Below are 70767 nucleotides of genomic sequence, written 5' to 3' on the forward strand. Positions count from 1 at the left end.
GTACCTTCCCTCTATGAGCCCTAGGACTAGTACATACAGAATGGGGGTGGGGAGGGATGTTATTTTGTTTGCCTGTCTGCATTACTGTTGTCTGCTATCACTACGTATCAACAAAATTTGTCTATTATTGAATGGAGAAGCTGTAGTCAGTTTGAAGGTTTGGGTCCTCCTGGAACAAGGTATCTGGGTCATAAGGCCAGTGCCAACACTAGGCATGTTCAGTTTGTCAAAAGGCATTTTGCATTTCAGAGAGGATGTGATAGCAGTCTGCAAATACCTAAGGGCTACCATAAAGAAAAGTAAAAGCATCTTTTCTATCATGCTGCAGAGAGGAGGATGTGGTCAATGACTGGAAGTTGCAGCAAAGCAGGTTTAGGCAGACCTCAGGTCTTTAAAAGGAGGCTGGATGAACACCTTGCTGGGGTTGTTTGACCCCGGTACTCTTTCCTGCCATGGCAGGGGGTTGGACTTGATGATCTGCTCATGTCCCTTCTGACCCTACCAACTATGAAACTATCAGGGGGAAAAAAAAAAAAAACTACTCCAAAACTTCACTGCTAAAGCAGGGAGGCAGTGAGATAGATGTCTGGGGATGTGGCTATATCCCATGTTTCTGGACTTTGCTGATTGCCCCCTGTCATCTCCCCCTTTTCTTCTATGTTTGTCATGGTGTTTTTAAGACTTTCTCAAGCAGGTGTTGGCTGCACCCAAGGCTGGGGACTGTCACAACAGTGTGCCAATGCTCCTGCTGGGATATACAGATGGTGGTTCCTGGTTAGAAGATCTTGTCCCTCCACTCAGGGTAAGACTGATACCCATATTTGGGATCAGGAAGGGATTTTATCCTCTTCTCAGACTGGCAGATAGGTACAGAATGAGGGAGGAGGTATCTTCCTATGTAGTGGGGTTATAGTCTCTACCTAGAATCATTGCCAATCCCTCACAGCCAAGGACAATTGTCTCCCATGAGTGTCTCATCTGTGAGTCTGAAAATATCTGATGAGGCCAATCCAGGATCGATATGTTCTTTTGAAATCTATCAGTTAATACCTGCTAAGTGTCCAGTGAATGCCTTCCTTAAGCACTCCTTAAGCATCTCCACCTCAGGTTTATGTCTAACTATCTGCTAATATGTCTTACAGCTGACATCACACAGAAGGGATTAGCGAGACACCTGCTCCTTCTGGTACAAGGCTCCAGTAGCAAGTACATTAGCAGGAGGTCAGTAGATGACAACACAAAAGCAGGAGATAAGTCTGGGGAAGACAGGAAAATACCTGGAATGGGAATGTTCATGTGGCGGTCGGACCACATCCTCAGCTGGCAAGGGCACCCAAGGGCAGGCATCTCAATGGTATGAGTGCCAGTGTAAGGCGTGATGGTAGCAGAGACTGTTCCTGACCTAAAACACATCAGGACCAGGGATACATAGATGATATGATCTCACCTGACTCACACACTCATCATCTGGACATGAGCTGACATAACAGCAGAACAGGGAATGGGAGAGTGAAGTGATCCTACCCTGACCCTTTTGGCTTTCCTCTCCTGGGATTTGTAGGGTGTCATAAATGTTGTCATGTATTGAGTTGTACTGCTACAGCATGCCTGGCTTCACTGGAAAGGTATGTTATGCTGCTTACACTTGTGTTGCCGTTCTAACTAGAGATGATGTGATGCTATCTGTCATGGTGCTCTAGACTTATCTTGGTGGTTTGGGATATGGTTTATCCATCAAACTTGGGGTCTGGGCAGAATTGCTAATTCATTCTTGCTGTTGTGCTGAAGGGCAAGGAAAGTCCCACTCCCAATGACAGGAAGAAGGGGTTGGGCCTCCAGGCACTGTCTGTCTAAAATGGGGAAATCAGCTCCTATGTGGCAAAGGCACCTGGGAGGAATGGCTCATCAGGCCAGACATGTGCCAGGTGGGGAGTGGGGACAGAAACTTGTGGAGGGTTCTGGTGACTCAGGAACATTATGGCAATGCTGAGGGGAACCCTGCCTTGCAGGTTTGTTAGAGCCTGGCTGTGATGGAGGAGGCATCCTTGAACTTTAGGCTTTGGTGGTTCAGCGGCCCCAGTGGCAAGGCCTGTTATAGTCAGCAGGGAAGCTGATCTTTACAACCCTGGCAGGACTCTCCAGAGGTTGTGGGAGTATCCAGATGTGAGGGCAAGGTACTTCATTCATTTTGATTTTCTGTCTCCAAACATATAGTCCATTTGGGTGATTTAATTCTTGTCTCCTGGAGAACAAACACTTTCGCTGTTTTGCCTGCATCCTGAATGGTTGTGGAAAGAGAGGTTTTGAGACAAGGCATGTTCCCGCTCTACAAAGAGGGAGGCATATCACTTATATTCTCTTTCTCACCAGAAAATGTCAGGCCAGTTGCAAGCTCTAGTACAATGGCACTGGAGCTAAGGCTTCCCAGGTGTAACAGGGAACCCTAGTCCTGTTACCAGAAAGCAGGCCAGTTCCTTTAAGATCAGAACTTTCTGGGCACAGCCTGCTAGCAGGGTAGGGGTTAAAAGCTGAGCCTTGCCAGCTAGTCAGGTGACCAGAAGGCGGCAGGCCAGAACTATAAAAAACCTTGGCTTGGCAGCAGTTCAGGGGGGATGGAGTTTGTTCATTAGAGCTCCATGGAGATGCTTGGCTGCCTGTCCAGCTGCTGTAGGGGGAACTCCTGATGACTCCCAGAGAAGCTGCAGCAGCCCCACAAGGTGGATCATAACAGATGGTGGGAAGCAGGAGCACAGAGCCATAAAAAACCATAAGCTGGCATACTGCCATCTCCATTTTTATTTTTTTTTGTGGTTATAGCCCATGGACTTACCTTTTTGTATTGTATAGACTGGTGGTTTGTGGTCAAGGCTGTAGGGGAGGAAGAGACCTCATTAGTACCTTGGGGTGCAGTCATAAAAGCCAATGGGCCTAGTGCACTAGTGAGTGCAGCTGGAGTGCAGCCAGTAGCCCAGAGCAGGCTGAAAGACTTTGAAGCTGGGTCCCAGTGAGGGGGATCCTGGCTAGTAACCCAAGCTACAAGAAAGGATCAAGTCTGAGGAGGCAGAAGACCCAACAACTTGACGTGCAGGGGGTGCAAGGTGAAAGGGTGCCATAAGGCCTGGATCCATACCGAAAGCAAAAGGAGGTCCACAGGCCCAGAGAGGATTAAGGAGCTAGGGCCTCAGAGTCAAAATCTACCCAGTGGGTTTAGACTGGTAGACCTAGCTGGAGAAGGACTGTGGGGGCGGGGCAAAGCCTGCTGTGGCTGAGAACCCCAACATAGAAGTACAATAAGTAGTCTCCCACTTGTAAGAACATCTAAACAGTATTTACATCAAGATGTGGCAGGGAAGTAAAGGCAGGATACAAGATGAAAGAGAGAAGTGAAACATAAAGGGACTTCAAGGGTACCCCTCATAGGCCACTAAAATGCCACTGGAGATGGAAACCTGTTACACCAGGGTAGGAGCTCTTCCAGGACAGGCTCAGCCAACTCCTTGGCACAAGTGGCAGCACAGAGTGGAGAAACCTGGGTCCCCTATGGACAGTCTGTGACACGGAGATCCTGGCACTGGTTTCATGAGATCTTTATTCTTGCCTTTTTCTTTCTGTCTCTTCAGCATGGGCTTCCCTGAGCTCCTCCATTCTTTCTTCGAGCTCCTTCTGAGCATAATCGTATACCTCATTTGTGTATTGTGAGCCTTCATTCTGTTGGACCATCCGATCAATTATTCCCATCAGCTCTGAGACCTGTTCCTCCTGCTCCTGTCCTGTTACTCTGTTGTTGAAAGCACAATATCAGTTTCCACACTTGGCCATCAGCTCCTCAAGTTCTTTGTCTTCTAATTTTTTAAAAATACTCCTGTAATGTCACATCCTCTAAACTGTCTTTTCTGGTGAACAAGAAGATAGTATAGTGAATAGCCACCTCCCCCAAAATATCCTGTATTTGAGTGACTGTCTCCCTTTCCTCTGCAGTGAAACGCCCCAGCCGCATGATCAGAAGGATGGTGTGGAGGCCTGGGGAGGAGAGAACCACCCAGCACCCGATCTCTTGCATGGTTTCAATTAAAGGCATTTTTGTGTCGAACCAACCAGGAGTATCAACAACCACGAGGCTGCAGCCCACCCAGTATCTCTGCTTCTTAGCACACTGCTTTGTTGTGGACCAGGCTGAGATGTTACATGAGATGTACTTCTCCCCTAGGATGCTGTTTCCTGTTGCACTTTTCCCACACCCAGTTTTATCATCAAGAGCAATCCTTAGCTCAGATTTCCCAGGGCAGTGGTTTTTGGTGTCTGGACCTGTGATGAGAAAGGGTCACTGGAAAGGCAGTGAAGTAACAGAGGCTGCTCCTGAGGGTCCTGTTTCCATATCCTGAGATGCTGCAAGGACTCCGCTCGTTGGCCTGGAGACACTGGGCTTTGTGGGGCTGAGCAGCACTGGGAGTGGTGAGCACTGGCAGCCAGAGGCCTTGGCTCCCCACTGAGTGCTCTCATATGTGTAGCTGGGGCAGGTGGGCTGGAGCAGGGCAGGGCAGTGCTCAGCTGGTATCAGAGCAGCGATATGGGAGTAATAGGAAGAGCCATGGCTGGCTGGGGATTGGGCTTCCTAGTTTTCATGAAACCAGTAGACTGGAAGGGACTTCAGGGGCTATCTAGTCCATCCCTCTAGATAAAGGCTGGATTGCAGGTCCTAAGTCATCCCAGGCACCTGCTTATCCAGCCCCTTCCTTAAAAGCAGAGATATTACTGGAGCCTGGATCAGGCCCTGGGGATTCCACAGCTTTCAATTTTATTACAGAAAAAGTTGAGTGGAAAACCAAAGTGGGAACAAGGGTAGCACATGAGACATTTCCTTATCTTTTGCTTTTTTGAGAGGTCTCTGTGGCTGAAAAGTTAGTTTAGTAAATGTGGTTAATACAAAGTTATAAATACAGAGATAGTGAGCATGTGAAACAGCAATGTATGCCCGTGAGCTCCCAGTCCATCCCACAGGCTGCCTTCAGAGGCCTCAGCAGCCCCTCAGCTCCCAAGGCAAAGAACAAATGGACCTGAACAGTAAACCACACCAACTCCCATCCTCACTACCCAGAAACAGCTCTCCAGCAACCCCTGCCTGAACCCTGCCACCCAGGCATCTCAATCCAATCAGAGAATCCAGTGTGTGACTGGGATCAAGGAAATTTGCACCACAGGCTCCTTTGATAAAAAAGGGCAGATTAAGTAACAATTAAGCAACCCCCGGCAAGAGGCCAGGCTTCTCTGTGCATGAGGCAGTGCATGGCGGGACTAAGACCCTTGGAGCCAACCACAGTGGCTCGGGTCTCTGACCCCTGGCTCAGGATCAGGGTGTGGTACAGACAACTCTGCATGGAAAGTCCAGGAGCGGACTGAGCCCCTGTGCTGCACCACGTGTCCTGGGCCTCCAACCCCCAGGACAAGGCAGAGCACCCGCTACATGCAACAGTGCATGTAGCCCTAACGGGAAACCCTTGGTGGGCAGCAGAGCTTGACCCAGAGGATGAGAGGCAGCCCTCCAGGGCGTGGAGTACTAAGTTACCCTGGGACCATGAAATCATCATATTCACTGTCTGTCTTAAGGCAGACAAATTAGATAGCAGGACTGAAGTGCTCAACTTCAGAAATGCAAATTTCAACAAACTCAGGTCACTTTTAGGGAAAGTGCTGTGGGACCAGGGGCCAAAGGTAAAAGCAGTGCATGAAGAGTGGTCATTCCTTAAGGACACGATCCTCAAAGCACAAAAGAAATCCATTCCTACGTGGAGGAAAGGTAACAAAAGGGCTGGGAATCCCTCTTGGCTAAACAAGGATATCACGATCATCTTAAGAAAGAAGAAAATGGTGTACAAATAATGGAAGCTTTGCACATGCCCCAAAGAGGAATACACAACAATGGCGCACAATTGTGGGGAACAGATTTGAAGGGCTAAGGCAGCAACTGAACTAAAATGAGCAATTTGTGTCTAGGAGAACAATGGGTCCTTCTTAGGTGTGTAGGGAACAGGAGGAAAGCAAATGGGAGTGTGGTGCCTCACAACTCTAGCACTACCAGCAAGCCTCAGGTCTGTCAAAGATGTGACAGGTCTGGGCTTTCCCCAGCCAGGATTGTGTGCATGCATGTGGTAGCTGGAGGTTATGGCACCTCCTGCCCTTCACTGGGGGGATCCTTGCTCCTGGCATTTATGGGGTGGCTGTGCCACCAGCAGTTTCACCAAGCCTTCCTGACCCTGGCAGAGTGCAGTTTTTAATGGTCATGTCCAGGACCTGGGGGCTCCTCGTTCCCAATATCTGCAGCCCATACCTCCAACTTCATCCTGGCATGGGAGCTCAGCAGGGACATGTTCTCCCTTACTGGCTGGTGATGCAATGAGTGCCCCGTCCAGCTCTGACAGCAGGGAAGCAACTGGTTTAAAAAAATCAAATGGAAATAGGTGCAGATGGAGTGAGGAGGGTGGCACTCAGTCTGTCTGCAGGTGGAGCTTGGGGAACACCAGCAGCGGGAGGTTCATCTTCAAGAACACCAGGATCCAAGCATATGCGGTGGGGAGTCAAAACATCCCCAGCAATGCTGAACACCCTCTCCCTCAGATACTGGCTGTTGGACAGAAAAGGTGTTCCTGGAAAACTGTGGTTGGATCCTGCCACATCTGGCTGTGGCCTGCCCAGTAGGTCAAGTGGTTGCAGACCAGTGCCTCCACATCCTCAGTGAGATAGGTAGCCACTGAAGCCTTGGCGCTACCTGCCTGAGTCTGAGGTCTGGTGAATCTGGACCCCAGCATTGAAGCCATGCTCTTGGCCCATATTGGCAGCAGCTGCTGTGGAGGAAACTGGCTGGTGCTGGTGGTGGTGCTGGGAGTGCTGGCACAGAAAAGTGGATCCTCCTCTTCTACATCCCCTTGCCTCTGCCCTTCTGCCTCCCTGACTCTGTTGACCAGCACCCGCATCCAGTGATTGAGAGTTTTGGTGCTGCCAGTACACAGGCTCCCCTTCAGCCTCAGGTCACACATGCCCGCCAGCATGTGGACCGTACTGGACTGCAAGGGATCCAGACATCTCCTGATGCCCTCCTTCAGCCACCTCACCAGTGCCTGCACATCTGGTGACAGTGGCCTGCCCCAGCCAGGAACACTTATCCCCTGGAACTTCTCCACTTGGCTCTCCAGTTCCCTCGCCATGGGGATCACCTAGCTAAGGAGGGCATTATCAGTGCTGATGGTCTTGGTGGCCTCGAGGAAGGGCTTGGGGACCACTAAAATTTGGGAGATGGTACCCCATTCAGCTCTGTTAAGGGGACTGGTGATCCTGATCCCCCAAGCAAGGCCATCTCATTGATGGCTTTCTGTTGCTCCACCAGCCTTTCCAGAATCAGATACATGGACTTCTGCTGGGTCTCCACATCCTGCGTGATTTTGTGCTGCAGGATGCTCAGCTCTACCTGTTTCTCACACAGCATCTTGCCCGCCTTGATGCTGCACTGGAAGAAGCCCACCACCTTCCTGTATTTTTTAAATGAACTGGGTGGTAGTGAGGGCACTGTCACCAGCAGCCCTGTCCCCCTCCAAGGCATCTCTGACTATGAAGTGCAGCCTGTGTGCCACACAGTGGATACCAACAAAGTTGGCATCTTGGACAGCCTTCACCATATTGGCCCCATTGTCAGTGACCATGAATCCGCGAGTGAGCTTGACCTGCCCAACCAGACACCCCTGTACCATGTAGTTCATGGCCCACCATGATCTCCCTTGCTGTGTGGGACTCATCCAGCACCTCAGCTTGCTGTAGAGCCCACCGATGGCCTGACTGATTGCACCAGTGCCCTGTGAGGGAGAGGTAGGTGTGATCACCACCCCAGCTGCTCTAGATGTCCAAGATGAAGTGCAAGGCTACCTATGGCCCTGCCTTGAGGAGCTCCTCCCTCAAGTACTCTCTGCATGCCTCATACAGCGAGGGCACCACCGTCCAGCTAAAGGTGGTGTGTGTGGGCACTTGGTAAGATAGAACCACTAGTGCCATGAGCCACCTGAAAACTGGCTGCTCAACTAGGGAAAAGGGCTGACTATCCAGAGCAAGCATCTCCCCAATGCTCTGGGTGATCTTGCTTGCTTTTGCAACTCACCCCCCTTTCTGTCCACCTCTCCCTCCACTGTTCCAGGGTGGCCTGCCTCTGCTTTGATGAGATGGGGACTTTGGAGTGAGTGTGGGTGTTCCAAGGTGCTGCTTTCTGGAGGAGACCTGGGTCTAGGGGAACTTTGAGAGGTGTGGAGCACAAACTCTTGTTCCCACTCGGTCCCTATAATTGCTTGAGCCAGGGTGCTCATGTCCCCTGGTTCCAGGTCCAGCTCCTCCTCTGGCAGTGGGAGGCTCACACTGGGAGATGACATTAGGGTGGAGGAGACAGTGATTCTGCTTATGGTGCCTATTTTTGGAGTTAGATGAGGTGGTGCAGGTTCAGGGACATCAGGTATAGGTACTGCTCCCACTTCCTTGCTTCCACTGGCAGCAGAAGACTATGGCTGCTCGGGAAAAGAATGCTTCTCTGTTTTGTGGGGCAGGAACTTGCAGCTCTAGCTCTCCCCCGGCCCCTCCCCCTCCCCTGCCAGTAGACCTGGTACCTGCTTTTCCAACATGCTTCATAGTAATCTTTCCTGTGCTGCAAAAAGTGTGTCTGTCTGACTTCGTCTACCTTGTCTGAATTGTTCTCTTTCCTTTGTGTTGACTTGGTGTAGACTTCACTGGACTTGGTCCTTGCCACAGGTGATGACCTGGTCAAGGATCTGCAGGTGATGACTACCTATGCGTTAGTGACCATTGTTTGCTGGAATATACTATCTGACAGAGTGGTGAAAGCAAGCAGTAAGGCAAACGTCCTTAACTTCAGGAGGGCTGACTGCAATGAGCTAGGGAGATTAATAAGAGACATTGGGGACTCTGAGCCTCACTGAGATGGGAGTCCAGGATGTATGGTTGTTCCTTAAGGAGATGATCCTCTGAGCTCAGAGGGAGCCAGTTAAAATGCAAATGAAATGGGGCAAGAGTGCTAAAAAGCCCCATTAGCTCAGTAAAGGCATCCAGGAGGGCCTGAGGGCAAAAAGGTGGCTTACAATCAGTAGAAACAAGGGGATATCACCAAGGAGGATTATACCTCCATTGCTCATGATTGCAGGGGGGTGGTTAGGAAGGCCAAGGCAGAGATAGAACTAGGGTGGGCGACCAGAATTAAGGATAACAAAAAGTCCTTTTTCAAATACATAGGGAGTAAGAAGGCACCAGGTAATGTGGTGCTGCTACAGGACAGGCTTGGCAATCGTGATTGCAGCAAAGGATAAAGGGACAGCTCCCCCACTATGATTACAGGCAGGCTCAGGGGTTACCATGCCATGCCTAGGGTCAGGGATGATCTAGTTAGGGAACTTTTGGAGGGTCTGGATGTGTTTAAATCAGCAGGTCCAGGTGGTCTTCATCTGAGGGTACTGAGGGAATTGGCAGAGGTCATAGCAGGGCCCCTGGCTCATGGTGTACTCGTGGTGCTCTCGCCAGGTCCCAGAGGACTGGAAAAGGGCCAATGTGGTCCCCATTTACAAGAAGGGGAGAAGGGAGGACATGGATAACTATAGGCCAGTTAGTCTCACCTCAGTCCTTGGGAAGACCTTTGAGAAAATTATCAAGGAGAACATCTGTAGGGACCTGGCATGAGAGGTAATACTCAGGGGCAACCAACATGGGTTTGTTGTGGGCAGATCCTGCCTGACTAACCTTGTATCCTTTTATGACCAGGTTACAAAGTCCTTGCAGGCGGGTGTTGAGGTGGATGTTGTCTACCTGGACTTCAAGAGGGCCTTTGACACTGTTTCTCACCCCATTCTCATAAAAAAAAACCTAGGTGACTGTGGTATTGATGCCTACAGAGTCCGATGGGTGGCAAATTGGCTTGATGGTCACACACAGAGTGGTGATGGATAGGTCATTTTTGAACTGGAGGGATGTGGGCACTGGAGTTCCCTAGGGCTTGGTCCTCGGGCCTGCACTATTCAACACCTTTATCAGTGACTTGGTGGTGGGCGTAGAAAGCACGCTGTCCAAATTCTCTGATAACACAAAGATGTGGGGAGAAGTGGGGACGTTCATAGATTCATAGATAGGGTCAGAAGGGACCTCAATAGATCATCGAGTCCAACCCCCTGCATAGGCAGGAAAGAGTGCTGGGTCTAGATGACCCCAGCTAGATGCCTATCTAACCTCCTCTTGAAGACCCCCAGGGTAGGGGAGAGCACCACCTCCCTTGGGAGCCCGTTCCAGACCTTGGCCACTCTAACCATGAAGAAGTTCTTCCTAATGTCCAATCTAAATCTGCTCTCTGCTAGCTTGTGGCCATTATTTCTTGTAACCCCCGGGGGCGCCTTGGTGAATAAAACCTCACCAATTCCCTTCTGTGCCCCCGTGATGAACTTATAGGCAGCTACAAGGTCGCCTCTCAACCTTCTCTTGCGGAGGCTGAAGAGGTCCAGTTTCTCTAGTCTCTCCTTGTAGGGCTTGGTCCGCAGGCCCTTAACCATACGAGTGGCCCTTCTCTGGACCCTCTCCAGGCTATCCACATCCTTCTTGAAGTGCGGCGCCCAGAATTGCATGCAGTAGTCCAAATGCGGTCTGACCAGCGCCCGATAGAGGGGAAGTATCACCTCCTTGGACCTATTCGTCATGCATCTGCTGATGCACGATAAAGTGCCATTGGCTTTTCTGATGGCTTCGTCACACTGCCGACTCATGTTCATCTTGGAGTCCACTAGGAGTCCACTAGGACTCCAAGATCCCTTTCCAATTCCGTGCCACCCAGCAGGTCATTTCCTAGGCTGTAGGTGTGCTGGACATTTTTCCTCCCTAGGTGCAGCACTTTGCATTTCTCCTTGTTGAATTGCATTCTGTTGTTTTCTGCCCACTTGTCTAACCTGTCCAACCTTGGAGGGGAGGGACAGAAACCAGCTAGATCTAGACAGGTTACAGAGGTGGGTGGATGAGAATAGGATGGAATTCAACACAGACAAGTGCAAGGTGCTGCATCTAGGGAGAAGAAACCAGCAACACACCTATAGGCTGAGGAACACACTTCTCAACAACATGGTGACTGAAGGGTGGACATGAGCAGTAAGTAGTAATTGTAGTCATGTAGTAACTACTACAAGTAGTCATGTAGTAACTACTACATGAGTAGTAATTGATGGAAGTCACTCATCGTGGTGTCCTGTGACCAGTGGGGTCCCCCAAGGCTCTGTCCTTGGACCCATGCTGTTCAACATCTTCATTAATGATGTGGACACTGGAGTCAGAAGCGGACTGGCCAAGTTTGCCGATGACACCAAACTTTGGGGCAAAGCATCCACACCAGAAGACAGGTGGGTGATCCAGGCTGACCTGGACAGGCTCAGCAAGTGGGCGGATGAGAATCTGATGGTGTTCAATGCCGATAAATGCAAGGTTCTCCACCTTGAGAAGAAAAACCTGCAGCATCCTTATAGGCTCGGCAGTGCTATGTTGGCTAGCACTATGGAAGAAAGAGACTTGGGGGTCATCATTGACCACAAGATGAACATGAGCCTGCAATGCGATGCTGCGGCTAGTAAAGCATCCAAAACACTGGCTTGCGGCCATAGATGCTTCTCAAGCAAATCCCGGGACGTCATTCTCCCCTTGTACTCGGCCTTAGTGAGGCCGCAGCTGGAGTACTGCGTCCAGTTTTGGGCTCCACAATTCAAAAAGGATGTGGAGAAGCTTGAGAGAGTCCAGAGAAGAGCCATGCGCATGATCAGAGGTCAGGGAAGCAGACCCTACGATGACAGGCTGAGAGCCCTGGGGCTCTTTAGCCTGGAAAAGCGCAGGCTCAGGGCTGATCTGATGGCCACCTACAAGTTTATCAGGGGTGACCACCAGTATCTGGGGGAACGTTTGTTCACCAGAGCGCCCCAAGGGATGACGACTAGGTCGAACGGTCATAAACTACTACAAGACCGTTTCAGGCTGGACATAAGGAAGAATTTCTTTACTGTCCGAGCCCCCAAGGTCTGGAACAGCCTGCCACCGGAGGTGGTTCAAGCGCCTTCATTGAACACCTTCAAGATGAAACTGGATGCTTATCTTGCTGGGATCCTATGACCCCAGCTGACTTCCTGCCCTTTGGGCAGGGGGCTGGACTCGATGATCTTCCGAGGTCCCTTCCAGCCCTAATGTCTATGAAATCTATGAAATGAGCCACGAATGCAAGAAAGCAGTTAGTAAGGCTAAGCGCACCTTGTTGTGCATGTACCAATGCATCACAAGCAGGTTCAGGGAGGTGACCCTTCCCCTCTATGCAGCACTGGTCAGACTGCAGTGGGAATACTACATCCAGTTCTGGGTACTGCACTTCAAGAGGGATGTGGCTAACCTTGAATGGGTACTGTCACGGCGGGGTCCTTCAGGAGGGCCGTGATCTCCTCAAGGCCCTCTCTCCGCACTAATTCGGCCCAAGGGCACCCTCCATTCTCGCCCACCATGTCTTTGCTCTTAAGGTAAATGTAGTAGGGAGGCTGCCTTTTGTCTCCTCGGGCACGTGGACTCCTGGACCCCTCGTAGGTCTCCCCATACAATGGGTGCTACTCAAGCACCCTAGCCTTGTGGGCTATGCGTGGCTCCTACCGCCCCTAATACCACGCCTCAAGCCTCGCTGATGTACCTGAGGTTGGTGTGTCCTTCTCTATATAGTCTTTCCCCTTTCTGGGGTCTTCTCTCACAAGGCACTCCCCTCTTCGGGGCTCGCTGTGCCCTCCTTGGGCTTCCTAAAATGCTGCCCCCCTTCTCTGGGGCCTTCTCAATTATGGTCTATCTGATTCCTCCTAAACTCTTCATCCCACAGGTTTTAACAACTCTCTTTCTTTTTTAAACTTTTTTTAATTCTCTAACACTGCCCCTCTTCTCTGGGGCCTCTTCTAAAAGTGTTGTCCTGCTCAGGGACCCTTGTCCACTTTGGGACTCTCACCTCGAGCCTCCTGTCTTTCAGGCCCACCGCGCTGCTTCCCCTCTTGCAGGACGCTGTGCTGCTATCCCCTTTCCTTGGGGACCACCGCAGCACCCTGTCCTTCTCTTGGGGTGCTGTGCTGCTAACCCTTTCTGTCTGGGTCCACCGCAGCACCCTGCCCCTGTCCTGGGTTTTTCCTTGCAGCGCTAGCCGATTACCAGGCTCGATACGCCCATCCTGGGCTTCTCAATCTGGCCAATTCCTAAAAGCAAATCTTTAAATATTATTTTGTAGCCATCAGGTACAAGATGAGGCAGGACTGGGATGTGGTCAAGAAATAAATAAAGGGGTAATTGTAATTTGTATGATATGGGAGGCAATAGCTCTACTTGGTATTGTTAGGCCTCTAGAGCACTGTGTGCAGTTCTGGGCTCCCCATTTTAAGAAGGATGTAGAGAAGCTGGAGAGTCCCCAACAGTTTATTTTTTAAACTCTCCCTGAGCATGTTTACACAGGAATTTATGTACGCCGAAACCTAACGCACCTTAGCCCCAGGAGTACTAAGGCGTTATAGGCGCGTGTCTACACTAAACTGCCTTAAGCTGTCTCGCTGGGCTGAGGGCATCCCGCCCCGGTCAGCACCCTGGACAGCCCCAGACGCCCCTCGCTCCCGGCTCCGGGGCGGGTCAGCACCCTGGACAGCGCCCCCGGCCGGCACTGGCCCCGGGGGTGGGAGCCTCCCAGCAGGCGGGCTGGCACTGCGCCTGTGCCTGCCGCAGCGCCCGGCACGGGTTTCCCCACTGCAGTGCCCTCCCTCCCGGGCAGGTGCCAGGGCTCCGAGCCAGACTCTGCCCGTGGGCAGGCGGCATGAGCCGTTGGGGGCTCTGTGCAGCTCAGCTCGGGGAGGCGGAGCGCAACAACGCCGGGTGCTCGGTCTTGGAGCAGGGCCAAGGAAAGAGCGGAGCCCCCGGCCGCGTTGCACGCAGCCTGCCCGGGCCGAGCCGCTCGCAGCCCCCAGGAGCTTACGCCGTCTGTTCCACGGGCAGTGTCCGGCACGGAGCCCCGGTGCTTGCCGGGGATAGAGATGGGTGGAGAAGAGTACGCCGTGCTGCGCGCTGGGGCCCGCCTGCTAGCCCAGCTCAGGCCTCTAAGGCAATCTGAATCCCGGGCGGGCAGAGAGTCCCTCCCCAGCAGCCTGCATTGCCCAGCCAAAAACCCTTCCCCAGGGAGAGGCGCAAGGGAGCTGCCAGCAAGCCCTGCTGGCCCCGCACTGACCCCTTCCACTGCAGGGAATCTGGGTGGGGATTTCCCCTGTGCTTTGACAGGAGCTCTTGCCTCCTGCTCCCTCTTCCGACCTGTGCCTGTAATGCATCTTAAAAATGGCTAAGGTGCCTTAAATCACCACATATAGATGTGCCCCCTCTGCCTGAAGAAGAGTGTTTGTGCTGGAAAGCTTGCAAAGAACATGTGTTCCAGCTATTTAGTTGGTCTAATACAAGGGTGGGCAAAATGTGACCCAGGGGCTGGATGCAGCCCATCAGGCCATTCTATCCAGCCCATGGGGCCCCTAAAATTTTAGAAAATTAATATTAATCTGCCCTGGGCTGCCTGTCATGTGGCCCTCAATGGTTTGCCGAAACTCAGTAAACGGCCCTCTGGCCAAAATAATTGCCTGCCCCTGGTCTAATACAAGATATCACATCGGCACAAATAACCTTGTCTCCCTGTGTCCTTAGACCAACATGGCTACAACCAGCAGCCCTAACTCACTCCAATAAAGTTAGTTTGTAAGTTTCTGCTTCACTTGCTAACTGAGTAATACTGTCCTGGGCCCCTAGTTGATTAGCAAAGCTTCTAGTTTATTTTTATCTGGAGAAAAATATGTGCTGTTTTATATGGGATGATGCACCTCTTCGTCTGCACCCCTCTTTTTCAAAATTCTCAATCCACCAACAGAGGAAATGTTGAGAGGACTAAGCCTATTATCTTGGAGAAAAGGAAATTAAGGGAGGGGTCTGGGAGACAGGTGAAGGACAAAAACACCTTTCAAATGCTCTTCTTCCTTGCTGCAGAGAGCAAGACACAAAGCAATGGCTTTAAAAACTGTCTGACATCATCATGTAATACTCGCTTAAGGGTGAAGTTACACATTTAGTTAGAACCAGTTGACACTGTTACATGATAAGGGTTAATACCAGATTTTGCCTGCACAGATCTGACTTGCCACAAGAGGCCTGGGGAGCTTTAAGGAACAGACTCTTGTCTCCAAGCTTTTGAGCTCTCTAAAGGAGCCATACTTACAAGGAATAAAGTAAAATGTTGATGCGCAATTGGCTTAATTAGATGTTTACAGAAGTGTGTATAGCGAGAGTCAGAAAACATAGGCTGTGATAGGTTTCCTTATAAAATTCTGGCTGGTTTCTTATGATTTTGGCATAATCTAAAGATGCCTTAGGGAGTCCTGTGTGCTGGGCACTGCACACACAGAAAAACGCACAAAGCGTGCCTGGAAGTGCTTACCAAGCACAGACCCCACAGACAAGGAGTTAGGGAAGAGGCACACTATGGCAGTAAGTGCCTCTGCGGAGGAGTTTGGATGCATTACGGTGCGCCTGGCTTCTCCAATCCAAAAACATGTTACAGTATCCAGTTGACACTTTTAGAAAAGCTAAATAAGCTTGTCAGTGTTTGGTCTGTTTGGCACCCTTCAGTTAGTCATTTATATATTTATAATCCACTTCCTGTTAAAACTCTCCCTTGAGTTGTTTTTCTGGTTGAAGCTGTCAGCTGAGTTGTGACGCACACCGCTTGTCAGCAGGAAGGAAAGAACCCTTGCTTCCTCTCTCTCTTTCTCTCTCTCTCTGTTTAGATCTTTCTTTGGGCTGAGAATACTCCTGAGGCAACTTATAAACAGAAGAAATCAGGGATGCCCAGCAAACTTGGCAGGACATCACCATCAAGGAAAATGATGTGGAAACTAGAGATTTTCTAGTGGAGGACCACGTAGAAACACAGATGTTGTGGGGAGAACTCATTTTTCTTCCATAAGACAAGCTGGAAGCACAGAGGTACTGTGAGGTTCTGTGTGTATATATAAGTAGCCTGATTGGATAGCAAAATCATGACTATAGAGCTGGGGAGAAGGGAGGGAACGAATCATGGATTGTTCTGACCATGAATTGAAAATATCAAGTCTTTCCAAGGTCAGAGTGAAAGAGACAGCACTTGTACAGGAAAAAAAAAAATTAGAGGAAAAGCCTAATTAGAAAAGAAAATGCTTAGAAATTAATGTGAAAAGTTGAAAATCGGATGAAAGTTGAAAAAGGAAAAGGTACCAAGAGATGAAATCCAGGTCTGGAGTCCCACTGAGCTGTGCTCAGCATGGGACAAGAGGGAGAGAAAACATGACTGGCTTTTTGGGTCCCATGCCCTGACCTGAGTGCCGGCCTGATGCAGCTCAGAGGAAAGTCAAAGCAGCCCCAGGCTCGCTGCGCTTTCAGTCAGTGGTGACAACTGCTGCAGACTCCCAGGAAAGTGAGGATGGTTTTTTCCATTGTCCTGTGGTGCTTCCAGGGTAGTAACTTTTTCTGAGAAATGATTAAAACCTGCCTTGCCGCTGTTCAGATCCACTGCCTCATGCTCTCCTTTGCCACAGGGGGAAGAATAGTCTTTTCTTCTCTAACTGCAATCTGAATGCTACTTCATCTTGCTGTTCCAGTAACTTACATTCAGGGATAGGGAGCTTAGTGTTCAAGGCTGCAGATGATCCAGAAGTGGGAAGCACTGCAAAAACTTGGGTGGGCTGGATTAAAATTAAAGGGATGTTGACAGTTTGGAGAACCGAGCTATATTCTACAAAATGAGTTGGACACTGACAAACACCAGGTGCTAGAGCAGGGGAAGAACAACCAAGTACAGACAGACAGAAAGGGGAGCAGTTGCCTGGGCAGTAACGCTGCTAGAAAGGATATATGAGGTTGATGGCACATAGACTCAACATGAAACAGCAACAGAATGATATCTAAGAAAAGCAAATGCAGTTTAAGACTGTATTAACAGAAAAAATGTGTGTAAAATGGGCTGATTTGATCATTTTAAACAGAGCTGATTAGACTTCAGCCAGGGGACAGTGTGCAATTTGGGTACTGCAGTTTAAGATGGAGGTAGTGAAAATGGAGAGACTGAAAAGATGGGAACAAAGATGATAAAGAGGAGGTCAGAAGACAGGCCCATGCTTAGTTTGGGACAAATGGATAGAAGGTATAGACCTCAGGCATCTTAAAATCCTTCCAAGGGTGTTATGGGAAGTCATGCAATTTTAGCGGTGATATGGGTGCAAAAATAATTCACAAGATAAACTCATAAGCCACATCCGGATGAGTAGGGCCATGCATTTGCAGTAGCACAAATAGTAGTGGCCCAAATTTGTGCTGCTACTGTTTGTTTCAGTACACATCCCTGCACGTGCACTTTTGAGGGGCAAATTGTCCCTTTTTTCAGGCAGAATGCCTTTGCCCAGCTCCTCCCAGGTCCCAGCATGCTGGAGTAATAGGGTCACAAATGAAATAGTAGAGATGCTCTGGCCGGCACCTAGAGGGTCTTCCTGGAGGATCAAGACTCTATTTGTTTGGGTGCATGCTCTTGTCACGCGCTCTGTGCTATGTTTGTTTCCAGAAGTGGGGTTTTTTGCTACTGGGAAGTCCCAGAAGCAAAATTTTCCCCAGTGCTGCAAATTGCAGTACAGGGCACATTTTAATTTTAATTTTGTGTGGTTTGTGGCACCATAAAGAAGTTTGTGGTGCCATAAATTGCATGGCCCTGTTTGTCTGGACATGGCCAGAGGTTTCAAATTGGATTGCAGAGTGTTTAAAAACATTCTTCCCAGCTATGGGCTGTCTGAGTTCTTTGCAATAAAAGTGTGCTAGTATTTTTCTGTAGTCAGAAAATGAGTCAAAAGTAAGAGCTGGAATATTTTGAGAGGTGCCTTGAGTCAACTGAGGCATACCTTGACTAAAAAGATTGAGAATCACTGGTATAGATAATTGCATTGATATTAAAGGATACTGATATCACCTGTTGCAACAAAACAGTTACATCTGCAATTTCCTATAGTGATGCAAATGGAAACAAGTAAAAACATTGCAATTCTAGCCCTTTTTGGTCCAATATTAAATTTAAATTAATTTAGCTAATTTGTATTTTAACCATAATAGATCAGTGCAACAGTGCCATAGCCGCACAGCATATGTTTTGGTTGCTTCACAAGAGTTGGCTGGTACCTCCTTATACCCGAAGAATTTACAGTCTGGTCATGACAGCCCTCTTCTGGGCAGTGGGGAACATGCATTTGTATTAAGTGAAACAGAAAAGGATTATTACGGTGTCTGCTCTAAGGCCAGATGCTGAGAGTTTAATTTTGTAGTCCAATTATTATTCCCCATGTCATTCTCCTGAGCTGTGTCCAAGCAAGACCTTGAAGGAGTTGATGGAGGTGTCTCAGTTCCCTGATTTGTAACTGACAACTTTCCTTTGGAAACATTTCAGCCAAGCATGGAACGGGAGCAGAAAGAGGATGAATCGACTATCAAGGGTAAGTAAGTATTCTGCCCGCACTGCAGTCTCAGACAGTGTTTTCCTGTAACAGCAGTTTCTTTCACAGAAACGAGAATTTCAAGGGCGGATCTAGTCCAGCGGTTCTCAGCATTTTTTGAACCAGGAACCATTAGTAAATGTCAATGGCCAGTCCCAGCCCAGTGCCGTTCAATCCTGACCCACTGCCCCTACCTCCAGGCCCTAGCCCCCCCAGTGTGTGGGGCAAGGGGTAGGTGTGTGGGGAATGGGGGGCCTCAAGCAGCCCCTCGTAGACTAGAACTCTTCCAACCTGCAAGGGAAAAGCCAGAGTTTCCCATGTTTTTCTTCTTTAAAGTAAAATCCATTTTTAAAGCTTGCTGACCCCTTCTTAAAGTTTATTTGTGACCCTTTCATAGATTCTTGTGACTGAGTTTGGGTCACGACTCACGAGTTGAGCAACACTGATCTAGATGACAAATATGCATTTCTCTACTTCCCAAAAAGACTCTGAAATCTTCTTCTTAGCTGTGAGATAAGCACTCCTGAACTTTTTGTTTAATTAAGGAAAAGACCTTGTCAGCCACCAGCTGGACACCCTAGGTCCTTTAATATCTAAATGCCACCATCATCCAGGTCTTTGTAAATTTGAAGGTAGGTTACTGCAGTGTGCTCTATGTAGGGCTGACCTTGAAGACGATCTGGAAGCTGCAGCTAGTGCAAAATGTAGCAGCCTGTCTTCTAACAGGGATGGGTTACCAGGAGCATGTAACTCCAGCTCTCCAGAATCTGCATTGGCTTCCATTAGCTTTCCCCATACAGTTCAAGGTGCTGAGTTTGGCCTATAAGGCCCTAAATGATGCAAGTTCTACATACCTAAGAGACTGCCTCCTGCCTTCTGTTGTACTGAGGCCCCTAAGATCCTGGTAGGAAAGGTGGATCTGGGAAAAGTGCAAGAGCACCTTTTTTCTTGGCAAGATAGTGTTTGTCCAAAGAAGGGAGCTGAGACTCATCTTAAAAAAACCCATTGTCATCTCCCCCCCCAGAGCCCCATGCTCCAGATTCTGAGACCCAGCTGGGCTGCAACTCTGAAGAAGACAGAGCAGCAGTGAAGCCAGTCACGGGGACATCTGGAGTCCTGACATCCATCCAGCAAGAAGATTTAATGGATGCATTGAAGGATGATGCTCCAGAGGTCCCAGACAAGAGCAACCTCCCAGGGCTGACTCAAGAGACTGGAGCTTCACAATCTTCCCTCAACAGAGAACTTACCATAGTGAGTGATCTGGCTAATTGGTTGGTGGCCCCAGTGAAGGGACTGATGCAGCAGATCAGTCACCCATGTCAGCTTCATGTCTTTTGTACATGTGTGAGAAGGAAGAGTCAACGAGAATATCTACAAAAAGCCACATGTGAAGCTTCAGAAAATCCAGCAGAAGCTCAAGAAGCCAAAACAGGAGAGCAGGGAGGAGACCTGGGAGAAAGCTTTGAGGAACTGCAGCCTGTAGCCCAGGAAGATGCCGAGGATGATTACGTAATAATAAACAGAGTTAAGTGTGCATGTAATAACACTTGGTACCATGGGACTGAGACCTGAGTGACACAAGGGGGTCAGGATCTGGTTGTAAAGAAAAAAGACCTGGTTCAAAGGGAAATTGTAGGCCTTTAAGAAGGACTTGGGCAGGAATGGGGTATTTAACTCATTAGAGGCCTAGGTCCATTAGGTGCCTCCATCTTGTCCTGAGATGGATGTGCAGCACATAGCCATAAGCTTCATGGCATGCCTAGGTCAGTCTTTTTGCTGCTGAACTTCTGTTTCAATCCAAATTCCTTGGGGCTAATTCCCATTTTACCCCCTGCATATAGCTGAAGGTGAGGTCCTGACATAACCTGAATCAGGGTGGCATCCAGCTTCTTCTTTAGAGATGGCCCCAGTTAGCACAAAGTGATGAGCCTGGAGCAAATCATAGATTTGGAGAAGGCCTGGGGATACAGGTGGATAGGACAGAGGTGGGGCATGTGGACAAGTACAGGTCTCTGCACAACAGGTGTCAAACTCTTTGAAACCCTTTTGCAGCTCCCTTGCTGTCATGACTCTCAGGTTGAGGGCTCCTGGTCTCAGCAATCATGTGATGCTTCCCTCTTATGTGTTCTCTACAGACTTGAACTGGGCTGAACTATTTGACAAAGAGAAGGTGCTGAGAATCATCCTTGTTGGCAAAACCGGTGCTGGAAAAAGTGCCACAGGGAACACTCTCCTGGGCCAGCGAGTGTTTGAGTCCAAGCTGGGGGCAAAGCCAGTGACAGAAACTTGTGCAGTGGGAAGCAGGAGCTGGGAAGGGTGGCGGGTTGTGGTCATGGATACTCCTGCCATTTTTGACACCACAGCCCCTGATGAACAAGCTTCCTGTGAGATCCATCATTGCTTCCTGCTCTCTGCCCCAGGCCCCCATGCTCTGGTGCTGGTCACCCAGCTGGGACGTTTCACAGAGGAGGATGAGGATGCAGTGAGGAGGGTAAAGAAGATATTTGGAGCTGGGGCCATGAAGTTCACGATTGTCTTGTTCACCCGTAAAGAAGATTTAGGGGATGGTTCCCTGACGGACTATGTGAGCTATTCAGAGAACAAAGCCCTGCGCCACCTGATTCAGGAGTGTGGGGGCCGGTACTGTGCTTTCTACAATAAAGCAACAGGAGAAGACGGGGAGGCACAGGTCAATGAGCTGATGGGAAAGATTGTCACGATGTGGTGGGAGAACGGGGGCTGCTGTCACCCCAGTGATGTGTATAAAAATGCCCAGTTGGAGATGAAATGGCCTCAAGAGGCAACTGGAGAGGAAGGGAGGAGAAAAAATCTGCATGACCCTGTGGAGTGTGGAGAGACAGTGGAAGAATTGAGCACTGGCCCAGAGGCACTACAGGAAAACATCGCATATTTGGATGAGGTGAGAAGGCAAGGTCAGTGAACTTAAGCTGTGAAACTGGAAGAAAAGCTGACAGATAGACAGAACTGTGACCTGGGACGGGCAGGTAGGGCTGAAAGAGTTTGTGCCCTGGATCATGGGAATCATGGCAGGGGGCTCCAGGATCTGGCTGTGCCATTGATGCAGATATTTATTCAAAGTGATGATGTAAAGTCCTTAATCCAGTGGCAGCTGCAGGGCCAGGGAAGTAACCAGGCTGTTGCCACTGACAGTTTCATAGTTTCATAGTTGTTAGGGTTCGAAGGGACCTCAATAGATCATTGTGTCTGACCTCCTGCCCTGGGCAGTAAGGAGTGCTGGGGTTAAGTCACCCCGGGCAGGTGCTTGTCCAGTCTCCTCTTAAACACCCCCAAGGTAGGGGAGAGCACCACCTCCCTTGAAAGCACATTCCAGATTCTGGCAGCCCTTACCATAAAGACATTCTTTCTGATGTCCAACCTAAATCTACTTTCTATCAGCTTGTGGCTGTTGTTCCTGGTTACTTGAAGGGGTGCCCTAATAAACAGAGCATCTCCTATTTCTTGCTGCCCACCGCCCCCTGACCCCCTGATGAGTTTGTAAATGGCTATAAGATCTCCTCTCAGCCTTCTCTTGTGGAGGCTGAAGAGATCTAGGTTCCTCAGTCTCTCCTTACAGGGCCTTACCTGTAAGCCCCTGGCCATATGAGTGGCCCTCCTCTGGAACCTCTCAAGGTTGTCCACATCCCTCTTGAAGTTTCATAGTTTCATAGTAGCTAGGGTCGGGAGGGACTTGAACAGATCATCTCGCCTGACCCCCTGCCACAGGCAGGAATGAATGCTGGGGTCACAAGACCCCAGACAAGTGATCTTGCAATCTCCTCTTGAATTTGCCCAAGGTAGGGGTGAGGACCACTTCCCTGGGAAGTTGGTTCCAGATTTTGGCCACCCTAACTGTAAAATATTGCCTTCTGATCTCTAACCTAAACCTATTCTCCATCAGCTTATGACCATTGTTCCTTGTCACTCCAGATGGTTCTGGGGAGAAAAGGGCTCTGCCTATTTGTTGTTGATCCCCCTGATGAGCTTGTAGGCAGCCCCCAGGTCCCCCTCAGCCTCCTCTTGCTGAGGCTGAACAGGTTCAGGTCCCTCAGCCTCTCCTCACAGGGTCTGTCCTGCTGCCCTCTCACCAAGCGGGTGACCCTCCTCTGGACCCTCTCCAGGCTGGCCACATCCCTCCTGAAGTGCGGCACCCAGAACTGGACGCAGTACTTCAACTGTGGCCTGACCGGTGTCGCATAGAGGGGGAGGATCACCTCTCTGGACCGGCTTGAGATGCACCTTTGGATGCACGACAGGGTCTGGCTGGCCTTGCTGGCTGCGGTCTGGCATTGGCGGCTCATGTTCATCTTGGAGTCAATAATGACTCCAAGATCCCTTTCCACTTCTGTGCTTTCAAGAAGGGAACTCCCCAGCCTGTATGTGTGCTGTGGATTCCTTGTCCCAAGGCACAGCACCCTGCATTTGTCTACATTGAACCCCATCCTATTCTTGTCTGCCCACTTTTGTAGTCTGTCTAAATCTAGTTGCAGCCTCTCTCTCCCTTCAAGTGTGCCCACCTCGCCCCACATCTTAGTGTCATCATTCCTACTGATGAATGACTGGCTCTTCTGGGATGGGGACAAGACTGGGATGTGTGTGCAGTCCAGTGCACCCCTATGGTTAGGGAACCCCATGATCTTGAAGCCTTCAACAATTTCCCTGGGGTTATTGAGGCAGATGAAGTTCTTCACTGCGATGCCCTGCAGTAGCTGCCATACCTCACATCCCACCACCATGGCCATGCAGGGTGTCATGCCAAATTGGCTCCTGATGAAACAGTCTGGTTGGGGGGGGGGGGGGCAGTTTCATGATGGCCCTGGCCACCTTTTTTTCTGGTGCGATGGGCAATACATGAAAGTTTCCTGTCACTCAATATATGGCAAGAGCAGAGAGATTATGTGGAAGAATGTCTCCCTGCTCATTCCAAACATCTTGAGCCACTGCTGATCATCCCAAGATGAGAATACAATGCATCCCCACCAGTCAGAGGTGCTTGTGTATGCCCAGAGCTTGCCATCATTGCTCTGTAGGTTCATCCACAAAACCCTGTCACTCTCAAGATCCATGGCTTCCTCTTAGTCCAAACAATTTCCCAGTATAACAAGCCTTTTGAAACTGCTAACCTGCGTTGGTGCCTCAGGACAAGGGTCAGCATAGCATGCATTATTTTCAGTACCTGGATGACTTCATCATTGATTTCTTCATTTCTTCTAGTTGAATGTCTCCAGGGCATCCAAGATCAGCTGCATCTCCTCACTGATTCCATCAGGAGTCAACAAAACCATCTTGTTATGCAGAGAACAGAGCAACACTTGCTTGTGCTAAGGGACTTGTTTAGATAGGGCTGTTGAATAGGGTCATTAGGGTCCATTGAGGGTCATTAGGGTCCACCCTCCCCAGTCCATCTCTTAAACAAAGAGAACATGAAGTGAAACATCCAAGAAAAGGAGAAAACTTTATGTACAGACAAAACAAGGAAACAAAACAAAGAACCACTTTTTAAAAACACTGAAGCAAAACTACTATAACTATGGATCATTATACTATAACTGTACTATAACTATACTATGCTATAACTAAACTATAACTATACTATAACAATAACTAAAGAATCATTATAACAATTCTGTAGTACAACAATTCATACATTATTCTGAGCTGGACAGAGAACTGTTCAGTTGTATTGCGTGGATCCATGCCCAATGTTGCTGCTGATTGGCATGGTAAGGTGCAGGGGCTGCTGCAGAACTGGGTCTGATGACCACCAGGCATAAAATGGTGAGCAGTACACCTGTCAGTACTTGCCAGTCCTGCCAGATCTGGGTATGCCTCCTGGGTATGCCTCCTGGACTCATGATGGTTGTTTCAGTGCTGGATGCCCACGATGCTTCCTGCAGCTCAATGGACCTGACTGACCAGTGGTTGCAGCCACTGCTTTCATTCCCTGAGAGCATTCACCAGACTGTCAGTTCGAGCACTGGCTGCAGCCAGCCTTTGGTGCCTGACCATCCTTGGTGGAGGTGTTGGAATCAGAGCTGAAAATCAAGAAAATAAAGAAAATTCATAAATGTGGTAATTAGAATGACTTATGGATGCTTGCTGCTCTAAAAAGAAATGCTCAGTAAATCCTGCAAGCAAAAAAGAAGCATTCAGTCCAAAATCGGTGCCTGGCCATGGGGTTGGGGGTGGCGGGGTGGTGTATTAGGTCCATATTGGCTGTAAACAAGTGAGATCCTGCTTTACACAAGCAGGTGAAAACAAGTTTCCCTCCCCACTTCACCTCTCAGCCCAGTCTAATCACAGCTGTCATTCCAGGTGACAGGTGACTGACTATAAGGTTCCCCAGGACTTAACATACCTTGTGTGGAGGTTGTGGTCCTTGGTATATCCTCCTGAGAAGAAGTGACTGGTGACATGCCTGGGACTCTTCTGCTTTCTTCTCCACTGGAGTGGCTGGATTACCTGTGAGTGGCAGCCAGGGTTGGCAAAGTGGTCTCAGGTGAGGGCACCCCAGAGGCTTTTGTCACTCTCTGTGCATACCTATACAGTTCCTCCATTAGTGACTGGAGGTACCTGTAGTGAGCCACATGATACACTGGGGGGCCCTGGCTCTGTGATCATGCAACATCCCTGTGGAATTTTGCCTGCAGCATCTTAGCCTTGACCCAGCACTTCAGTGATGTTCTGTTGTGACCCCACTCTGACAATCTCTGGGGAACATCAAGGTAGATGTACCAGTTGGCACATGGGCTGCAGACAAACTGGTACATGACATCAGGGTCCCTCAGCACATGCACCAGGCTCTTCATTTCAGTGAAGGTCAAAGTGGACTGAGAACTATGCACTGTTGGCTGCTTGCTGCTGCCATGAACATTAGACATCTCAGCTCAATAAGGGATAACCCAGGGAGCTGTGCACTCAATTTATAGGTCTTCATAATTTCATAGTTGGTAGGGTTGGAAGGGACCTAAGCAGATCTGCTAGTTTGACCCCCTGTTTCTATTTCCCCATAAAGACCTCCTGCCGAATCACCGAATCTCTTTCAAATCTTTTCCAAATCAGTTCAGAGGCTCCAAATCGATTCAGAACATTTTAAGCTTCTAGCGATTCAATTCAGGTTCACAGATTTGGCCTCTGAATCAGGCCAAATCTTCTCCAAATCGAATTACCCACCGAAGCTTTGCACAGCCCTACTAGCAAACAGGCATGACTACCACCATGCCCCCATTCTCCACCACCACCCCACCCTGATTCTTGTCTCGCTATCCTGTATACCCTTCACCAGTCCTGTACACATTATCATGGTGGTGATACTACCATCACCCACTGTCTTCATGCTTCCCTCCCCACACAAACTTCCCTCCACCGCACCCACCCCAGTCTCCTCCCCCCTGCCCCAAGCCCTCTGTCAGCCACAACATTGGTACCAGGAGCCAGGGGCAGAAGTGCAGCTGGTGATAAGTTTTCCGTTGTGGGAGGGCTTGGACTTATGGTAATAGAGGAAAGCATGGAAGTATAGGTTAAGGTATGTTAGAACATGTCAGGCTAACTGCTGTCTCTGTCTTACAATTACCCTCCAGCTGTGCCTCATTTGAGAATGGCTGATGCTGGGATGTTGTTTTTTGATAGGCAGAAGACTTTGAAGGGGGAATTTTAGATCTTTCATTTTAGTCATAGCTTTCTAGTTGTGGGATAGGTGAGTGGGTATTCAGCAGTGTTTCAGTTTTCACCATTTGTTGGTTTTGAATTAAACTTTTATTTTTGAAAGTTTCTGTTTTCAATCAATGTACACAGTGCTTTAGTGATCTGTGGGGCATCAGTCTTGTGGGTGGTGGATGCTGCTGGTGATGGGGGTGTCCCTTGAGAGGGGGGTGTTGGTGTGATTCTGGTGTGCAGGATGTTTTTGGCATCTGTATCCTACATGACCCTAAGATGCACAGAATGGCTTTGGGGTCAGACAGACCCTCCCATCTGGGCTTGGCCCAGCCTGGCCCCAAAATGATCCAGGTGAACCCCTTGGTCTGGTACCAAAAATTTGCAACAGTTGTGGAGCATGTCTGCTGTTGTTCAAATGTTGCTCAGGAACTACAGTATTGGAGAGTAGGGGGAGGAGCTGAACTTTCTTTGGCCAGGTCACCTCAAGACTACTCAAGTCTGACAAGTCTTGACACCTCAAGACTACTGTTTGGGCGGCTAGGAGCTGGAACCAACTTCCAAGGGAAGTGGTGCTTGTCCCTACCCTTGGAGTCTTCAAAAGGAGGCTAGACAGCTTAGAAGAGGAAGGGGCAGTGGAGGGTGGGGGAAGGACTGATACCTCTAGCTGGCCAGTGACTGTGATTTTTCCCTGACTGCCCTTCCATCACAATGTCTGCGGGGAGGTAAATAGAAACAGCATAAAAGCCTGTGTGTGTTACCCCATTGTGGTGTAACACATATACGTGACATAAGTTTTGCTTTCAATACTTTCCCAGAAATTGCAATACTTTCCTGGACCTATCTCCTTGAAACATGGCAGACTTCATGCCCTCAGAAGGGGCTACCATCCCTGCAAGTTTCATCCAAATCAGACAAAAAATGACCAAGTTATAGGTATTTAATTAATTCCTCATTATTCTCTATGGCTGAATCTCCAAATCTCTATGAACTGGTGCTGAATCTTCCAAAGCCAATTCAGCCTCGTTGATTCAGAACAGTGATCTGAAACTCCAAATTGAATTGCTGGCCTCTAAATCTGTCAAATCTGAATCTGAATTGAATAGTTCCCTATTTTCACAAGCCTGCTGCTCAGGTCTTGGCCCCTCTAAGAACTGGGAGCCAATCAGCATTGAGACAGGGCTGTTCTCTGCCCACCTCGTCCTGGCAGTGCATGGCTCTTGGCTCCCCATTAGAGCTGAGAAGTAGGGCTGCCCAAAGTTTTAGATCGTGATTTAGATTTGGAGATGATTTAGAGGCTGAATCTCTGAATCTGAATTGAATTGGTAGAAGCTTTAGGATTTCTGAATCAATTTGGAGCTTTTGAATCGATTCAGAAAAAGATTCTGCGATTCAGAGATTCGTCCATAGGGTACAATGGGGAATCAATGAAATATCTATATATATATCTATAACTTTGTTGTGGTTTGGCTGATTTGAATGAAACTTGCAGTAGTGGTAGCCCCTCCTTAGGGCATAAAGTGTGTCAAGTTTCAAGGTCATAGTGCAAGGGTTTCTGGGAAATTGCACCTGAAATTCCTGAGAGCAAAGTTGATTTTATGTATGTGTATTAGGCTACAGTGGGGTGAAAATGGCAGGAGTGGTAGCTCTTGCTGAGGCATATCAGGGGGTGCATATGCACCCCTGTGCATCCCTTATGTGTCACCATTGAGAGAGAGGTTGCTTTCCTCTGGGGTGGGGTGTGTTGGGACCCAGAGGCCTTCAGGCCTGGGTTTTGAACTGTGCTGTGTGCTGAACTTGAATTGTGGTCAAGACTTGCACCAGTGAACAGGAGCATATGGAAAAACACGGTCCCTGACTGAAAATGAATCAGAAAGTTGGCTAACTAGGTTGAAAAAATATAGCCCGGGCAAGAGGAACAGTCAGAGCAAAACCTACCCCCACCTAAGAATGCAAAGATTCTCTCACAATAGAAAATTCCAGTTAAGGGTAATCATATTTGGCAAAGTGCCACGTGGTGGATGCTGCCAATGAGCCCTAGGAAAGGTAGTCCCATCAAAGCTGGGCTACCAGTGGCACAATGCAGATAGGCACATGCTGCACCACAAGGGTCCTCTTGGTGTCTGCGGCAACTCAGAGGCCTCCACCCAGATGGAACCCCTGGTTCTGTGCTCCACAATGATGGAGCCTCTGTCTCTCAGCTGCGGAGGCTGCCTGGCATGTTTCCAGGCATATGGCACAAGGAGCATGGCCACCTTCCCTTGGTAGGTTTGCTCCACTTTGGAGTCTCTGGGGCACCAGATAGAGGAGCTCCAGGCCACAGTCCAGAGACTGAGTGCCATCAGGGAAGGTGAGCAGGAGATAGACTCCTAGTGTCAGGCCCTTCACCCCCTGTATGCGGAGGGTAGACCAAGGTCACCATCCAGGACAAGGGAGGACTTGGGGATCTCCCATACTGTCCAGCCAGGGGGTTGGACCAAGGTGGTCAATAGCCCCAAGGCCCACTGCACCAAGGTCCCCTCCAATCTGGAGCTTTGAACAGATAAAAAACTCTTGCAGCCCCAGTAGAGCCTGCAGAGCTGCCAGCTCCTGCAGGCAAGGGAGAATCATCCACAGCTACTGTCCCTGCTCTCCCTAAGGTCACTTATAGAGTGCTCATCGTGGGAGACTCCCTCCTCAGGGGGACTGAGGGCACAATCTGCAGCTCTGACCCTTTAGCTGGGGAGGTCTGATGCTTTCCGGGAGCCCATATCCAGGACACGGCCAAGAGGATCCCAAAACTCATCTGGCCCACTGACCACTACCCTATGCTCCTTATCCATGTGGGCATGAATAACATGGCTCGGAGCAATCCCAGCTGTAACCTGGTCATAAAAAGAGACTAGATTGGTCAGGCACAATCTGCCTGCTATGAACCCATGCTTGTTTCCCCTCAGCATAATTTGTCCTGCCGGGCTCTTGCAAATGTAAGCCTTGATAATTTTTTCAAAGACTTTGCCAAGGATGGAGGTGAGACTGACTGGCCTATAGTTGCCCGGGTCCTCCTTCCTCCCCTTCTTGAAAATGGGGACCACATGGCCCTTTTCCAGTCCTCCGGGACTTGGCCCATGCACCATGAGTGTTCAAATATTCCCGCCAGTGGCTCTGCAATGACGTTGGCCAGTGCCTTCAGCACCCTCGGATGGAGCTCATCCGGGCCTGCCGACTTAAATGCATCCAGTTCCTCCAAGTGCCTCTGCACCATCTCAGGGTCTACGCATGGCAGTCTGGTGCCCTGCTGCTGCTTCTCTACAACCCCAGGGAGAGACTTGTCGTGCCCCTCACTTGGGAGCACTGAGGCAAAGAACTCATTGAGGAGTTCAGCCTTGTCCCCCCTGTCTGTCACCAATTGTTTCTGCCCATTTAGTAGGGGTCCTATTCCTCCCTGGGCCTTCCTTTTACTCCCTATATATCTAAAAAACAATTTTTTTGTTATCCTTAACTTGGGATGCCATCCTCAGCTCCATGGTAGCTTTGGCCCATCTAACTGCCTCCCTAGAAGCCCGAGCAGAGGAGGTATACTTCTCTTTGGTAATCTCTCCCTGTTTCCACTTTTTATATGCTCCCCGTTTAGTCCGCAGGCTGCCCTGGATTTCTCTGGTCAGCTAATGAAGCCTCCTGGCCCCTTTCCTTCTTTTTCCTTGCATCGGGATTGTCTCCCTCTGTGCCCAAAGGATCATTTCCTTAAGGCACAGCCACCCTTCCTGGGCTCCCATCTCTTCAAAACTCCTACTCTGCAGTGAGTCCTTGACTAATCGCCTGATTTCATTGAGATCAGCTTTCCTAAAGTCTAGCACTTTCACCCTACTAGTTACCTTACCCACTCAACGTCTTATGGTGAATTCTATTATTTGGTGATCACTGTCCCCCAGGTGACCACTGATCTGTAGGTCCCATACCATGTCATCCCCCGTTGCCAATACCAGGTCCCATAAGGCATTCCCCCTAGTGAGACCATGTACCTCCTGCATCAGGTGGAGGTCCTGTACACAGGATAGGAACCTGCATGAGTGGTGGGACTTTGTTGTCTGTGTCTCCCAGCAGATGTCTGGGTAGTTTAGGTCCCCCATGACTACCGCCTCCTTAGTTTTTATGGTCTCTGAGAGCTACCTCAGGAGCCCCAAATCTAGTTCTTCCCCTTGGTGTGGGGGTCTGTAGCAGACCCCTACCACCAAATCCCTTTCTCCTTGACCCCCATGTAACCTAACCCACAATCCCTCTACTTTCTCCTCCTCCAGTTCCGCTTTGATAAGGGTCGATGTATATCGCTCATTGACATAGAGTGCAACCCCTCCCCCTTTCTTCCCCGCCACGTCCTTTCTGTACAGCTTATAACCCTCAATATGTACCGCCCAGTCATCGGAAGAATCCCTTTTCATTGGATGCAGGTGGAGTACTGCATCCAATGCTGGGCTCCACAGTTCAAGGAGGGTGTGGAGAAGTTTGAGAGAGTCCAGAGGAGAGCCACACACATGATCGGAGGGCAGAAAAACAGGCCTTATGATGATAGGCTGAGAGCCATGGGACTTTTCATCCTGGAAAAGCACAGGCTCAGTGGGGACCTGGTGGCTATTTACACATATGTAAGGGGTGTATGTAACAGGGAACGCTAGCTCTGTTACCAAGAAACAGGGTGGTCCCTTTAAATCTGGAACCTTCCATGCACAGACAGCTGGTCAAGTAGGGGTTAAGGATTGAGCCCTGGTCAGGTGACAGGAAGGGGAAGGCCAGAACCCTATAGATGGTGAGTGGAGAGGGCCAGAGAGGCAGCAGAAAGGGGGACTCCCAATGACCATGGTGCTGCTGGGGCAGCCTCTTTGGGGAGAATACACCCCACTGTGAGTCAGAAACATGATCACCTAAAGTAAGCGGGCACATTGCCTCTCTTCTTTCTTCAGTATTATTTTTCATGATATGGCCATAGAAGCCTATGGTTTATGTGGGATGTTAAAAGTCAGTGGTTTGTGGCTGAGGCTGTAGGGGTGGAGGAGGCCTCATTGGCACCAAGGGGCACTGTGATAAGGGGCTCAGGAAGCCCTATGGCACTAGAGTTGCCGCATTAGGGCCACATGCCCAAAGAAGCTAGAAAGGGAGATAGGAGTCTTGAAGCCAGGTTCTAGCAAGTGGGCTTAGGTGAAAGGCCCTAACTATAGAAAGAGGAGCAAAACTGAAGGGGGATGAGAAACCAACAGTCTGTCACCACAGGGGCTCACAGTGTAGAAGGGCCAGTAGGCCTGGTGTCACAGAGTGCATGGAACAGAGGGCCTTGAGCCCGAGCGAGTTTCAGAGAGAGAGCCTCAGAGTCAAGCCCCGATTAGCGGGTTTTGACTGACAAGTCTAGCTAGCGAGAGAAGGGGTAAGCCCACAGTGGCTGAGACCCCAACGTAAAGAGGAATTTATAAAACCATCTGTGAAGCTTGGGCTGCGGTGTAGGGGAGGAACGGAGCCACAGATAGCACCCCCTGGCACCGGGGCAAGAAAATGGGCAGTCTCTCGCCTAATTAAGATAATTAATTAGATAACAACGAGTGGCAGATGAGAAGGTGGGCGGCTGGCTCAGAAACAGATGAGCAGGCCAAAGGCAAATCAGCCCCGAGAAGCCCCCCCATTACAGTGTACATCAGGATATGGGGGAATGCCTGTTCATCAGAGCACCCCAAGGGATGACAAAGTCATATGGTTACAAACTCCCCCAAGACCGTTTCAGGCTGGACATAAGGAAGAACTTCTTTACTGTCCAAGCCCACAAGGCCTGGAACAGAATGCCATCATAGGTGGTGCAAACACCTTCTCTGGACTCCTTTAAGAGATGTTTGGATGTTTATCATGCTGGGATCCTTTTACCCCAGCTGACTTCCTGCCCCTGAGGCAGGAGGCTGGTCTTGATGATCTTCCGAGGTCCCTTCCAACCCTAATGTCTATGAAATCTATGAATTAACAGTCTTTTAGAGAAGCTGGCCACTGTAGTCCCCTTGGTTTACCTGTTAGCACAGGTTATGTCTTGTGTCAGGGTTGATAATAGTTGTACAAAGAGTTTAGATTATGCATCGTAGAGGATGGTTTGGACAGGGCTGATCCTGCCTCAGTCAGGGAGTTGGATGAGATGATCCCTGGAGCTGCCTTCCAGCCTCCCTTCTCTATGGATCTATAATTCTATGAAAATGTAGATGAGATTTTGTCACGTTGAGCCACTGAGAGGACATTCCTCAAGCTGGTAGGTGGATAGTCCTAAATGTGTAACCACATGAAGGGTATTGCATGGACATGGCCTCAAACTCTTGTGAGATGAGTGTTTTCAGTCCAGGTGGGAGGGGTCCCAGTGGGAGGTACTTCAACATTTTCACCTTTTGTTTTTTACTTCTTTATAATTAAAGTCTATACAAGTAAAAAATAAATAAAGTCTCTCTGTCTCCTTCATGCAGTTATGTTGGTCCAAGCAGATAAAGGTAATACCCCCTATGTGTCCAGTGAATGCCTTCCCTAAGCACTCTTTAAGCATCTCCACACCTCAGGTTTAGCTCTAACCAGCTGCTCTTGTCTCAAAGGTGACATCACACGAAAGGGATGAAGAAGACCCCTGCTTCTGGTAGAAGGCTTCAGCAGCAAGTACATTGGCAGAATGACAGTAGATGATGGCACAGAAACATGAACATGATCTGAGACAGACTGAAACATACCTGGAATGGGAGCATCACTGTGGCACTCATAGAACATCCCCAGCCAGAAAGGGCATCAGAAGTCAAGTGTCTCAATGGTACATGTGCCAGCATAAACCATGGTGGTAGCAGAGACTGTTTCTAGCCTAAAACACATGAGGACCAGGGCAGGAAACAGAAGGTCTGTCCCCACTGCAGCAACTAACCGTAACTGTACTGGAGGCAGAAATGCCATAGCCTGGCAGTGGGAAGGTGACTTATGTTTTCACCTGGGAGAGGGCTCAGGCAGTAGGAGAGGACTTTCAACTTTGCTGCTGATAGGTGCCGAGAGGCAATGGTTAGATGCTGAATTTAGAAATGCCCAACCCAGTGCACATTGGTGTAACATGAGGATTGTGCTTGGAGAAGTCCTCTCTCTCCTGTCCCCATTAAGCAGCACCCAAGGGGAGCAGCAGGCAGCTGCCTTGAGCATCATGTGTCATGATGTGCAGAGCATCCCAGGAATTGTCTTGCTCAAGAGCAGTTGTTAAGCCTACTGCTGCTGGGGAAGCTTTCATTCATTTTTTGCCATGAAAGCTCATGTCAGGAGGGTAAAAGTTGGCCAATTTCAGTGACTAAAAAAATGGGGTCAATCCTTCCCCCAGCAGCAGCAGACTCCTCTGTTGGTGTGTAGAGCTATGATTCACAGAATGCCATGTGGTCCCTGACACATTGCTCGCACTGCTGCAACACCCAGGCAGTAAGTAGAAGCAAACAGGGAATGGGAGAGAGAAGTGCCCCCCTCCTTTCTGGCTCCCCTCATCTGTGCTATAGGAGAGGGCAGATGAGAGCAGCAGAGGCCAACCTTTTTGGCAAGAGTCTCACAAATTAAACCCTGTGCCCTCCCTAAGTGTCTAAAGGATCCCCTTCCCCTGCCTGACCTGCTTCTCTGTGGCCTGCTGTAGCAAAACCCCCACATTTTCTTTTTTTGTTTTTCTTTTAAAGTGCATTCCCTCCCCTTCCCCAACCATTTCTGACTTTGTATCTTCATCTCTATTCCCTATAGATAAGTCTAAGTAAGGTAAGATGTAGGATAAGCTTTAACATTTTATTTTAGGTAGTAAGTTTTATTTCTTTCCCCTCTGCAAATAAGTGCCCTGCTATTTTGATATAGATATCCACTGTTTTATAAGTGATAATTATTATGTTTGTATTGATTTCCGTGCCCCCCCCCCCCCCCCCGCTTTTATATTGTGTGATTACTGTTTTAGGCCTAAATATGTAAGTTAGCATAAGTCATGTCAAGTTTCCATCTTGTAATGTCAAGCCTCCATGTTTTCTCCATGCCCGGTTGCGTAACCTATGACTCGCACCTACCCCTCCTATGTAACTTGGTTCCTGAATGAATGGGGATGAATGAGGGTGCTTGAGAGACAATAGAAGTAGGTCTAAAAATAGCTCCCTCTGAATTATCGAACTATCAACACCAATACCGGAACCAATGACCCAGCCATTGGAACCACCCGCAGCATTCAAGAAACAAAAGATGAGGCAACCCACCATTGTGCCAGGCTGCACATGCTCAGTAAAAACACTTGCAGCCCTCTGGGACAGGACTGACCTTGACTGAGCAGGCCCTCCCCATAGGAGATCAGAGGTAGTCTGCCCCCTAAAAAGGGGTAGTGAAGACTGACTCCTTGGGAACGCCATTTCCATCTGGACCAGCACCATGCCACACCACCTATCCACCCCACAGGCCATGTTGGCAACCCCCTCTAGACAACACCAAGCTGAAAGAGACCCTTACTGGCCATCGAGGACCCAGATTCAGCCTGGGATAAGTAGATATCACCAACATATTTCCTCCTCCAATTTGGACTCTATCTCTCTCCTCCCGGACTTCAGCCCCTGCACCAAGCCTCTTTAACCCCTGCTGCCATTGTCTGAATGTGTGTCTGTGTCTGTGTGTGTGCGCAAAGGAACCAATAAAATATTGTGTCACCATCTCCCCTGTTCAATAAAACCATTGTCATTGGTACCCCAAGTTGGGTTGTGTTTTAATGATCCCTGGCCCCTTGCCGATCTTAAATTCCAGTCTCTGTCTCTTTCCCTCTTTGCTCTCAGCCCTGTCTCCACCACTTTTTGCCTCCTCTCTGTCTCTTTTCTGAAGACTCTTAGCCCCGTTGCTTTCTGCAGACTCTTAGACCTGTTCCAGGCACTTTGTTCCTCTTGCCACCTCTTCCCAATCCCTTTCTCTCACTGCCTACACTTTCTCTCTCTCTGTGTTCTCCAGCCTCCTCCTCCCCACAGCCCTACTCCCAGTTTTCCTCTCCCCATGTACCTCTTGGCTCCCCTGTAGCCTCCTTGCCCCAGCTTCAGCCTCCAGGCTTTTCCCTGGCATTGCTCCTTTGCTCCACTGGCTTTCTGCTTTCAATTAACCTTAAGTTACCCCATCTCCCCTCCAGTCTGCCAGTTCTAATCCTGGTACCAGTAACTTTCATCTCAGTCTCCACCAGCAGTAACCTAAAGCAACCCCAAGCTTCAGCTCCTTGGCCCAACCTCTATTATACCGGTTCTAATTCTGGTTCCGGCAACTTTCACCCCCAACACTTATATTCTCTCTTACCTTAACCTTCCCCCAGGTATCCCAAGCACACCAAGCACACACATAAACACCACAACACCCAAGTTAGGAACTCACCTGTGTGTATGTGTAGGTGAGTGGTATGTATATCATTGTGTGCATGATATACAAATTAGTGGTCTGTGTATGTGTATTGGGTGTGCAGGTATTGGTAATTGATTCTGGTCTAATGTCTTTGGTCTGCATATTGTGTGTAGGTGCTGGGATTGGTGATAGGCATGCATTTTTCTAGGCTGGTAATTTTGGATGTGTATGTGCCTGGATTGGTAGTGTGTGTGTGCACAACCGGTGGGGGTGCATGCATCTAGAGTGTGTGTATGTGCCTAGTGTGTGTGCATGCACCTAATTGTTTTTTTTTTTAGTGTGTGCATGTGCAATTGTGCACCACACCCTCCTGTCTAACAGTGCAATATTGAGATCCTGAGGGTTGGCCTGGCCCCATGGGGCAACACTGCCACGTCTGTTGCTGGACAGAAGACCTGTTCCAATTATGACTCCTGCTCTTTTAATACCTTCAGTCCCACACAGAAAACCAGCTGGGCTAAAAAGCCCTCTCTGAACACTTGTTGTTCAGGCATATTTGTTGCTTTGGTTTTGGTAGTGTACAACTGGGGGAGCTGAATGAACAGATTGGGAAGAGCAACACCTTCCAATCCAATGGCTGACACACATGGCCAGGGCCCCCGCATGGGTTTGTCCCTGATAGGGCTGCTTGCAAGCAGCCCCCACTCTTGTCTCCCCACTCCTTGGCCGGGTTCTTACCAACCTCTCCCACTTGAGTACCTGTTCCCTGTATAACTAGTTTTTCATGTTCCACTGAGACAGTCCTCCTTAGCCAGATGCCCCACATCTGTGCTTTCTTCACAGAGCTGACTGGCCCTCCTTCAGGTGACAGACCGCCCTGGCACACACTGCAACTCACCTTGTAGGGCAGACCAGAAACACTGACAATCTTCTTGATTTTGCTGTTAGTAATTAAAATCATTGTATTATGAAAAATCTTGATACTAGATTTTTTCCCCAACCCCCTCAGCACCTGAAGTCCTCCAGTTACATGAAAATCTCAGCAATAATGGCTGGAACCTGATCTAAAGGCATCTGAATACAAAAAAGATGGAGTAAATTATGTTCTGATTCATAGATGCTAGGGGCTGGAAGGGACCTCCAAGATCATCAGGTCCAGCCCCCCTGCTCAAGGCAGGAAAGACTGCTGAGGTCAGATGATTCCAGCGAGGTGTGCACCCAGTTGTCTTTTGAAAATTCCCAGGGAAGTCTGGGGGAAGTCTGTTCCAGATTCTGGGGACACAAACCATAAAGAATTTTTTCCTAATGTCTAATCTGAAGCAATCCTCTACCAGTTTATAAGCAGTATTCCTAGTCTTCCCATGGGATGCCTAGTGAACAGGTGTTCTCCTAGCCCCTGATGTTCTTCCCTTGTATACTTAAGGGCAGGGACTAAGTCCCCTCTGAGTCTTCTCTTTTCCAGGCTGAACAGTCCCAAGTCCCTCAACCTCTCCTCATATGGCCTGTTCATCAGACCTCTAATCATTCGTGTGGCCTTCCTTTGGACTCTTTCCAACATAAAGTGAGAAATAACCCACAATAATCTGGTAAGAAATAACCCACAACATTGATAGCAGAGGAGACACAGTCCCACAAGCAGGAAATGCAATCAGAAAATGGAGCCATAACTATGGAGGAGGCTAGATTCAAAACACAAAAGCCTGAGGTTAAGCATGGACCCTGAAAATCCACAGAAACATAACACTGTACTTAAAAATATGACCTATGGTTCTTGGAGGAATCCAGCCTGTCCCCACACAGAGAAGCTTCTGGAAGAGCAGCTCTTCCCAGCACTGAACACCAACAGGCCACAGGGATGTAAGCTTTATAGCCAAGAGGGAAAGGAATTTAGCAGAACCTGAGGCTTTGCCCTGAAGTTTTGGTACCAAAATGCAAACCCCACTTACTGAAGCCCTTACAGCTCCCTAGAGCGGCTGCATCCCCAACCCAGGACCCTGGCAGACACGCCCCTACACAACAGGGTATGAACAGGACCAGACACAGCTCATGTACCTACAGGCCACTCTTGTTACATTCTGACACAGAGATTTACTTAGATCCTTACCCAGACAGTTGTAATCCTGGATGGACAGGAGATCTCCTGAAACTGCCCTTTATCAAAGAGCTCAATGCATCATCTCAGCAAAGGAAATGAGAGAAGATGAAAGTGAACTCACTGCCTGCATAGGCTGCACCACTCCAATAGCTGGATATACCCTGTGCCTGGAGCCCAGGGCCAGCCCTCACTACCCGGATCAATCGACATGCAGGTGGAGGGTGCCATTCAGTTTGGGTACAGGATCCAGTGGGCTCTGCCAGGGGCTCCATGAAGGCTAGATCAGTCCCTGCTCTAGCATCCTCCTGAGATCTTTATGCACCTTGTCAAGTAGGTGGTGTGATACTGCCCATCACCGTTCTCACACCACTACCCATTCAGGGTACAGATTTCATGTTGGACACCTCAGACCCAACCTGGCTCATCCCAGAAGATGTCTCAGTAGGCTTGGGCCAGGGATATCATCTTCCTCTTCTGAAGTGAAGTTAACCCTTCATCCATTCTTACTCTTTCTTCCACCACTATCTTTTCCCCTTTGGGGTGGCACTGAGGGCCCAATTCATTGTTTTTTTCTTCTGCCAGAGCCAGGTGGCCCCCTGGCTCTTGCCACTCCTTGAGGAGATTCACATGATATATCTGCTTCTCCCAGTGGTGCCCCATGTGAAGGACTTTGTAATCCACAGGGCCTACCCGCCAAATAATTTCAAAAGGTCCCTACCACTGAGTAAGGACTTTACTTTTGAAATGGGTAACAAGACCAGGACCTTCTGGCCCTTCCTAAACTCCCTCAGCTTAGCTTTGGTATCATACCACTCCTTCTGGTGATGTCGGATTGCCTACACCTTATCACTGGCTAGCCACTGGGACAGCTGCAGGTAACACTGGAACACCTGTCAGTAGATCTCTGTGGCCTTTATATTCTCCCAGGGGGGCTCCCATTCTTTCCAGAGGGCTTGAAGTAAGGAGACTAGTCAGGGAGGCACTGAGGTCCCAGAGGGGATGGTAGTTGGGAGTCCAAGAAGAGTAGTTGTTTCTTAAGGAGACAATCCTCCAAGCCCAAAGGGTGACAATCCCAATGCAGATCAAAGGGGGCAAGAGTGCTCAAAATCCCCCATGGCTCACCAAAAGCATCCAGGAATGTCTCAAAGCTAAAAAGAAGGCATACAGCCAATGGAAGCGAGGGGCCATCCCCAAAGGAGGATTATACCTCCATTGCCCGAGATTGTAGGGGGGCTGTTAGCAAGGCTAAGGCAGAAACAGAACTGGGACTAGTGACCCAGATCAAAGATAACAAGAAGTCCTTTTTTAAATACATAGCAGGTAAAAAGAAGGTACCGGGTAATGTGGGGCCTCTGCAGGAAACACTAGGAAATATGGTCATCGCACCAGACAGCAAAGCTAACCTTTTTAACAATTTCTTTGCCTCCATTTTTCTGAGCAGGGAATGGTCACCCCTCTCATCGGGACCCCTGTAGGCCCAGGGGAGGTGCACCCATGCCTAGTCTCAGTGAGGATCTAGTCAGGGAACTTCTGGAGAGATTGGATGTATTTAAAACAGCTGGTCCTGATGATCTCCACCCCAGAGTGCTGAGGGAATTAGCAGAGGTCATTGTGGGACCCCTGCCATGGCTTTACAAGTAGTCATGGTGCTCTGGCATTGTGCCACAGGACTGGAAAGGGGCCAATGGGAGGAAGGGGGACCCAGGAAACTATAGGCCAGTTAGTCTTACCTCGGTCCTGGGTAAGGTTTTTGAGAGAGTTATCCTGGCGCATGTCCGCAAGGGGCCAGCAGGGGAGATTATGTTTAGGGGCAACCAACATGAGTACATTAGAGGCAGGTCCTGTCAGACCAACCTGGTGGCTTTCTATGACCAGGTCACAAAATCCTTAGATACAGGTGTCGCAGTGGACATAGTCTTTCTGGACTTTAGGAAGGCCTTTGACGCTGTCTTTCACCTGATACTCGTAAAAAAATTAGGAGATTGTGGCGTTGATACCCACACAGTCAGATGAGTCACTAGTTGGTTGGAGGGCTGCACCCAGAGAGTGGTGGTGGACGGGTCTTATTTGACCTGGAGGGATGTGGGCAGTGGGGTTCCGAAGGGCTCAGTCCTTGGGCCCATGCTGTTCAACATCTTCATCAGTGACTTGGATGGGGTTGTAAAAAGTACCCTGTTCAAATTCACAGATGACACTAAGATGTGGGGAGAAGTGGGCACACTAGAAGGGAGGAACATGGGATGACTGTGGGGATGCGGTCAGGAAGGCCAACCGCACTTTGTCATGCATCCGCAGATGCCTCTCAAGCAGGTCCAAGGAGGTGATCCTCCCCCTCTATGCAACAGTGGTCAGGCCACAGTTGGAGTATTGCATCCAGTTCTGGGTGCTGCACTTCAGGAGGGTTGTGAACATGGAGAGGGTCCAGAGGAGGCCACCTGCATGATCAGGGGGCAGCAGGGCAGGCCCTATGAGGAGAGGCTAAGGGACCTGAACCTGTTCAGCCTCCACAAGGTAAGACTGAGGGGGGACCTAGTGGCCATTTACAAACTAGTCAGAGGGGACCAGCAGGCATTGGTGGTCCCTGCTCCCCTGAGCACTACCAGAGTTGACTAGGAATAACGGTCAAAAGCTAGCAGAGGGTAGATTGAGACTAGCTATCCAGAGGCGCTACTTCACTGTCAGAGTGGCTAGGATCTGGAACCAACTTGCAAGAGAAGTGATGCTGGCTCCTACCCTGGGGGGTCTTTAAGAGGAGGCTGGATGAACACCTTGCTGGGGTCGTTTGACTACAGTACTCTTTCCTGCCATGACAGGGGGGTTGGACTTGATGATCTACTCAGGTCCCTTCAGACCCTACCAACTATGAACTATGAAACTATGAAGTGCAGGGTACTACACCTGGTGAGGAAGAACCAGCAGCAGACCTACAGGCTGGGGAACTCCCTTCTCGTCAGTGCAGAGGCAGAAAAGGATCTTGGAGTCATTATTGATGCCAAAATGAACATGGGCCTAGAGTGTGGGGACGCGGTCAGGAAGGCCAACCGCACCTTGTCATGCATCCACAGATGCATCTCAAGGAGGTCCAAGGAGGTGATCCTTCCCCTCTATGCAGCACTGGTCAGGCTGCAGTTGGAGTACTGCGTCCAGTTCTGGGAGCATTACTTCAGGAGGGATGTGGACAACATGGAGAGGGTCCAGAGGAGGGCCACCCACCTGATTAGGGGGCAGCAGGGCAGGCCCTATGGGGAGACCCTAACAGACCTGAAGCTGTTCAGCCTCCACAAGAGAAGGCTGAGCGTGGATCTAGTGGCCTGTTACAAACTAGTCAGTAGGGACTAGCAGGTAGTGGGATAGTCCCTGTTACCCCGAGCACTCCCAGGAGTGACTAGACGTAACAGTCACAAGCTGGCAGAGGGTAGATTCAGGCTAGACATCAGGAGGCGCTACTTCACTGTCAGGGCAGCTAGGATCTGGAACCAACTTCCACGAGAAGTGGTGCTGGCTCCTGCCCTGGGGGTCTTTAAGAGGAGGCTAGATGAACACCTTGCCAGGGTCGTTTGACCCCAATACGCTTTCCTGCCATGGCAGGGGGGTGGACTTGATGATCTGCTCAGGTCTCTTCCAATCCTACCAACTACGAAACTATGGGCTCTTTGGCAGGGATGCAAAATCTAGGGAGAGAAAAAAAAAGTTTGTAGACAAGTGCAGATTAGAATGTGGTGAGGCTGTTGCCCCGTGGGGTCAGGCCAACTCTCAGGATCTCAATATTGTGCTGTTAGGAGGGTGTAAACAATTGCACTTATACAAACACACAAATCATTTAGGTGCATACACACACACACTACCAGGTCAGGCACATACACATCCAAACCAGCCTAGGCACATGCATATCTATCACCAATTCAAGCACAGACACTATACACCCCAAAGGTTAGACACAGATCACTAATTTGTATATCATGCACACAACGACATATATATATGTCACACACACTCACCAGTTCACACACATACAACCCACCTATACATACACATAGGTAAGTTCCTAACTTGGATGGTACAGTGTGTATGTGTGTGTTTGAAGTACCTAGGATACTTGGGGGAAGATTTAGGTGAGCGAGACAGAGTTTAAGTGTAGGGAGTGAAAGTTGCCAGAACCAGGATTAGAACCGGTAGACTATAGAGAAGCTGGCTGAGGAACTGAGGCTTGGGTTTACTTAAGGTAGACTGGGGCTGGAAACTAAGGCAGACAGCTGGGATATTGTGGGGAGGGGACAGATAAGTGGTGGCAAGGAGAAGACAGCCAGGAAACAAACTGAGGCAGAAACCTGGTTGCTCAGGGGAAAAGGAAAAGGCAGTGGGGATAAGACAGTGGCAAAGAAACGGGGTTTGGAGGCAGAGAGGAGCTCAGGACGGGTGTTGGAGGTGACAGTGAGCCAGAAGCAGCACAGGGGTATCTGAGACAGAAGTTAGAGGGGTGAGGAGCAGAGATTGGAGCAGGGCCAAACCATAGTAAAGCAAAACCCAATTTAGGGGTCCAAATAACAGTTTTGTTACACAGACCACACCCCTTGGCTCCCTATGGCTACAGGAACTTCTGGAGCAGATAAGCGGTCATGGATCCACTCCCGCTCCTGGCGCAGCCTCCCCACCCATCCTGGAGCCAGGGAGTGAGCAGCCACTGGGCCCCTGCAGGGTGGGTAGGCCTGGGCCTTCCCTCTGGGGAGGCAGCACCCACTGGAGCCTCCTGTGGGGGGGGGGGGGCAGCTGGGCCACTGCCCCCCCAAGCCTCAGGCACGGGATGGAAGTTCTGCACTGCCTCCTTGTGCCCTGGGCCATGTCCTTACTGGGTCATGCTGCCACCAGCAGCCTCAGGCAGCCCCTGTGATAGGGGGGTTAGGAGCCAGCAACAGCTGGGCAGTGTCCCGGGCCCAGTGCCAGTGCTGCCCAGAGCAGGCTGGCAGGAACCCAGGGCACAGCTGGCTGGGCTCTATGGAGCTGAGCTGGGCTGCCCCAGCAGGGAGGGAGGGGAGCCACTGTACTCTGGGTCCTGCCAGTGCCAGCTCCCGAGCACCCCCTTGCTCCCAGCCTCCCGCCCCAGCCCTGTGGCCAGATGGGGACCGGCGTACCCCCTCACCCCCTCTTGCCTGAGCTTCCCACTTCAGCAGGGGCAGGAATAGCCTTATGATCCATCCGGCCATGGTAGGGGGCAGGTCATGGTGGGCCCTGCTCTTTCAGGGGCCTGCTGTGGCTTCCGCTGGGTCCTACTGCCTTTGGCTCCTGTCACCTTTGACTGGAGCCAGAATCAAATAAATATTAATTTAAAAAAAATGTCTAGGGGCCTCGCGGGCCAGACAGAATGGCCTCATGGGCTGGATCCAGCCCGCGGGCCATATTTTGCCCAACCCTGAGTTAGGTGCTTGTTTGAATTTACAAACAACTTTTCAGAGCCAGACCTATGAACTGCACTTCATCAGCCTCCTAGGTAGTAGGTACAGAAACTCATGGATTCAACATAGACAGTGGAGTTCTGACACACTGCAACCTGCGTCCAGCTCTGACTCCCTAGGTACCCCTGCAATTTTACCTGCACTGCTACATCCCCCTCCCCCCACCCCACTTCAGCCTGTTCCTCAGCCCCTGAGGCCTCCATTTCCATTTTCACTGACTGGTTTTCTTGCTTGCATTGCATGCCAGGCCAGCTTCTGACTTCTTTACTATTTCTTCCATTCAGGACCAGCAGACACACGAACTGCAGGTGCTTCCTGAGCCTGACAAAGGGTTTTTCAACCCAAAAGCTTGCTAAGATACATTTCTCTAACTATACAGCTGACCTGCTAAAATGACACCAGATTCTCTTACCTGCTGCTGTTTAAAATGGTGGACCGGACTGAGGCTGTAGGGGAGCCCCCTACACCTATCTCTTTGAAACTTGGCAGGCATTGTTGCCTCAGCAGGGGCCACTATCCATGTAGTTTTCACCCTGATGTTGCTAACACACACACCTGACCTGAGGTTTGCTTTCAGGACTTTGAGGTGAAGTTTCACAGAAACCCCTGCATATATCTCCTTGAAGCTTGGTAGGCTTCATGGATGCAGAAGGGGCCAGCATTCCTGCAAGTTTCATCTGAATCAGGCAAGAAAACTTTGAAAACTCTTGGCGCTCTGGTGTAGTGCCCGAAGACTGGAAGAAGGCCAATGTGGTGCCTATCTTCAAGAAAGGGAGGAAAGTGGATCCGGCTAACTATAGGCCCATCAGCCTGACTTCTATCCTGGGGAAGATCTTAGAAAAGTTTATTAAAGAGGCCATCCTTAATGGACTGGCCGACGCCAACATCTTAAGGGATAGCCAGCACGGGTTTGTTGCGGGTAGGTCTTGCTTCACCAATCTCATTTCCTTCTACGACCAGGTGACCTATCACCTGGACAAGGGAGATGAGATTGATGTCATATATCTTGACTTCAAAAAAGCCTTCGATCTGGTGTCCCATGATCGTCTCTTGGAGAAACTGGCCAATTGTCGCCTTGGGTCCCCCACGATCCACTGGCTGGAAAATTGGCTCCGGGGTCGGACCCAGAGGGTAGTAATTGATGGAAGTCACTCATCGTGGTGTCCTGTGACCAGTGGGGTCCCCCAGGGCTCTGTCCTTGGACCCATACTGTTCAACATCTTCATTAAAGATGTGGACACTGGAGTCAGAAGCGGACTGGCCAAGTTCGCAGATGACACCAAACTTTGAGGCAAAGCATCCACACCAGAAGACAGGCGGATGATCCAGGCTGACCTGGACAGGCTCAGCAAGTGGGCGGATGAGAATCTGATGGTGTTCAACGCCGATAAATGCAAGGTTCTCCACCTTGGGAAAAAAAACCTGCAGCATGCTTATAGGCTCGGCAGTGCTATGTTGGCTAGCACTATGGAAGAAAGAGACTTGGGGGTCATCATTGACCACAAGATGAACATGAGCCTGCAATGCGATGCTGCGGCTAGTAAAGCGACCAAAACGCTGGTTTGCATCCATAGATGCTTCTCAAGCAAATCCCAGGATGTCATTCTCCCCCTGTACTCGGCCTTAGTGAAGCCGCAGCTGGAGTACTGCGTCCAGTTTTGGGCTCCACAATTCAAAAAGGATGTGGAGAAGCTTGAGAGAGTCCAGAGAAGAGCCACACGCATGATCAGAGGTCAGGGAAGCAGACCTTACGATGACAGGCTGAGAGCCCTGGGGCTCTTTAGCCTGGAAAAGCGCAGGCTCAGGGGTGATCTGATGGCCACCTACAAGTTTATCAGGGGTGACCACCAGTATCTGGGGGAACATTTGTTCACCAGAGCGCCCCAAGGGATGATGAGGTCGAATGGTCACTAACTACTACAAGACCATTTCAGGCTGGACATAAGGAAGAATTTCTTTACTGTCCGAGCCCCCAAGGTCTGGAACAGCCTGCCACCGGAGGTGGTTCAAGCGCCTTCATTGAACACCTTCAAGATGAAACTGGATGCTTATCTTGCTGGGATCCTATGACCCCAGCTGACTTCCTGCCCTTTGGGCAGGGGGCTGGACTCGATGATCTTCCGAGGTCCCTTCCAGCCCTAATGTCTATGAAATCTATGAAATGACAAACTTATAGGCTGTTTTGTGCTTCCCCATTATACCCTACGGACGAAACACCAAAACAGCACTGAAACAGTGATAACTGTTTCGACGAAACAAAATGGAACAGCAGTTTCGAATCAAAATGAAATTCAAAATGAAACACTATTCTGTTGAAATGCGAGTTGAAACGGAATGGCACCATTTCGCACAGCTCTAGTTTTGCTTTCCTCTCTAGCTCTATCCTCTTTGGATATCTGAAACACATTAAAAAAACTAGGGTATTTACTCAAATATAATATGAGCCTGGATTTAAGATCACCGCCCTCCCAATATAATAATTAGACTCTATAGATGGAAAATTTATAAATTTGTTATAATTTTCCATGAAGATGCTGGGGTTGCTTCCACTACAAATAAATGAGCCATTAGCAAAGATTAAAGGCATTTATGTTTATGAATGACCAAGCAGACAGGAAGGAGGAAAGGCTTGAGTGGGGGTGGGGCAGGAAGGGAGGTGAACAGGAAGGAATGAGGGAGCAACAAAAGTCAAGGGGATTACTCCCAGGTGTGGTGAAGCACCACCCTCCTGCTAATCCAACACCCCAAATCCACAGTCTCAGGGTTTTCTCTCTGGGCCACACAGTCCTTAGACACTGGTGGGGGGTAGAGAAGATGAAACATCCAAAGTTACACAGCACAAGCCACCACATCTTCCCAAAATGCTGCTGGCCCCATACCACTGTCATAGTCCTGAACCCCTGCTGCCCTTAGTGTTGCTGAAAGGGGTATGGTGGGTTGGGTCTATGTCCCATTTGTGTCCAACAGAGACGATCAAAGCCCCCAGGGGGCTCTTCTGCTTGGTTCCAGTGAGAATGGATGCTTGTATCATTTGCAATGACCGTCTTGCCTTTTCAATGGTCTTTCATGGTTTCACCACTCCAGGGTCCTTACTTCTTCAAGGCTGCTGTTTGGTAGCTGCTCCCATTTCACAACCCTGAAGACTGTTTTTTAATCCAAGCAAAAAACATTAACTCTGGTGGGGAAACATTAACTCAAGTAAACATTAGGGTGAGCATGAGTTCACTTCAAAACTCATTGCCCCTATCTTCCCAAGTGCATCTTCTGCCTCAGGGGCTCATGGCAATTTAAAACAGGACCTGTGTTGTAGGCCAGTAGTGGGTGTTTCTGCACTGAGCCACCCACCTCACTGCACCCAACCAAAAACCATGTTCCGAGTGTCTCCCCTGGGGCACCTATGTCTGGCCAACCCCCTTTCTGGAGCCCACTCACAAGCCTGGGGTAACAGCTGTCACCACCTGGACTCGGGTCTTTGTTAGTGCTCTGTGCCATCCAGGGTACACAGACCCTATTAACCTTGGGGATGCTTAACCCAGGAGGGGATTTTGGGGTGCTTTTATTAGCCTGAAACATTCACAGGCAGCCTCTAGTACAGCAAGAAAGGAAAAAGCTGAGCCCACCTTATCAAGCCTAGCAAAGTGAGTTAATGAGGCTGGCCCCTTTCCTCTTAAGAGCACACAGAAAGACGTGCTAAAACAGGTAGATTTAGTGATCAAAGAGGGATAGGGTAAGGATGGAATACAAACAGCAGAATATAGAAGGAAAACCCACCTTGAAGAAATCAATATAGGCTGGTTAGCCTGTTGGTATACGACTAGAACACTTACACCTAAACCTAGCTAGATTTCAGGTAAGTTACTCACATCTACCCCCAGAGAATTGTGGAGGCCCATAGCTTGACTCAGTAACCCAAAGATGTCTCTCCTGCCCACAAGGTGGAGGGACCCTTTAAATAACCTTTCAGACCTCATCACCTGGCCTCAACCATAAACCAGTATCCTCAGACCACGGCTGATGCTGGCAGGTCAGTTTGATAAACGTGAGCACCCTCAGGTGAGGGTTTGGGGTCACACAGGACAATGAAAGAGTGAGCTCCCCACCTCTCTCAGCAATTTCTCCTGGTTAGGTGGAAACAGCAGCCAGAGTTTAGGGCAGAGGGGCTGGGCAACATCAGAGCAGGAAGGCAGACAGAGAGGGTGATTTACTGAGGGGTGATTTATCCACACTCTCCACTTGTAAATGGTGCTTTAATTAAGCCAGCCCAGTAGGCTATTGGCTTGCTTGGCAACAGGACTTCACTGTTGACTCATATCTACCTCTGCTACATCCCCCCCTGTCCTCTCCTGCAGTGCTGCAACCTAACTATCCATCCCCACTCATGATATGGTCTTTCAGGTTGTGCAGTAATAAGCAGTGACGCTGATGCTCCTCCCTTCAGCAACAGGAAACTTCGTGTCAGTGAGAAGTCTCTGTGGTGCTGCTGCTTGCAAAGACTGCTCTTCCCAGAAAAACTTCTGCTTAGACCCAGACAGGGGTGGTTCTTGCAAGAAGGGGTCAGTTGCTTAGTGCCCTCCCTCCCTGCAGCTGCGCACACACATGCATTCTCACAGCGTGAGTGTAAGTTTGTTCAGTCTTCACTTGGGAACTCTGCATTGAGTTCTGGGTGCCTGCAAAGCTACTTTACTGGCAGAAGCACCTGGGTGGACTTGTGCCCGTTGTCCTCAGTTACTGGCCAGCCCCGAGGACAGCGCTGGATTAGCAAGCAGTACAGAGAAGGTAAAAAAAAAGGGGGTGGGGGGGAGGTTCTGTGTGTGTGACTGTGTGCACATGTGTACACCAGATTTTGCATGGTTATTTCAATTTAATTTAAAATACTCTTTTGACCTAAACTGAGTTGAATTTTGGAGATGCTGCTACAGCTCTTGAATAGTATTGAAAAGTAAATAGCAGTGCTTACTGCTTGCTTTTTCTTTTCCCGTTAGCTCTTATTTGAAACTGAAAGCAGAATGCAGGGCAGGACGGCACTTTAAACAATAACTCCTTCAGTCAGTCTCTGCAGTGCCACCCCTATTTTCTGCCTGGCTAGACTAAACCAACTAACTACCTCTCTGGAAATGACAGCACAGCTCTCAGCCTGGGTTGGGGACTAGACTGTTACATTCTCATGCAAGTGATGTGAATTCCCACAGGGGAAGGGAGCCTGGACCCGGCACCCCACAGTCTCAGGTGGGTCTTCTCATCGGTATGCTGCTGGGCCAGAAGTGGGATAGATGGATACTCTCCCTTGCTTCTTGGTCAGCTTCAGCTTGGGGACTTCACACTGCATTCATGTGAGTCCTCAGTGGAGAAGAACCATGGCCAAGTGGACATGGACTTGCACTGAATGGCTACCAAGCATGTGCAAGAGCTGCACAAGGGGCACATCTACACAATAATTAATATGCTGTAATTGTGGTGAATAAAGTTTAATGCCTGTAATCACAGATACTAACTTAATGTGCCATAGTTGATGCTACCATGCATTAGTGCCAGCTCATGCTTTTTAAGCGATGCTAATGCTCAGTAGACAAATTCTACTGTGCATTAACGCATTAGCACGTTTTTTTCATGCTGCACTAATGCACAGTACACTTGGTCTACTGAGCTGTTAGTATCTCACGTAGACATGCCCAGGGTGTAATGATAACTGTGCACATGAGACTCAGGCCGTTACCTGAGACTAAGGAGAATGTTGTTGGATGAAAGACACAGAAAGCAGTAGCGGCTGTCAGTACTAGTTAGGCCTGGAGAGGTTAGAGAGAGTTGGGAGGTGGGTGACAACAATGACAAAGGGTTGGAAAGAAAGTCTTACTAGAGGGGCTGAAGGAGCTGGGCATGTCCTGGTAGTAGAAAAAACAGTTCAGAGGGGACATGAGAGCAGTTTTCAAATACCTGAAGGCCTGGCATGGGGAAAAAGGAAAGCAAGTTTCCTCTCTTGCTGCAGAGAGGAGGACATGGACCAATGGCTTGAAGTTGCAGCAAAGTAGTTTTAGATTGGACATCAGGAAAACCGTCTTCACTGTAAAACAGCGAGGCCATGGAATAGATGCTGAGGGAAGGGGTGGACTCTCCATCATTGTGGGTGTTGAAAAGATGTTGAACAGGCAGTGGGATGATCTAGGTGTAGCTCTGCATATGTTCTACTACGGGTATTTCCCAGGTTTCTGGGCTTTGCTGGTTGCCACATGGGGCCAAGAAGGAGTTCTTGTCCCACCTCCGCTGTACTGCTACATCAGGGATTTTGTAAGCCTCCCTTTGAGGGGCTGGGTGCTATCTGCAGCCCTGGCTGGGGACTTTGACTGGGCTGCACCAACCCTCCTTCAGGGGCTTAAAGCTGGAGGTTCCTGGCTAGAGGGTCTTGCCCTTTGCTCAGGGTCAGACTGGTGCTGCATTTGGGGTCAGGAAGAAATTTTACCCCCAGTCATATTGCTGAAGGCTGTGAAGATCGTTGCCTTCCTTTACATTAGGGCATGACCCTCCTCCTGGGATCTCTGAAGCAGTGGAGTTAGGTGTGGCTGTGATGTCTTGTGTTGTGTTAAGGTTGTGTTAAGGCTGACTCTGTAGTTTTGCTAAGAGGTTGGACAGTAGATTTGTGTGGGATGGGTTGGCCAGGGTAGACAGTGGAAGCAGGGCTCACGTCCCACAGAGCAGCAACACACTTTGAGCCACACAAAGTCAGGCTCCCTCCTGCTTGTTCTCCTTCTGTCCCCAAGATGCTGTCCCACTTTTTTTTCCCCTGACCTAGCCACACCAGGAAGGTGCTCTTAGCCTGGCTGGGTGATTAGGCTGTTCCACTGTAATGTGGGAGGATCTCATGCCCTTATGAGCAGGTGATCCTGGGACCTGCACTCCCCAGTCTTGGCTGTCCCCTTTTGCCCTGCTCTAACCACTTGGCTACTGGGCAAAAGGTCAGATGGGGGGTCCTCCTCTCCTGCTTTTTGGTCAGTACAAGTTTGCACTATGCCTCTGTGCATCCTCAGTGGGGCACAGTGTGCAAATGAGTGCAAACGGACCTAGGCCTCTACAGTGCAGCACTAAACAGCTGCCAAACAGGTGCTGTAGTTGCAAAGAGTTAAACTGTGACTGCTTTCAGGAGGCTCAGGCCCTTAAATGAATCCTGGAATCCGAGAGAGGGAGGCCTGGACGAGACCCCCGGAGGTCACATCTAGCCTAACCCCTGCCTGAGGCAGGATCAGCCCTGTCCAAATCGTGCCAAGCAAATCCAGTGTCTAACCCATGAGTAAAACTGCACAGAAAACCTTGACACAACACAAGACGTTTCCACCCGAGATTAAGAATGTAGTGGGGTGACCAAAAACTGTAAGTCCCTGACGTGTCTTAGCAGTGAAAGAGGAACTGCCCTAAGCATGGATGAGATCTTAATATTAACTGATTTAAAAGAAATGAAAAAACAAAGCTCTCAGTAGCTGCTGTCAAGAAACTTCCAAATGGGTTTTAACTTTCCCCAGCTCCAAATCACTCCTTCTTTCTGCAGCTGCATCGTCTCTTTACGAGGCAACCTCTCCTCTGTGTTTTCTCTGACTTCTGTGCAGTTACAAAAAGGCTTTCTCAGAAGCCTAATGCTTTTACTTTTGTTCTGTAGGTGATCACCGACACCACTATGGGAGGAAATGCAAGTTCAGTGAGTATCACACCAGGCCCTTGTACTGCAAATTCAAGCTCAGTGGTTCTCAGCCTTTTTAGACTCAAGGCCCTCCTCAGAAAACACCAGCTCTCAGCATTCACTCCTTTGTTGACTCCAGAAAAACACTAGGGCAATTCTTCTGTTGCCAGGAACTCAGCAAGGCGGCAGCAGCCAGAATGGTTTGGATGCTCTGGATTCCTATTTGAAATCTCTGGGTTTATCTCATGCATGATGCTAAGGTGTCTGCCCACCTAACACTGTAAATCCTGCCTGTCCCCTCGTGGGACCCTGGTTGAGAACCACGGTTCCAGCACATGGGAATTTGGGGGGTTGTGTCTCCAGGGAGATCAGCTTTGTTCTGTGGCTTCATGCCATCCTTGCTCTAGTCCCTAGCCCTGCACCAGGGGTTGCATGTGATGGAGATGCTGCAGGGAACAGCTGCTGGGAGCTGTGTCTGGGCAGTGAGGATGAGGGTAGGGTGTGATCTAACGTTCAGCTCCATTCACCCCTGGTTTGTGAATAGAGGGGCTCCTGAGTGCTTCACAGGGGCATTCATGCAGGGGGGCTGGGAACTTGTCTCTGTACGTTCCTGTTTCACCTGCCCTGTATTTCTGCGTTGCAGCTTTGTATTAACCTCATTTCATTTTTTCAAACAAACTTTTCAGCCAGAGATATTGCAAGAACAGGAAAAAGGTAAGGAAACAGCCCGTGCACTGCTCATGTTCTTGCATTTCTTCTCAGCTCAAATTTTCCTTTCGTGAACGTGGAAGTCTAGATGTCCCCAGGACCTTATCCCTGCTTTAGAAATATCCCTGTCCACCCAGTAGACTTCCCCGGGTTCCATGGTTCCCTTGCCTTAACCTCTGCAGCAAATGCTTTAAACAAGACGTGCTCATGTGTTGCAAACACTGATGATTTTCAGTCCTTGGCCTTTCCTAGTCAAGGGTGGCAACTGGGCCAACTATCTCATCTTTGCTGTCAGACGGGCACAGGCTACTCCTTTCTAAAAATACTTAGAGTGGGAGCAACCTTTTTGGCAGGTGGCCACAACATAATCCCTGACCCCACTAAATACTGCTTTAACCCCCCTCCCTGATCTGCTGCTCAGCTTCCTGCTCCCTGCTCTCTCTGCTCCTGTTTCCCCTGCTCCCTGCTGGATCTGCCACATGCCGTACACTGAGGCTGCTCCGGCCGCTTGTGGCACGTGTGCTACAGGTTGGCCACCCTGGTCCATGACTATATTTCAGCCCCTCAACCAGCAGAGCTGCACGGGTGCAACGATCCTCCTCTTGAAACTCACCCTTCGACGGCTGCAGCCCCTTTACAGGCACAACCATTGCAAGGTCAGTAATGCTCTTCTGTTTTCCCAGTCCCTGAATTTCTTCTGCCTTCGCAAGCAGCTAGCTCTCTCCAGGCTACGCTTCTGCCTCGTGGCTTCATGGACAGGGTGGGGAGAATGGTCTGGGGCTCAACGCAGGTGTTCGCTGCACTTTTTACACTGAGGGCTGGGACATGAGCACTGTGGAGGGAAACTCTCCTCTGCAGCTAGACCGCAGAGCCCGAGCAGGGAGGTGCAGAGCACTTTGTGCACGGGGGAGGCTGGTGCCCTCAGCATAGTGATGCAGCCCTGCCAAAAGGCCTTCAACCCCTTGATTCCTCCATCAGTTCCTCCACCTGGGAGAGAGCCCTGGGCATCTCGCCATCACCTTGCCCTGTCTGGAGCTCCTCCAGCAGTTTCTTCCTGTTAGTTCCTCCCTTTTTCCTTTACTGTTCCCTGCTGCCTACTCCTGATTTTCCTCCCTTCTTTTCCCATTTCCCCTTTTTCTATTTTCACTACTTCTTCTTCTCTTTCACAGTCTTTTTCCCAGTTCTTTTACCCTCACAACTATAACATTAAAGGCAAAAGGCCTGTTTCTCATGGTACGAAATGCCCCAGTCTCCAGGTAGAGTCAGTGGTCACTCACCTGCTCACATGACTGAAAATCCTGCCCCAGATGAAATCCTGGCAGCAACGCGGTAAAGGTCTGGGGGTGGCAGTGCACTGCAGAGGCAAGGTGAGCCAGGAGTGTGATGCTGCTACAAAAAACCAGCAAATACAATTTGGGGTTGCATTACCAGAAGTGTTGTAGCAATGAGGAGAGAGCCCAGCTCTGCTGGATGCTGGTTAGACCTCAGCTGCAGGATGATGTGAAGTTCAGGGATCTGAATTTGAAGGAGGGGGTAGAGACATTGCAGCAGATCCTGAGATGAGTGACACAGAGGGAAAAGGGGCTGGAAATATATTTCATTCAGAGAAAAATTGATTCCAGGGTGACAAGACAGCAGCTTCTCAGTACCCGAAAGGCTGCCATGAAGAAGATGGAGATACATAATCCTCTCTTGTTATGAGGGGCAGGACACATGGCAGTGGCTTAAATTGCAGGAGACCAAATTTAGGAGAAATATCAGGAGAATTGCCCTAAGTGATCACAGCAGTGGATGGAACAATCTGCTGAGACAGTTCAGGAGTCTCATTAGGAGGGGTTTCTGAGATGAGGCTGGATGTACATCAATCTAGGGTGGCTGAGGAACAGGGAATCCAGCCTTTATATTGGGGTGGTGGAGGACAGGATGCCCCAAGGTATCTTTCAGTCCAGGGTCCCTGTGACAGCTAGGGAGCCCACCTTCTAGCTCTCCAGTGCATCTGTCTGTTAGTCCCATATTGCTGCTGTGATACCAGGGAGAGCTGAGCACTGCCTTGCCCCACTCCAGCCCAGCTGTCCCTACTCTGCACAGAGGGGCTGTCTGGGAGGGGAACCAAGGCTTCCAGGGACAACTGGCTGACCATGCTCACCCCCCCCTGTGCTGCCCAGTCCCCACATGCCCAGCATCTCCAGGCCAGTGAGCTGAGCCCTCGCAGCATCTCGAGAAACAGAAGCAGAAACCTCACAAGCAGCTGCTGTTACTTGACTGCCTTTACGGTGACCCTTTCTCCCCACAGGCCCAGGCCTCAGCATCCAGCACCCCGGGAAATCTGAGCTGAGGGTTGTTCTCGTTGGTAAAACTGGATGTGGGAAAAGTGCAACAGGAAACACCATCCTGGGGGGAGAGCCTTTTGTGTCTAAAATCACAGCTGGATCAGTAACAACAAAATGTACTAAGATGATGATCACGCGGGATGGCAGAAAACTGGTGGTGGTTGATACTCCTGGTTTATTTGACACAAAAGTTTCTTTAAATGAAACTGCAAAAGAAATAGGGCGCTGTGTGGTTGTCTCCTCCCCAGGTCCCCACGCCATCGTTCTGGTCATGCAGCTGGGGCGTTTCACTGAGGAGGAGAAAGAGACAGTTGCTCGAATACAAGATATATTTGGGGAAGAGGCTGTTCGATACATGATCTTCTTGTTCACCAGAAAGGACGATTTACAGGGGGGGAACTTAGAGGACTTTTTAAAAGCACTTGATGACAAAGATCTCCAGCAGCTGCTGGATAAATGTGGAAGGCGCTGCTTGGCTTTCAACAACAAAGCAACAGGACAGGAGCAGCAGGACCAGGTCTCTGAGCTGACAGGAATGATCGATGCGATGGTGGAGAAGAATGGAGGTGAGCACTACACCAATGAAATGTATGAGTATGCTCAGAGGCAGCTTCAAGTGAAAATGGAGGAGCTCAGGAAAAACTACACTGAACAGATGGAAAGAGAAAGAGAGGAAAAGAAATCTCAGCTGGACGAGGAACATAAGAAGGTGGATGAGGAATTAAGGGAGAGAATAGAGGAGTTAAAAAAATGCAGCCCAGTTGATCAAAACACTTTATCATCCCTAGAACAAGAAGCCCAAAAGAAGAAGGAAGCCATTCAGCAAAAAATGGAGAAAGAGCTACAGGAAATTAGTGACCGCTACCAGAAACTTCTAAATAACCTCCGGGAAGAAGCTGACAATGATGTTTCTATAATAGAGTTTGTTTTAAAGAAATTTGAAGCGATATTTTCAAAAATCAAAAACTGGTTCAAATCATAATGCTTACATTACCATAATTTCTGTTTCTCAAATGGTGCTACCTTAAGGCGTGTGTAGACGAAACAGAGGACCTAAACTGAAGAGGTGGGTTTTAAAAAACACCACTTTAATTTAGGGCTTATTAAATCCCTGTATCGTGCACACACCCCGCTGACTCGCCTGCCTCTCTGGCAGGGAGGGGAGGGTGAGCTGCTGGAGGGTGAAGTGGTCCCTGGGCTGCAGAGGGGCTGATGCTTTCCCCCATGGCAGTGGTGCTCCCTTTTCCCCCCTGCCCCCAGCATCCACGGGCATCTGGCTCAGGTGGTCCTGGGGGAAGCACAGCCATGAAGGCAAGCACCAGGCCCCCACACAGCTCAGGGAGACAGGCAGGCTCCTGGTGGGGGGGTGTTGGAAATCAGGCTTGCCGCTTTTCTTGGGCAGAGCTACTTTCCCAGGCTTCCTGCACAGTCGCGGAGCTGCATGGAGCCTGGTGCTTTGCTCGGTGGCTGTAGGGGCAGCAAATTAAAACTCCTTGAAGTTCTAGTTTGCTTTGCCCCAAGTCATTTAAGGTGCATTATGCCACCAAATTTCCTGCAGCAGCTTGAATTAATGTACAATACACCACTGAGGGGTGCAAACACTGACACCATTAAAGCGGTGCAAAAACATTTAGCCCTCTTTAAAGTGAGAGGCATGTGTGCACAACGTTTTGTCTACACACGGTCTTAGTTCAGTCATCATAAGTAGGTTTTGCTTCCTTGAAAAACTTTAACACCCCCTGGTAATTCTGTGTAGTAGATTATCTGTGTATAAGTTTTTTAGTCATCTCCCAACACAGCCTGTGGCCAGTTTCTACATGGTCTGGAAAAAAATTGGACTGTTATGATTTGTTCTTTATTAGTGTGACTATAGAAAAAACCCTTGCAGACCTGACAACCAGCATGGCCAGCAAAGTAAAGGAGCCATTACCATGTTCAGCTAAATTAGGAATGAGATTAAATTAAGCAGAGCACAAGGCCTGAAAGGAGACATTATAAGGCATGATATAATCCAAATATTCTATATTGTAGTTTTCTTTTATAGTAACCGAGGTAACCACGTGTATTAGATGCTGTTTTGCTGTAATAGATATATTTCTGTTAAGATTCTTAGATAAGTTGTAAAAACAAAGCAGCCTTTTTTATGGAACACAGTGCATTTTGGAGAAGAGAAAACAGCCCAGTGGCAAATAATATCCTAGAACGGTGAAGGAAGGAGAAATCCTTCCTCCCAAAGTGTAACTTGCACAGACAGACATAACAGGTGGATATATATCTTGCTGGGGTCACTTGATCTCAGCTGACTTCCTGCCTGTGGTGGGAGGGCTGGACGCAGTGATCTCATGAGGTCCCTTCCAGCCCCTAATGTCTAGGAAATCTATGCATCCAACTCTTTTTATGGCCACAAGAAAACTGGTTCAGTCCATTTCCAAAAGTTTTGGTAACAAAAACACATTTTAATTAAACCAATCTGTTATTAGAATATTAAAACCAACCATCTACAAACATGGGCCTTTCCAGGCAGTAGAGGTAAAAATCTGTGTTGTGCCATCATGGGCAACCAGATGGACTTTGGGATAAGCGTTAGTTTCTCTTTTTGGAGGTGCAAGCAATAAAAGTTTGGGCTGCAGACCTGTTTCTGCCTCTTTTATCAGTAGCCAACCTGCAAGGTTACCTGCGATCCAGGGAACAGGGCACAGAATGACTTCTACCTATAACCCGAACCCTGCCGCAGGCCATTCTTCCCATATTGCGCTCCCTGTCTCAGGCTTCAGTTTAAATCTCATTCTTTGGCCCCCAAACAGCAGGAGCTGAGTGCCACTCCAAATTTTGCATAGGTTCAGGGACCAGTGGTAATAGTTGCCCCATTGGAGATGGTTTGGGTAGTCCTTTTTACATGGTTTATGGTGAAAAGGTACCTCCACGTCCCCTTGTCTGACCCGTGATCATGAGTGATTTAAGGTCTGCCTGAACTAAAGCCATAGAGTCCTGGAGAAGTATCTGGAAGGTACTTCCAGAGGTCACAACTAGCCCAAACCCCTGCCTGAGTCAAAATCAGCCCTGTCCAAACCATCCCATACAAGTCACGGATGGCATGGAGCAAGTAACCAGTGATTTAGCATTTAGTCTCCCTCATGACACTAGAGGTAAGGGGCACACAATGAAATGTTTAAGAAGCAGGTTTTCTTTCTTTTTTTAAAGACAGATGTTTTTCTATACAACAGGACAGGTGCTCTTCCCTGTCTAAGCACATCAGTCGATTTAGATGCCTGAAGATGTAGTTACACCTTACCCTTAGCACATGCTAACATCAAGGACTGTTACTTGGGGTTGAAGATGACATGTGCTTTCATCGCTCGCACATGAAGGGCTCATACCCTGTCAGGTACACTGCTCTGACCTGCCTTGGAGGGCTGGTGAGTAGGGCCATGGCTAGGAGCCAAGTTGACTTTGTGTCTGCTAGTTTGCCTGCTCTCTGGGGCAGCATAGGTGGCCCAAATTTGAACCATTCCAGCCCCTGCCTGTCCAGATGGTGTCCTTGTTACCACCTCCTGGCCTGGATCAGACCCATTTCCCAATCCCTACCTACTTGGATAGGGTCCGTCACCCTGGACCAGGTTTGCAGCTCCCCTTCCACCTGGGATCAGGCCCACCAAAGCCCAACGCCAACTCGGATTAGGCCCAACACCCAGGAGAGGGCTTGCAGCCCCCGTTTTCTGTCAGCCTACATTGGGCCCACCACCCACCACCCAGGATTGGGCCCTCCTGGAGAAGCTGGATCTGTGATAAGATACAGGACCTGTGCATGCAGTGGTTGTCCAGAGCGCAGACTCACTTCTCCTGATGCTCTCCACAGAGGGGTGGGTTTTCTGGGTTGGTGGTGAGGTGTCTCTACAGCTGTGCCACCTCCCCCTAAAGCTGATCAGAGGCAGCCTACTTCTGCTGGGTGTGCCCCCAGGTGTAGTTGTGGCACCAGAGCCTCCCATAAACTGTTATTTAATGCCAGAGGAATGGGCTAGGCTGGTGCGAGAAGACAGATGTATCTCCTGTCTAGCGGGGAGTGGCATGCCTGATGTGTGCCTCTGCTTTGACAAAGGTGAACATGGTGACATCATCAGGGTGGTACAGGCTTTCTGTTTTTTGAAGAAAAGTCTTGGTCACCAATTATCTCCTCTCCTGGCTGATTTGATCCTGCACCTCAAGGGTGATGTTGAAGTCCTCAGCAAGGACCAAGCTCTCAGAAGGACTACAGTCGCTGAGATAATTTGGCATATATGAGGGCTCAGGGGATTGACACAGCTGGCTGCCGGCTGACAGAACTGTATCATCTCTGAGTTGTTGACACAGAAACTAGTCAGGGATGATCCAGGCTTAGTGATGACTATGTCCTGTGATGGGTATTTCCCAGGCAGCTGGGCTTCCCTGGTTGCCATATGGGGCCAGGAGGGAATTCCTGCCCCACCTCTACCCTACTGCTGCATGTGTCAGTGACTTTTTAAGCCTCCATCAGAGGCACTGGTTGTTGGCTGCAGCCAAGACTGGGGACTGTGACTGGGCTGTGACAGTGTTCCTGCTGGGACTTAAGTAAGTAACAGTCTCCTCTCTGCTTCCCCAGGCACTTGGGATATTGGAGTCAGCACGTACAAGTTCTGGATGGAAAAGGCCAGCCAGCACATTTGTTTTCTCTCTGTAACATTGCAGCAGCAGCTTTGTTCCTAACACTTGGTTCAGCCTTTTTTCCTCTAATTGTTGTAAAAGAGGCCAGAGGATTTCAAACACTACCTACCTTTGTTTTTCTGCATCACCTCAGAGAAGAAATGTCTTCCAGTGTCTCAAGATCAGACCAACTTCTGTGTCAGCTTCTGCTCACCTTGCAGCTCAGAGGGATGCTGGTGAATGGTGTATGCTTCTGTACAGTCTACGTTTCAGTGATCAAATGCATAAAAGATGTACACAGACTGTGCTGAAAACCAGTGAGTCACCTCAGGACCAAGGATAGCGCTAACATGGCCAATCCAGGGCTAAATCATTCTGGTTTTCTTATAATCTATGCTTTCCTCCCTCACTTAAAAGCTGATTTTTATGCTGAAAGTACTGTAAATCTTGTGGCCACTGATGCCCAAGGTGCCATCCATTTCTACATTCTCTACCAAGTCATTTTCTCTGTTTGTGAGTGGTATCTCAAGAAAAGCATGGCCCCTAGTTGGCCACTCCAACACTTGTAGCAGGAAGTTTTCCTAAACACCCTGCAAAATCTTGCTGGGTTGCCTGTACACTGCTGTATTGCCCTCCCAGCAGATGTCAGGGGGATTGAAGTCCCTCATGAGAACAATCAATTGCCTGTGATTGGGAAACTCTCGGTAGCTGTTTAAAGAAAGCCTGAGCCACCTCATCCTCCTGGTTTGGTGGTCTACAGCACAAAATCAACCTTGCTGCTCTCCCCTCTGACCCTAACCCAGGGGTTTTCAATTGGCCTATGTCCAGTTTCATACTGGATCTCTGAGCAATCATGCAGATCTTTTACATCTAGCAGAACTCCTCCTCCTCTTCTCTCCTGCAAGTCCTGGTAAAAGCTGAATTATGGTGTATTCTGTTGTTGGAGTAGCTACATGGGCAGTGAGATGAATTTGTTCCTGTGCTTTTGGGATGTAACAATTACAAATTCAGGCTACAGATTTATCTCTTGCCTCCTTTCTACCAGGGTGGTGGTAATTAAAGGGCCTGGACCTAGACACCTGCCCCTTAACTGAAGGGCCATGAAAGCGAAAGAGATTGCCGTTTCTGGGAAATGGTCTGAACAGAAAACACAGGCTGCTTCTGCTGGATGTTACTCAATTGCTTCTACCACTTCCAGCTTGGGTGGAGCACAACAAGGTCACCAGTGGATGTGAATGCACTAGCAGAAAGGCTTACAAGAACTTGCATGCTGATAATAAAGTGCATCTTCCTTTTCCTGACCTAGAGATTCAAATATCAAAACCAGGCTCAGAGCACAGTGGCTGGTTAACAGGGTGCTGCTTTTTCTATAGAAAGCAAAGTTTGTTGTGCTAAGAAATAGGCCTGAGGGGAACATACAGTATAAATTTCCACTTATCCCCACAGACAATGGAAAGGGTAAAGAGCACAGTGATGGGGAGCGCAGGGCATGTCTAGACCAGGGAACCCAGGAGAGCTTCTGAGAGGCATACCTACCTTGTAGCAGGGCACTGTTGGTGCCTGCTACTTTAAGGGCAGTCAGGCAGCTACAAGATGCCTGATGGCAGGACCCATTTTGAGAACCCAGTATATAAAGGCTGCAGTTTACTGCTGCCAGGCCAGGCAGAAACATTATCTGGCTGAGCTGCAGCAAGAACAACCGGGAGGTAAGGGCAAGAGTTGATGGAGATGGCTTGGGAGCTTTTGATCCTGGGCATGTCTTAAAACTGCACCCTGCTGAGAGTGAGTAGCCTGGTGGGGCTCCTAGTGGTATGGGAGCCCCCGGGAAATACCAGGCCAGTTATCACCCTGGTGAAAGGTGGGTCAGGGTGCCTTAAGAACTCCAGCTCCCACATCCCTGGTGGGTGAGATTGAGCAAGGGTGAGGCTAGGCTCACTGAGGAGCACTGAGGCAGGGTCCAGGTTGGTGGAGGGACCTATGGTGGCACTCAGACTCCATCGTGGATGTCTGAGGCTGTATCAAGTAGCCAGCATGAAGCTCCAGGGGGGTGGGGCCCTGAGTCTTGGGGAGCTTTTAAGGAAGCTCCTGGGGCCAGGGGTAAGGGGATTGCCCAGGAAGAGCCTTGGGACAGGGCTCGGAGCCCCAAGAGTGTGGAAGGGGTTGGAGCCCTGAAAGTGTATGTGTGGGCTTGAGCCCAGTGTGTGGACCTGAGGCCCGGTGTATGTTGCTGTGTGTGTGTGTGTACAGAGTAAACCCAGTGTGAGGGTTCTGGGACCAGGAGCTCCGGTGGGGAGTGAGAGTCCCGGTGACACTTTGAAGCTTGGGTCCCAGTGCTAGCTAGCTGGAGGAAACACCTGTGAGGCTTGGGTTGTAATATAGGGGAGGAATGGAGCCATAGATAGTGCTCCCTGGCATTGGGATGGGTAAATGGGCAGCCTTCTGCTGGTGTAATATCTTAATCATTTTCCAACAAGGCATGGCAGTAGAGAGAGGTGGGCAGTTAGCTCAGAAACAGGTGGGTGGGCTAACATCTGACCAGCCCTGGGAAGGCCCACTTGTTACACCCCCCCACTGCTGCCACAAAATACAGGCCAGGGCCCAGGAATTAGGCCATCCCAAACTAGATGTACTCCCATGGCATTTAGTCTTTTTTTCAATAGGGTGGAGCTGAACTCTCTTGTGTCATTTTCATATGTCTGTTTATTGTATTCAATAGGAGCATACATGGTAATTCCATGATGTAACTGCAAGATAATCAAGCATGGTACCGAGCACACCCCCAGGCATTATCTGCTCATAATAGGGGAAATCACGGTGTGAGTTGGCAGCAATCCAATCCATCTTCAGATCCAGCCACTTGGGATGGCCATGATCTGATCCAGAGCTCCGGACCAGGTTTCTGCCTTGATCCTGCTGAAGCAGCTCCAAAGTTTCAGAGCTGCCTCCGGCAATAGGGTATAATGGAAGATGTATAACTTTGTAGTATTTTGTATAATTTGGATGAAACATGCAGGGTTAGTAGCCTCTGCTAAGAGCAAAAAGCCTGCCAAGTTTCAAGAAGATGGGTTCAGGGGTTTGGGGGTAACTGTACCACAAATTCTTGAAAGCCAAACTCATGTCTCAGCTGTGTGTTACAACATGGGGATCAAAACTGCAGAGTTGGTAGCTCTTTCTGAAGCCACAAAGCCTGCCAAGATTCAAGAAGATCTGTGCAGGGGTTGGGGGGGAACTGCAACCCAAATTCCTGAAAGGAAAACTCCTGTCACGGCTGTGTGTTACAACACAGGGGGGTCAAAACTGCAGGGGTGGTAGCTCTTACCGAGGCCACAAAGCTTGCCAGATGTGAGTGTGTGTCCTAGACCAGGCCTGAGTGAGTGCTGCGCCCTGCCAGGCTGTGAGGCATGCCTGCCAGCTATGTGTGTCCTAGAGCAGGCCCGAGTGAGTGCTGAGCCCTGCTAGGCCACAAAGCCTGCCAGCTGTGTGTGTCTGTCTGGGGGAAGTCTGTTGTTTGGGGTCCTGCACCCCAAGCTGCTGACAGACAAACCTCAGGATGTGGGTGGGTGAGACTGTGTGTGTGTTAAGGTGTGCTCTTCCTGTCACTGGGGGTTCTGCATAATACAGCAGTGTGCCTCACTGAGGCCTCCTCCTCCCCTACAGTCTCACGACTGGTCCTCCGCTTTACATGGCAACAGGTAAAATAAATTAACTGGCTCAACAGCAGGAGCATCAGCAGCAGCATCAAAGTTACCCAAACAGAACTGTCACAGAGCCTGTCATTTTATAAAGGAATTGACTGGAAGAAGTAACGATGCTGTGTTGTGTTGGAGATATGATGTTTTCATGGAGTGTGATGGCTTATCTTGTGTTTTTATACCTATGTGTGCATTATGAAAAAAAAGGAGTACCATATTTTCATGCATATATCCCATGGGTTATACAAGATTTTGCAAAAAAAAATGGATGGGTGCAGGCTATGCATGGACTATTTTTCAAAAGCAGTCCGGGGCAGGGGGGTGGCAGTGTGAGTGGGCTGGGGGGGCCACGGTGGGGCCTGCTAGGCCCCAGTAGGTCAGGCTGCAAGGCATGTCAGGGTTGGGGCTGGGGCCAGGGGGTGGCACTGCGGGGGCCTGGGTGGGCTGGGCTGCGCTGCTGCCACGGGGACCGAGGTGGGCTGGACTGCACCACTGTCACCACCGTGGGGGCCAGGGCAGGCTGGGGGGTGCGGGGAATATAAGGATGTAGGCTATCCATGGAAAATTTTGTGAAAATGCAATTTTCTGCAGGTTATGCATGGGTGTGGGTTATATCCGTGTGTGGGCTATATGCGTGGAAATATGGTACTTGAAAAGAATATATCTTTGGAAGCTTTAGGGTTAAAAACCCCTTTGTCAGGCTGAGAAAGTACCTGCTGTTGATCCTGGATGGAAGGAATAGTAAAGAAGCCAGAAGCTGGCCTGGCCCACAATGCAAGCAAGAAAGCCAGTCAGTGAAAATGGAAATCAAGGCATCAGGGTGGGAGGATTTGTGCCTCTCTGCACAGTGACAGATAACACTGGCTGGAAAACCACAACTGTCTTTTTGCAAAGTTTCCAAAACAAGTTTCCAAAAAAATAATTCAGAGAAATAAATTGAATTGTAATACTACTAATAATTGAATTGAATAGCTAAGCTAAACTAAGCTAAGTTAAGCTAAATCCTAACTACTCCTTTATAACACAAAAAAGCAGCAGACAGGTCTCAGTCTGAGCGTTCCTCTCTCACACAGCTGCTGACAGGAAATGAGCTGCAAAAGGCACAGAAGGGCTGCAAATAGGGGCTTTTAAACTTTTTTAATTCCCACCCCACAGACGCTGCCTTTGGAAAGGTAGCCAGGGAGAAATTCTTCTCATGGCTACCTACAGATGTCAATCTTCCCATCCTCCCCTGCTCCCACTCTCCATTGCTCCCCAGCTCCCCCTCCCTCTTCTAATTCCCTCAAAATGGCCAAAGTGGCTCCAAATCAGGTGCTGCACTTCAGGAGGGATGCAGACAGCATTGAGAGGGTCCAGAGGAGGGGCACTCACATGATCAGGGGCAGCAGGGGAGCCCCTATGAGGAGAAGCTAAAGGACCTGAACCTGTTCAGCCTCCACAAGAGAAGGCTGAGGGTGGATCTAGTGGCCATTTACAAACTAGTCAGAAGGGACCAGCAGGCATTGGGGGAGTCCTTGTTCCCCTGAGCACTCCTAGGAGTGTTAAGAAATAACGGTCACAAGGTGGCAGAGGGTAGGTTCAAACTAGACATCAGGAGGCGATACTTCACTGTCAGGGCAGCTAGGATCTGGAACCAACTTGCAAGGGAAGTGGTGCTGGCTCCTACCCTGGGGGTCTTTAAGAGGAGGCTAGATGAAAACCTTGCTGGGGTCATTTGACCCCAGTACTCTTTCTTGCCATGGCAGGAGGTTGGACTTGATAATCTGTCAGTGTCCCTTCTGACCCGACTGTCCCAGGGACAACGGGACTAGAGGGAGACCCCGGCCCACAGCCAGAGGAAATGCCTGCTTATGCTTTGCAGGAGGTGAGAGCAGTGGCGGCGTGCAGGCCGGGGAACCACCTGTGCGGCTTGTTAGCCGCACTTTCATACAGCTGGAGCGGAGTGACATCAGAGAGAGGCGCCGCTCGGCAGAAATAAAATGCGGCCCCGAAGGCAGAGGGGGCATGCTGCGGGAGGACGTGAGGCCTGGAGGGAAGCCCGGGACCAGAACCGGGCACCCGCATGGGGCCTTTGCTGTGGGCCGAATAGGCTGCAGCAGCACCAGGAGTGGCGGAGGCTGGGAGAGCTGCGGCACCAAGGAAAAGCGGTGAAATTGATGAGGGAGCCGGCAGAGGCTCCAAGGAGGAACCCAGAGAGAGGGCCAGCTGGAACCACCGCTGAGGTAACCGGGGATAGAGCCAGCAGGAACCGCCGGTGAGGGAACCGGGGATAGAGCCGGCAAGAACTCCGGTGAGGGAACCGGGATAGAGCCGGCAGGAACCACCGGTGAGGGAAACGGGTAAGTGCAGGCAGAGATGCCGGCGAGGGCGTCGGGAAAGAAGGCCGCAAGGGCAAAAGGGCCCTCGATGCACAGTCCTCAGGCCGGGGACAAGGAACGGAAGGTCTGCGACCAAAGGTGGCGTTGGCTGGGGTGTAGGGGAGGTCGGAGCCCCGTGAGAACCAGCCTAGGGGCGCGTTGGCACTGGAGGCCACAGAGAAGGGGACCCCCCTGCTGTGGGCCCAGCCGAGACCTCGGTTGGCAAGTTCCGGGGATCTGCCACCGGCTCCCGGGGCACCCTCCAGGAACCTTCCAGAGAGACGGGCAGATCTGGTTAGCCACCCGCTCGAGAGTTGCCCGAGAGTGCTTCCTGGATCAGAGGTGGGCACACCGACCAACTATGAAAATATGGAACTGTGACTACTACTGCCAGGCCCTTCTTCCCCGGGAGGTGGAGGGTAGACCACGGTCTCCCTCCAGGACAAGGGAGGGCTCAAGGACCTCCCTTACTGTCCAGCCCAGGAGTTGGACCAAGGTGGTCAAGGGCCCCAAGGCCTGCTGCACCAAGGTCCCTGCCCCGCTAGAGCTTTGTAACAGGTTTTGCAGCCCCAGCAGAACCTGCTGAGTTGCCAGATCCCACAGGCAACACAGGCTCTACTGTAGCTAATGCCCCTATTCTCCCCAAGACAAAACACAAAGTGTTTGTTGTGGGAGACTCCATCCTGATGGAGGCTGAGGGGGTAATCTGCCACCCTGACCTCTTAGCCTGGGAAGTGTACTGCTTCCAAGGAACCAGGATCTGAGACATTGCGGAGAAGATCCCTAAGCTCCTCCAGCCCACTGACCACTACCCTATGCTCCTTATCCATGTGGGCACCAATCACATGGATCGGAGCACTCTCAGCCAGGTCATGAAGTGCTACAGGGATGTGGGAGCAGGGCTACAGGGTCTGGGGGTGCAGGTGATGTTTTCTTTGATCCTCTCAGTCTTGGGCTATAGGCTGAGGAGGGAGAGGACGATCCAGGTAGTAAAGCAAAGACTGTGGTGCTGGTGTCTTTGGCAAGGATTTGGCTTCCATGGTCACAGTCTTCTCTTTGGTGAGAGAGGCAGTGAGCTGCTGGGAAGGGACAGCCTCCACCTCTCTCCAGTGGGGATGTGACAGCTAAAAAGCGTGCCTGTGTGATAAAGGTGCTTTCTGAAGGTCCTATGAAGATTAGACCAAGTGTTTTTCTGTATTTGTTTAGATATTAAGCTATATGTTGTTGTTAAAAGCCTAATTAAAATTTAAGATGTAGTGAGGCCTTGTATAAAGTAAGGCCTAGTAAATTTAGCAAAACCTTGAAGTAATAAGGCCCTGTGGCATAGTTAAAATTACCTTATCAAAGGAATGCAAGGCTTGTACTGCTATTGGTCAGTCTAGAGACAGTTGAAGTAAAAGGAATCTGAGTGGTTGTATGCTATCAGTACCATTCAGAAGCTATAAATTGGGTGGAGTATCTGGAAACCATTCAGAAGGAAGATACAGCTCTGTAAAAAGGATTAGTTAGCTGTTGCCTGGATGAGTGGGCCCATGGACCAGGAGCCCAAGGACTGCATTCCAGGGTCCTTCCTGGTACCCTTTGGACAGTGCTGTTCAGGGATGCCTGACTTTGCTGAACTTTGTGGAAAGAGAAGCTTCCTGTATATCAGACATCAGAGGGGACTGCTGATAAGCTGCCAACGTGAAGTGCTTTTGTCTGTCATTGTTTGTTTTGTTACTACGCATAGTTGTGTTTTTGGTAAGTCAATAAACCTTTCTTACCTTTCTACCCCCAACCATACTTTCAATCCTGAACCCTCCACAGGACAGGGGAGGTGGCTCTTCTCAGCCAGATTGGCTGACCTGCTCCACTGGGATTTAAACTAAGCCCACCGGAGGATGGGGGGGAGGGGACTACTGCCACTGCTGGCCCACTGAGCAACCCTTGCAAAGCCAGCAGCCCAAGGCACTTAAGGGAAACCAGCCCTGCCCCACCCCTGGAGTGAGCTGCACACAAGGCATGGGCCCCCAAAGGGACACTTGCCTGCCTGTACACAAATGCCAGGAGCTTGGGGAATAAACAGGAGGAACTTGTCCTCCTGCTTAACATAACTAACTATGATGTCATAGGGATAATGGAGACCTGGTGGGACTCCACCCATGACTGGACCACAGATATAGATGGCTATACCCTGTACAGGAGAGAGAGAGTGGGCAAAAGGGGCAGGGGTGTAGCTCACTATGTCAAGGAAAGCTACACATCCCTGCAAGTTGACTTTGGTGCCCAGGGTGGATGACTAGAGACCCTCTGGGTTAAAATCCATGGGGAATGTGGCTTAGTGGACACAATGGTGGGTGTCTACTACAGACCTCCTACCCAGGGTCAAGACCTTGACCAGGAGTTTGCCAGGGAATTGGCTGAGGCCACATGCTCCTGGTGCATGGCTGTCATGGTAGACTTCAACTACCCAGACATCTCTTGGGGAGAGTGTACGGCCAAATCGGAGTGGTTGCAAAGCGTTCTCTCATGCGTGCATGAGCTCAATCTGATGTAAGAAGTTGATTGGCTGATGAGAGGTAAAGCTCTGCTTGACATAGTTCTTTCAATGGAGGACAAGCTAATCAGTGACCGAATGATCAAAGGGAAGCTGGGTGACAGTGACCATGAGCTGATCCCCTTCACAATCCTCTGTAAAGCTGGCAACTCAGTCAGCAATACAGAAACACTTGGCATTAGGAAAGCTGACTTTTACAAGCTGAGGAGGCTCATCAGAGAGGCCCTAAAGGGCCACAACCCAAAGGAGAGGGGAGTTCAAAATGAGTGGTAGCTCCTCAAAAGTGTGATCCTGGAAGTGCAAGCAAAGTCAATCTCATCTTGGAGGAAAGGCAGCAAAAGGGCACAGCAGCCCCCTTGGCTCGCCAGGGAACTAGCAGACCTCCTGTGTCTAAAAAGACAGACCTAGAAGGAATGGAGGACTGGAACCACCACCAAGGAGGAATATTCTGCACTGGTCTGGACCTGCAGGGAGCAAACCAGGAAAGCCAAGGGTGTGCCTGAAATCCAACTAGCTACAAGTATCAAGGACAACAAAAAGTCCTTTTTTAGATATGTGAGGAGCCAGAGGAAAAGCAAGGGCAACACTGGACCCCTGCTAAACCAGATGGGACAACTGATGACGGACACTCAGGAAAAAGCCAACTTGCTAAATGGGTACTTTGCGTCGATCTTTTATCAGTCCCATGGGATGCCCCCGCCCACTACAGGATAGGGACGCCTGGGTGAGGGAGATTCCTTACCCTCCATCAATGCTGACCTCATGAAGGAACACCTTGAGAGTCTGGACACCTTCAAGTCAGCCAACTGTGACAATCTACACCCCAGGGTACTCAAGGAGCTGGCTAGCATCATAGCTCAGCCCCTGGCACAGATCTTTGAGAACTCCTGGTGCTCTGGTGAAGTGTCCGAAGACTGGAAGAAGGCCAATGTGGTGCCTATCTTCAAGAAAGGGAGGAAAGTGGATCCAGCAAACTACAGGCCCATCAGCCTGACCTCTATCCTGGGGAAGGTCTTAGAAAAGATTATCAAAGAGGCCATTCTTAACAGACTGGCCAATGGCAACATCCTGAGGAATAGCATGGGTTTGTTGTGGGTAGGTCTTGCTTGACCAATCTCATTTCCTTCTAATGACCAGGTGGCCTATCACCTGGACAAAGGAGAAGAGATTGGTGTTATATATTTTGACTTCAAAAAAGCCTTCTACCTGGTATCCCATGATCACCTCTTAGTGAGACTGGCTAACTGTGGCCTTGGTCACACCACAATCTGCTGCCTGGGCAATTGGCTCTGTAGTAGAAGCCAGAGGGTGATGGTTGATAGAAGTTAATTGTCATGCTGCCCTGTGACCAGTGGGGTCCCTCAGGGATCTGTTTTTGGGCCTATACTATTTAATATCATCATTAATGATGTGGACATTGGTATCAGAAGTGGACCGGCCCAATTTCCTGACGATACCAAACTCTGGGGTAAAGCATCCACACCTGAGGACAAAAGGGTGATCCAGGCAGATCTTGAGAGGCTCAGGAAATGGATGGATGAGAACCTGATGGTGTTCAACACTGAAAAATGCAAGGTTCTCCACCTTGGGAAGAAAAACCTGCAGCATCCTTATAGGCTTGGCAGTGCTACGCAGGCATCAGTATGGATGAAAGGGACTTGGGGGTCATGATTGACCACAAGATGAATATAAGCCTGCAATGTGATACTGCTGCTATCAAAACAAGCAAAACACTTGCTTGCATCCACAGATGCTTCTTAAATAAATCCCAGGACATCATCTTCCCATTGTACTCGGCCTTGGTGAGGCTGCAGCTGGAGTACTGCGTCCAGTTTTGGGCTCTACAATTCAAAAGGATGTGGAGAAGCTTGGAAGAGTGCAGAGGAGAGCCACGCACATGATCAGAGGTCAGGAAAGCAGATCTTATGAAGAGAGGCTGAGAGCCATAGGACTTTTCAGCCTGGAAAGCGCAGGCTCGGGGGTGACCTGGTGGCCACCTATAAGTTCATCAGGGGTGCTGTGGGGGAATTTCCAGTGGTGTTTGGGGAATTTTCAGGGGGATTTCCATAGCTCAGTCTTGCAGATAAATGACAATGCATTTTCTCCTAAGAGATGATGCGCACTTTCCAAGGCTAGTATCCATAAGGGAATAAAGTAGCAATGATGGCATCTTCCAAATAAGGGCATGATTCAAACCTAAGATTGTGAGTGGCTCAGCCAACAGTTTAAAGTCTCAATGTGCCCAAACATCAGTGGAGATGTTCAAGATTGATACTGGGACCATCACCTTCAACTCAATCAGTCAGAGACTGAGGTCGCAACAAGGATCACACTGGACCATACCTCACTGGGCAGAGTCAGCTCACTCAGGGATGCCTGACTTGTGAGAGGCTAGCGAAGCCTAATTGGACAGAAAGTGCATATGCTTGGCATCCAGCTCTGACCAATAAGTGCCATTGATATATGTTTATGTTTGTTGTGTTATTGTATGTTATAGTCACATTTTGTATTTTATTGTTATTTGTAACCATCCCTCTGTTGTTGAACATGGTTGTTTAAATAAACCTCCACGATCTAACGCAGAAATCTCTAGAACCGTCTCTCGGATCTGGCCGACTAGTATCAGGCTGCAACATTAAATTGGCATCATGAACAGGATTTCTGGGAGTGGGCATGGAGAAGGATTTGGAATGGTCAGTGCTTGCTGTCCTTTTTGGAGGACATGGGTCAGGTTAAGAACTCTGGGTGGGATAAAGAGTTTCTGAGGCCCTGGTGGAATTATCCCAGGGAAATTAAGAATCAGTGGGACCAACTGTCTGCCAGTTGTGGGAAGAAAGGAGGCCCCAAGAAGGGAGCACTGTCTGGTTGCTAGCCACCTGTGTGAAATTAGGGGCAGAGGCATATCAGGGGTTAGAACGTAAGAAGTGTGAATTAGAACTTGAAAATGAATGGTTGTGAGAGGAGCTGTGAGAAGCAAACAATCAGGCAAGGGTAGCTGCAGCGACTGCCGGGTTAGGCCAGGAGAAATTAGAGACACTAGCGGGACAACAGGCCCAAGCATTAGTGGTAAGGGCCTGGGCCGTGCTGCAGTGTATGGCTGATTGTGCCAAAACAAACGACTCTGAGCCCAAAAGGGTGCGGCAATGTCTGTATGGACAGAAATTGATGTTAGGGCTATGGGAGGAGAATGATGGGGAGGACAGCAACTCAGAGACTACCACACCACTCCCAACATATACCCATGATCCACTCCATGTGGAAGACAACCCTAGTCCATTGACCTGTCTGGTAGTTTCCACCCAAGTAGCACAGGGCAGACAGACCTTGATGTAATTAACTTTCTTTTACTTGCACTGACATCCGTGACATAATGGGACAGTATAGGAAAAACTCCAAAGAGGGAGATTTGGCCTGGCTTGCTCGAGTTTGTTGGGACGGGGAGATAATGTACATCTGGCCCCCTATGAAGGCAACCTCATAATGTTAGAACTGGGGCTTCCCCTTGGACCCCAGATCCAGCCAGGAGGAACCTCCCTGGCAGAGGCCCTTCATATGGACCTATGGCATATGATATCAGGACTGGGAGGAAGCTCCCGACCCAGAATGGACTGATTCAGCCCAGATGTCTTCCTGTTTCTGGCAGTTGAGTATTTGAGAGCTGATCC

At 49.6% G+C, this 70767-nt stretch overlaps 2 protein-coding genes across 3 annotated transcripts; both read left to right on the forward strand.

Annotated features, from left to right (window-relative positions):
- Nucleotides 1–15845: 15845 nt before the first annotated feature.
- On the forward strand, nucleotides 15846–34186 carry LOC102573759 (GTPase IMAP family member 1). 2 transcript variants are annotated; one of them, XM_059729429.1, is made up of 4 exons: nucleotides 15846–16077; nucleotides 18554–18599; nucleotides 19624–21522; nucleotides 32858–34186. In XM_059729429.1, exons 3-4 carry the CDS (start codon nucleotides 20668–20670, stop codon nucleotides 32900–32902), a joined length of 900 nt encoding a protein of 299 aa, XP_059585412.1. In that variant the 5' UTR covers nucleotides 15846–16077; nucleotides 18554–18599; nucleotides 19624–20667; the 3' UTR covers nucleotides 32903–34186. The 2 variants fall into 2 exon arrangements, with proteins under 2 accessions (XP_059585412.1, XP_059585411.1); XM_059729428.1 differs by lacking the exon at nucleotides 32858–34186 and adding an exon at nucleotides 23835–26488.
- A 15106-nt stretch (nucleotides 34187–49292) lies between these two features.
- On the forward strand, nucleotides 49293–56480 carry LOC109280178 (GTPase IMAP family member 7-like). Its single transcript, XM_059729372.1, has 4 exons — nucleotides 49293–49442; nucleotides 50803–50863; nucleotides 52026–52187; nucleotides 53825–56480. Exons 1-4 carry the CDS (start codon nucleotides 49293–49295, stop codon nucleotides 54841–54843), a joined length of 1392 nt encoding a protein of 463 aa, XP_059585355.1. The 3' UTR covers nucleotides 54844–56480.
- Nucleotides 56481–70767: the final 14287 nt, after the last annotated feature.

The sequence above is a fragment of the Alligator mississippiensis genome, chromosome 5, assembly GCF_030867095.1.
Source record: "Alligator mississippiensis isolate rAllMis1 chromosome 5, rAllMis1, whole genome shotgun sequence".
NCBI classification, from domain to species: Eukaryota; Metazoa; Chordata; order Crocodylia; family Alligatoridae; genus Alligator; species Alligator mississippiensis.

Bases quoted from the DNA above. Each gene is read 5' to 3' on its own strand.
- LOC109280178 (XM_059729372.1), top strand. From the start codon at position 49,293: ATGTTGAACAGGCAGTGGGATGATCTAGGTGTAGCTCTGCATATGTTC. The intron at 49,443-50,802 runs GTAAGCCTCCCT...TTTGTTCTGTAG, and splicing joins ACTGCTACATCAGGGATTTT to GTGATCACCGACACCACTAT. The intron at 50,864-52,025 runs GTACTGCAAATT...CCGTACACTGAG, and splicing joins GAGTATCACACCAGGCCCTT to GCTGCTCCGGCCGCTTGTGG.
- LOC102573759 (XM_059729428.1), top strand. From the start codon at position 20,668: ATGACTCTCAGGTTGAGGGCTCCTGGTCTCAGCAATCATGTGATGCTT. The intron at 21,523-23,834 runs GTGAGAAGGCAA...CATTTCTTCTAG, and splicing joins ACATCGCATATTTGGATGAG to TTGAATGTCTCCAGGGCATC.